Here is a 72,089-nt window from a genome sequence, read left to right on the forward strand (position 1 = left end):
GCATGACAATGAAAAATAGCCCCCGCTTGCTGCAAACAGAGAAAGCCTGCATGTAGCAACAAAAACCCAATGCAGCCAAAATAAATAAATAAATTAATTAATAATAAATTAAAAACTTTAAAAAATGCAATTTCTAGACTTAAAACATATAGCAAAGACCAAATTTAAAGGTGTGTGTTTTACATTAATTATGTGGTGACTTCTCACCTAAATATCTAGCACATCTCCTTTCTTGGACTCATAATTGCTGCGACAAGAGCTGCAAGGCTTTCTTTTCATTGTTTGCTCTTCCACACTTTTTTCCTTTTATTCTTCTTTCAAATCACTTAAAATCACTCAGTTTTCTTCAATCTTTAATCTACTTGGACAAATTCTAGTGACATTGGTCACTAGGTGTAGTTTTCATTACTCAGTCTAATATTTATAGAATTATAGAATAGCTAAAAATTAAGAGAATGTGCTAAGTCCTTTGGATGGTGTTTTATATGTATTTGCTTTGCCATCTTGGAGTTTGTAAAAGTTATATGACAAGTGTTCTTAGAGAAAAACAACTAGATAGTTCTTAGTTTTCTGTCTTCTTGTTTTCTCTGTGTCTGGAGGAAATTAATTTTGGATACTTTCTTTAAAGGTGTTAATTAATGTAGATGATAGAGGCAGTATGGGGTACAATCATTAAAAAAAATAAAAATATGTTCATAATGACAAGTATAGTTTATACAGTTTTCAAGAGAATTTTGTAGTTCATTAAGATGTCATATTTAATATTATATATTTATATTGTTTTATTTAATATGCTGATAACAGTAGCTTTATTTTAAAGCTAAGCTATGATCTGTAAAGTTACCTATTTGCATACTTATAATAGTTTACATTACAGTATTTTATATTGCATTATCTACATGACAATAATTTATACACCAAATACAACATATTGTTTATATTCATATGTATAAGATATATGTGAAGATACCTTAAACTGGATTAAAAAAACAAATATAATAAAAGGCAATATTTCATAAAATGATGGAATCATAATTTTGCTTTCTTTGTGACTTTTGGCCATAATTTAATTATGTCTTTTTTCTCTAAGTCTCTAATTATTGGAAAAGAAATATTAAAGGTTTCTAGTAATCATTGATGTTTATTTCTAAGGTTAAAATATTGCCTGTAACTATTTCTTACATATAAATATTTATTATTTCTGTTCATATCTTATCCTTTCTGAAAATTCTCTTTTATTTTGCCTTTTCCAGATTCAGGCTTGAAATTCAGATTAATAAAACTGTTTAGATGTTAGGATAAATAAAACTGTTAAGATTTTATGGCCACAGGTAAAGCAAAGATTTTCTTCTTCACCTTAAAAATATAATGGGGATAGTTTGGTTTGTTTGACACCCTTTAGATGTTACTTCTCATTTACTGTGAGAGCTTCTTTGTTTACGAAATCTAGGATATAAAATGAATATGCTAAAAGAGAAGTGAAGTCATTCTAGGTTAATTATGTATAATTAAAACATACTAATATGAGTATGTTTTAATGACTGCATACTTTTCAGGTTAAAAGAAGCATACTAAATTTTTATGCATGGACTGATATAATAACTGCCAGCAAATCCGTTTTTAAATAAACAAAATAATTGAGTAATACCCTTGTCAATCACTGACATCCACAATACACTTCACAGGATAAATTAAAGTCTTTGGAGATTTGCTAATGCCTTCATTGTCACTTTCCTCTCATATCACTATCCATCACTGTAACACCCTGAACCCACTGACTCCATTAGGGAAATATTCATGCCTAGTGTATACCTTATAAAAACTCCTTTGAATAACCCTGATTTAATGTTGTGTGTCAATGATTCATACCAAACAGGTATAAAGCTCACTACAGTATCGTAGACATAAATTCATCATTAAAGTACAAACATCTCTCAGAAGTTAAATCAACTCAAATGACTAAATTGCTCATCCTTATGCAAGCTTTCTCGCTAACAAAAGATAAAAACACAAATATTTATATAGATGGTAGGTATGCTTTTAGGGTGGGCTTCCACCATTTTGGATCATTTTAAATGTTTTGATGAAAGAGGCTTCCTAACCCCTATACGATCTCCCATGAAAATGTGACAAACCAATTAAAATGTGTTTTAGATGACTTGTTGCTACATAGGTAGCCATAATTAAAGTTGATTGTCAATCAAAACACCAGTTTAAAATCCCAGAATGTCCTAGCCGATGACCATTCCAAAAAACACTGTTAACCAAACCATTTGCCCTTAGGAATGGACTATAAATATGATCTGGTCTTTGTTAGCTTATTTTCAGGGTGGACTGAGGTTTTTCCTTAACCAGAGAGCTACTGTTTTACAATAGTTAAAAAAAAAAAAGCTTAATTTTGTTTCTCACCTAGGGAATGTCAACTTACCTTTCCAGTGTCAAGGATACAAATTTCACTGGGACTATCATTAAAGAACTTTGCATAGCTTTGCTTTTACTCAAAATATCCATTGTTCATGTCATACTCAATCTATAGGAGTAAGGATACCCAGAGAACTCCAAAATAAGGCAAGTGTGCTATTTAAGTGAGCTCTCTGGAGGAATCATAATCTACTCCCTCCTTATGTATGCTGTATGAGCTGAATCCAGTTGTGGAATAATGCAACTAAAAAAGAGTTCTGAATTCTGTTTCTGACCTGTTTTAATCATAAATGACCACAAGTCTGCTCTGGAGTCTCAAGCAAGTAGTTTATATCCAAGAGCCCGTGTTGCCTTAGACAATCACTTGGGCCTTGATTTTCCCTTGGCTAGTCAAGAGGAACTTGTACTATAGCAAACACTTCCTGTTGTACCTATAAACAAAACACTATGATCAGATAGAACAATAAATGAATAGTCTAATGAAAATGACCACTTTACTCCCTAGAACAGGCCTGGCTGTTCTTTGAGATATGCTTTCCTGGTCCGTGTTTGTTAATCTATGTCTCTGCTTTCAGGGTTTATTATTAGGACTCATAATTACTTTGCAGTTGGAAATTACTTGTATTGCAATTGGCCAATACATTCTGTCCAGAGACTTAAATGCTACTGTGTAGGCATTGTCACAGAACATGATTAAACAATACATCCTGCAGTCACAAACACATGAGGTACTTATTCTAGTCCAAATTCTCAACAGCACAATTCTGAAAATGTATAGAATTAGGCATTTTATTATGTATAGAATAAAATATGAGCCAACCCAGCCTTGGCCACCAGCAGCAGGCAGCTAGGCCATTACAAACAACACTCATAGAATATACTAAAAGATGAAACAAGGTCTTTCTGTAACCACTTTGTGACAATTTCTGAAATAAGACAGATATTTAGACACTAAAAATTCAAAAAAAGGTTATGCAGTCTTCATTTTCTGTTTCTTTTTAAACTGACAGCACTAGCCAAGCTTCCTCTTGTATTCTAGATAAAATCTAACAAGCTACCCAATAACCTAATTATCCCTGCTTCCTGTCAGGAGTATCTTTGGTTTCCTTAACCCTCACTTAGAATCATCCAGCTCAATCCCAATTCCTATAAAAAGCCCCTAGTAACTTCCCCTTACCAAGACAGCCCAGGTTCTCATATTCTTTTGCTACCAAAATCCATATAGGCCTAGCCGTGAATTTGGAAGTGTTCTTGATGATCTTTGACTGGTAAGTTCCAATATTTCTTAGGGCCTTTCAAGGAATTTTTAAGTTTTAGTTATGCTTTTATTTACTATTCAAAAGATTAGAAAACAAGTGGTATATCACGGAAGAGAAAAACCATTAAGTTTCATTGGGATAAATATGCACCTCAACAAACTACTTCAGCTGTCAATTGTCAAGTATCTCAAATATAATAATTTCTGATCATTTTTCCTCTCTGTCAAGATCTATAATGCCAGTAAATCTCCAAGTTTGTTTGCCTCTACTCTCCAATATCACCATCTGAAGAATCAGTGCAGTTTTTCACTGTTTACTCAGTTTTGTCAGAGTCCCCTGAGTCCATGAACAGGCAGGACACGTGAGTGAGTTAGATGTCATTTGACCTTCAGGGAGCACAGAAAATTATTCACAACAGAATAAAGTTCATATACTATGTTTGTTAAAAGGAAAAATATGTTCTTTTTAATTTTACTCAACACATGCGTCTTTTATATGAAGTTAGAAAAATTTATTTTTCAATATACCATATATATACATGGTACATATGTATGCATATTTTATATTTATATATATATATATTTCTTTTTTTTTTTTTTTTTTTGGCCACACCACGTGGCATTCGAGATCTTAGTTTCCTGACCAGGGATCAAACCCAAACCCATGCCCCGTGCAGTAGAAGCATGGAGTCTTAACCACTGGACCACCAGGGAAGTCCCTCCATATACCTTTTACTAAAGGTATATTGAAAAATTACTATGAGATTTGAATACATTTCATGAATATAAATTATATTGAGCAATAAAACTTTGGAATATGTTTCTCACAGTGTCATTTTTTCTAGGGATTACTTCCCTGTGTGGAATGCCTTGTGCTCCATCCTCCCTTCAAGCTGATGGCTAATTTGCTGCACTCTCGTTGGCTCATGTGTCATCTCCTCCAGAAAACTATCCTTAACCTGTTTAGACTGAATTAGTCAGCCCTTTTCTGTGATTCCATGATACTCTGTACAAATCTATCATCCCATATACTTAAATTACTTTTTCTGAGTATGTTTCTCTCATAGACCCTGGGTTTCTTGAGAGAACTCATATTCATTTTGAATCTACAATGATTGCACAATAATCTCCTGGTAAAAGTGTGAAAAATAAACCAGTAGTTATAAGCTCTTCCTATTTAAGAAGTAAAAACCTAGCAGAGACAACCAGGTGCTTCTTATTTAAAATACAACATTTTGAAAACCTAACAAATACTCCCATATTTGCTATTATGACTAAGTGTTCTCTGCAGTGTATAATGAAATGACTTTCTTTGTATTGAAAGAGATTCTATTGCACTATTGAAAAAATATCAGTTAGCTACTAATTAGCCTTGTTTTCTGCTTGTGGAGGGCTTGAGGTGAATGGCTGTGGAAGAGAATGGGAGCAATAATTAAGTAAACATTTAGACAATTCAAACCTTTTGCTCCTTGCAGATAAAAATGCAAATCAGGTTTGCAGTATAACCTCCATGCAGACAACCAGGGCAGATGCTAATGAATCTAACATGTTTGTCATGAGTAGTTTAGTTTTAAAACCATTGATTTCTTTACAAAGAGGAACAGTGAAACATAAAGTTGTTATGCTGCACCAAACCTGAAAAATTAAAGGCTGCTAATGGTCTTTAGTAATACATTGTGAGGATGATTCTGAAAAAGCTCAGCAGTTTTGATGAATCACTCTCATCTGGCAAGAGGTCTTGACTTATTTGACAGAAGGTGCCTTGCATAGATCAGCATAGAAAAGTGAGAGATAACAGCTATTGTGTTACATAATAGTGTAATAATGCAACATTTACAGGGTTTTAAGTGCAAGTGAGAAACAATAAAAGTGAAGAATTTCACAGTTAAGGAGGAAACTTACCCGTCTGCCCTTTAGCACAAAGTCACAACCCAGAATTAAGGGACCCGAGATTCAAGGCGAATGGTGTGGTTGCTTGCTTAAAGAAACAGTCTGCACCAATTATTCAAGTCTTACATTATTTCTTTTTTTTTTTTTTTTTAACACCAAGGGATATACAAATTTCCTTATAAGTCCAGCATAACCATTCTTAAACCTCATGATTTTATTTCCCTACTCAAAAAACTACATTGGCTACTAATTACCAATTTTATGAAATGTAAGTATTCTGGCAATGCTCTCTTGTATATCCAAATCAGGGATACTTCACTTCTCCAAATTTGTTTCCCTCTCCTCTCTAGTTATACACTCGACTGGAATTACTGTCTCCTTGGTTTGCAATAGTCCTTGAGTGCTTTTATTTGCATAAGCCAATTTCCTTCTGAAACTGAGCGGGACACTGTGGGGTTCCTGGACACAAATCCTTTCCGTGTCCCCTATTTCTTGATTGTAGGAAATAGGCTTCATTCAGCCTCCTTGACCTGCCCTGAGTTCCAAAGGGCAGATTCAAACAGTTGTTAATCAGGGAAGGGAGGGAACACAGAAACAAGGGAGGAGCAGTCAAGAAAAAATAGCTCAGCCTTGGGGCAGGGTCCTGGTTCCTCCTCAAGAAATATATGTGACAATATCTTTGAGCTCTTCTGAAGAACCAAGGCCCCCACCCAGGTGGAAGATGGCAACTTCAGGCTGAGCACAACATTACTGGAGCACTGCCCTGTTACCTCACCACCAACCAATCAGAAGGTCACACACCCTGCAGCCCTCCCCCCAGATTTTGCCTATAAAAACTTTTCCCTCAAAACCATCAGGGAGTTTGGGGTTTTTGAGCATGAGCCACCCGTTCTCTTTGCTTGGCCCTTTGATAAACTTTCTCTGCTCCAAACTTCAACGTTATAGTTTATTTGGTCTCACTGGACACAGCAACTTTGTTTGGTAACACTTCCTTGAAGTTCCCTCTCTCTTCCCTACATCTAACCCATAATAATTCATACCCATATTTTTAAAGTCCACCACAAGTCCCAACTTCTGTAAGAATAACACTTAATTTTTACTGAATGCTTATTATGTGTCAAAATGGGCTGAATGGTTTATGTGCAGTATCTTATTTATGTGCAGTATCTTATCTTCATCAAATCCTTGAGGAGGTCATAATAATTATACCTAATTTACAGATGAGGAAACTAAGATTGGAAGAGGTTATGTAATGTCTCCTAGGTCTGATGTCCAGCAAATAACAGGATTTGAACTTGGCTCTGATGGACTGACTATACAAGGATTCCTTTCTGTGTTCCTCATGAACTTATTATCATTAACTCAGAAATTTGCTATCAATTATCTTATTATTATTTTCACATGAATTAATTATGTACCTAAGTCTAGACTATAAGATAAAAAAAAAAACATAAGTTTTTTCTTTCTGAACTCCTAAAATAAAATGTTATGAATATTTTCCCAGAAAATATTCCCAGAATAAGTGTGAAAATGTTTACTAAGAAACTTATTACTCAGTACACAGTGATAGGTAGACACACAAAAATCTTATCAACCCTGATTTGAAAGGACATATATCACTCTGAAACATAACATATTTATTAAAAGGGAAAACTAATAATCAAGATAAAAATAACAATAATTTAAAAGATAAGGTGTAGCTATTTGATAGAAGTAGAGAAAATAGCACCAGGAAAGAGAGTTTTATTGAATGTCTCTGAGATTCCATGTTGAGGTGGGAACTGTGCAATCCCCCATGAACTTACAAATGATATGTCAGTAAGCCAGTGAGTAAAATGTAGAAAAACAAGGACTGTGAGAAATATGCATCAAGAGTTATTGTACACATAGAAGCAATGCATAGTTCTCATAGGAATGTCATCCTACACACTTGGATGCCTGAGCTGATCTGGGATGACTGAGTTAGCCAGGGAAATGAAGTGGAGAAAGACATTCCAGACAGAAGATAAAAAGAAATAAATGGGCACCGAGGTAGAGAGAATTCATTGCACATTAACAGAAATCCAAATGATTCAATGAAACTGTACTCAAAAGTGCAAAGGAGGCAGTGGCTAGTAATGAAGCCAAACAAGGTAAACACACACTGTGTCCCTGATTGTCTTTCTTGTCTCACTAAAAAGCTTTGAGTTTTTCCCGAGGACTTTGGCAACCCAATAGAACTTTTAACAAAGAGAGGTATGCACTTAAATTTCTCATTTATAAAATCACGGTGGTAGAAAAGCTGAAGGTGATTAGAGGGGTTAAACAGTGAATTCTGAGATATGTTGTTACAAATCAAGAATGAAATAACAGAGCATCAGGGAAGGATTTCAAAAGATACTCAGAAACCAGTAGCAATGGAACTAGGTGAAAGATTGGTTTGAAAGACTAAGAAAGAGGGAATTACAAAGAAAGAAATCCAGTATATAACTTAAAAAACTGGATAGTTGTGGAATGGACTGAAATGGCACAATAAACATACTGATAGCACACTGTGAAGATAAGATCAATTTGAATATTTATATTTGTAATGCCAAGAGGAGACTTTCAACTGACAGTCTTGACCTCACAGTGAGATTTCACATGAGATAAAGATACAAGGGAGTAGTCAGTATTTAGTACACCCAGGGTGTACATATATAGCACAGAAAAGGAAGCCAGTAGTTGATCCCCGAGGAAAGCAAACATTTAGAAGATAAGAAATAGAAGAGAAAGCAGAATAGAAAGTGGGCCAACTCATGGAAGAAGGATGAAGTAGAAACAGGGATGAGAAGTCTAGCAGTTAAATTTGGTTCTAGAAAACAGAACCACTCTATGTATTTCAAATGGGAGTATTTGAAACAGAGAATTGATTACAAGTGTATCATAAGAACTGAGAGAGCAAAATTCAAAAGCTGAGATTATTCTGAGATTAATAATTTCAGTAACACCTACTACCTCTAGGCTGAAAGAGCAAAAATATGTTGCCCTTATCACATAATTCCTCTGCCTCTGAAATTGTAAGAGATCCTGCAGCTGTCTTAGCTGCCTTAGAATATCCCTACTACACTCTCATAGCCTTCCAAAAATCCAGGGGCCCACATTATGTATTATGCTATCATAGTAGGGAAACGTAAAGGCACTCACTGATGTTGCTTCCACCAAAACCAGAGCCCTTGATAAAGCTTTGCTACCAAGACTGCTGCAGGACCCAAGAGCTCTGTGCTTCAAGGGTGACAGCTACCTTCTGCTTGTCAGTGCTGGAAACACATAGCCTGAGCAGGAATTGCACTTGGCCCTAATATTGTTGGAGGCACATCCAGAAGCCAAAGGACAGGGGCACATGAGTTCTTTTTTTCTCCCATTTCCCAAAGCCAGTGCCTTCCATTGGGAAAAACTATTGGAAAATTCATTTTCAGGCTTCCAAAAGAGCAGAGAAGCATGGAAGTAGCGTTGCAACAACAACAACAAAATGATGGGTATACAAAATTTCCAGAAGGATGGATGGCCAGTATAAGATCTATGGACTGAGGGATTCTGGTCGGGTTCCGAACCACCCACCAAAATGCTTTGCTAAAATGATGCAACAACTTATTCTCTTTCTAGAAGTTTATGAGGGTGTTTTTACCCATTTTCCAGTACTAGATACTATCAAATTTTTTATTTTTGTAAATTTGTTGATGAAAATAGACATCAAAACACTGTTTTCTATTTGCATTCCAATAGTTAGGAGGACGGTCCACTGGTTCTGGTTGTTTCTCCAAAAAGAGCTGAGCGCATTTTAGTGATAATTCAGCTACATGCTGTAGCTGTCCAGAAAGATACTTCTAGAAAAGCCATGACCTCATATCTCTGCTGATCTCACAAAACAAAAAGAATGGTATTGTGATCATGGCCATAATTCCATTTTCCAGCTAAGCTTTCTGCCACCTTATGTTTACTCTGAGTCCCTCAAGGCAGATCCTGATACAAGAATTTGATTACAAGTATTTTATTTAGTGAAGGAACCCAAGAAATATCAAAAGGATAGAAAGGAATATGTGTCAAACTTAGGGGATTTGCTAGAGTGCTTCATGATGCTTCCTTGCCCAACTGTAACATGGTGATGGTGTGACAAAGTGTGAAAAGGAAGGGAAGGAAGTCAATAAAGCATGTGTTAATAAATTGGTTATAGCTATAAGGTATAAGAACCTGGCACTAAATCCCACAGTGGTTCATTTCAGAGACTATAGAGAACACTCCTTAAAATTGTCGTCTCACAGCAAAGGAATCTGAGGTATTTTTCAACTCCTAGTTCTCATGACATTTTCCCTATGTGCATATCTATGTACAAATTTCCCCCTTTTTATAAGGGCAGCAGTCATATTGGATTAGGGGCCCATCCCACTCCAGTATGATTTCATCTTGACTAATAACATACACAACAAATCGATTTCCAAAAAGGTCACATTCTGAAGTACTAGGAGTTAAGACTTCAACATATGAATATTTACTGGACACAATTCAACCCATAACACCATCCATAGTTACTTGGAGTTCATCCTCCCTCATTGTAAATTGTAGACTGTGTGTGTATGTGTGTGTGTGTGTGTATGTGTGCTTTCCACACTTGACTGAGGCTGTTCCTAAATGTACACGATTGTAGTTGTGTTCACCCAAATCGATGCCCTGTTGGTCTGTCCAGCTTACGGTAGATGACTGCTGGTCACATAATTTCTTGATATAAACAAGATTAGGATCAGTAGCCTATCAGACATTCCTTTTTGTTTCTTTCTGCTTGTTTGTTTGGCCACTCCGCGTGCGCGGCTTGTGGGATCTTAGTTCCCTGACCAGGGATTGAAACCAGGCCCTCGGCAGAGAAAGCACCAAGTCCTAACCACTGGACTGCCAGGGAATTCCCTCAGACATTCCTTTTTGAATGGGCAAATGTTATATGCTGCAGATGATCTTGTTCCAGAACCCTAGGAATCTGTATAATGTCTCTCATATTGGAGCTTGCCAGAGACACCATATGCCATTCCTATCTACCACAGATAACACAGCACTATAGAGTCTGCGGGGTCAGACTGCTGAATGCAGTGCAGCTTGTACCAAAGCCTGAACCTGCTGAAGAGCTCTCCCTTTCTCTGGACCCCACTCAAATATGGCAGCCTTCTGAGTCACTCAGTTGGAGCAATATTTTCAATTGTACTACATGTTGTCTGCAAAATACAAAGTGATTGTCATCATGCACTGTGCCTCTCTCTTCATGGTAATAATTGCAACATTCAATAACTCATCCTATATCTTGGAGGTGATGTCTCCAAACCATTAGATATTAAAAATGTCCCTATAGTGCAAGTCCCTGGAATTGTGTAGGGTTTATTTCTCACCATTTCCCAAGGCTTGCAGAATACTTTCCAGTTTTGACTTTAAGGGTAACATTAATCTTTGCTATATAATCTGATGTGTTTTTTTAATTTCTCTAACTGACTTTCTTGACTAAAGGGGAAGAAGTTTCTAGGTCTTCAACTTGGCTTCTATAACCATAATCCCACTTACTAAGTCCTAGAACTACTGTGAGTATGTGATTATTCTGCCCAGTATATTTCTACATGATGTAGTGAAAGACCAGGGAAAAGACAACAGGAAGGGTCCATGGAATCACTGGACCTATTGTGAGATGAACTGAGTCCATAACATAGTGGACACTAGAGAATACACCCTCCTTGGTAACTGAACAGTTCTGTTAGCATGCTTTCTGTAGATAGAAAGTCAGGACCTAAAAGTATTTTTACTTTCAAACAGCCACCAGTCTCCTTTAATTCAAGCTGGTGGCACTTTTCCCACATGGATTTTGGTTACCACCAATGAGATGTTGAGTAATGTTGATGCTTCCTTTGTATTCTTTTTTTTATTTAATTTAATTAATTAATTTATTTATTTAGGGCTGTGTTGGATCTTCGTTTCTGTGCGAGGGCTTTCTCCAGTTGCGGCAAGCGGGGGGCCACTCTTCATCGTGGTGCGCGGGCCTCTCACTTTCGCAGCCTCTCCTGTTGCGGAGCACAGGCTTCAGACGCGCAGGCTCAGTAGTTGTGGCTCACGGGCCCATTTGCTCCGCGGCATGTGGGATCTTCCCAGACCAGAGCTCGAGCCCGTGTCCCCTGCACTGGCAGGTAGATTCTCAACCAGTGCGCCACCAGGGAAGCCCCCTTTGTATTCTTTTAATCACCTTAATGGAGGTAGTGTCCTCTGGCCCTTTCTGGGGAATATATTCATCTGATGCTTCTCTGTTTTTATGTAATAAATATATCCTTCAATGCATGCCTTTCTGAGTCTTTTCAATCCTGCCTCAAAACTCTACTGGTAGTTCCACATCTTTATCTCTTCTGGCTTGGGTGTCATTCTAGCAGCATAATAGGTCAGGTTCCTGAGTTATAGGACAACGATCTCATATCAGTAAATCTCCGTTATCCAGCCTCCCATGTCACCTAGTTCACTCTTAAGATCGACACCAACATATATTCTTCTGGTTCCTATTGGTAACTGGTAGCCTGATTCTGCTGCTTTTCGTTTCCTATAATTTATATTTTCTCCCTTCCTTCCTTCTTTCCTTCCTTCCTCCCTCCCTCCCTCCTTTCTTTCTTTCTTTCACTTTCTCTCTCCCCCACCCACCCTTTCTTATTTATTTATGTATTTATGTATTTATTTAGGTAAAAATCCATTTCCCGGTATTGCAGAGAATATTTCTTCATTGCTCAGGCTATGCTTACACCCACTTAATTTTTGGTCTGGAAGCAATATGGAGGTAAAGCTATGTTTTGAGGAGGATAAAATAATCTTTTGAGACCTTTTCATGGTTTATAGGCAGTGGGAGACTGCTTTGCTATAGCAAGGTGAAAAGGACCCCTTTTACCGGCCAATAGTCTAGGCTCTAACCTAGGGGAAACTGGAGGTTCAGATGTTCCTATCTCAGTTCTCAGGGTCCCATACCTTCCTTGTCAGAACTTTAACTCTACCAAAGTGTGAATTTAGTCAACTTTTAAAATGAGTCAATTCTCTCAAACCTTGGATTTTACCCGTTTATCTGTCGTCCTTAAAATATAACCTCACTTATCAGCATCAACTATTTTAGTTTGGGATCCTTCCAAAGAAGATCCTGAAACAACTGTACACATAGTTTATTTAGGAGGTAATCCCAGGACGAATAATGGGTGAGGCGAGAAGTGAGAAAGTTAAGAAAATTATGAAAAAGAGGTTAATGCTATGAGCAAGTAGGACTCAACTTCACTTTAAAATCTCTGAGAGACTGTATAAAATCTCAACTTAGAATTGTTCTGTAAAGTGACAAACGTTGTGTCCACAGGCATGCATCCCTCATTGGTTGATACATTAATACTTCTCACCTACCTTTTGTGTGGGCTGATGATACTCTTATAAATAGAGATACACTGCAGCCGAGCAATAGAGAAAGCCACTCCCATGTAAGGAAACTGTTTGAAGATGGCTTTCTAGGTAGGTGGAGGGCTTTGGGCTTGTTTATCCAACAGAGGCAACGTTGGCTTATACCAAGCCAAGATAGTAGAAATATAAATACAGATTGAAATATATTTGTTTATTTTACATTGTTGAGTTCATCTGTAACATTATGGAAGACAGGTCCAATAGTGTAATTTGTGTAAGGACAGATTACATTGCTTTAAAGAATGTGTTTAAGTTTTAGAAATAGAGCCTGAATTAGTTAGCTAACTCTAAATAATACTGCATAAAATCTATCCCAAAGTCAGTGTCTTGGAAAACAAATTATGCATTCTCATGAAGTTTGAGGTTGGCAGAGGGTCAGAGTGTATCTTTCAGGCTGGGACTTCTGGGAAGCTCTGCTTCATGTTATAGGTCTTCAGGGCTAGCCCTGCCTCACATGTCTGTCATCCTCCTGGGAGCAACAGACTGTCTAGGATATGCTCTTCTCATGGTAACAGCATAGGTACAAGAGGGCAAGCAGCACCATAAGAGATCTCTGAATGCCTAGGCCCACTGCCATATTAATCAACATTTGTAAGAGAGAATAAACCTGACTCCATATTGGATCTATTCCTTTAGCTCTAACCCTTGTGCTCTGTTGCTTGTGCTTAGTCAGGCTGGCTCTGCACCTTTGTAAAAGGATGTTGCTTATAGCCTGAAATATATATGATAGTCCATTCTCAAGACCCTGACCTTTAAAGGTATAACAATTTTTCATTCATATAGAGATAAAAAGTTGCAGAACACAGAATCACTCTTAGAACACTGTGACCAGACCTACATGGACAACTGCAAGAACAAAGGATTCCAGAACCAAGAAATGTGCAACAACCAGCCACACACCCTCTCCTTTTAGCATAAAAGAAGCCTCAATTCTAACTCTGGTAAGATTGTTCTTTGAGGCACCAGTCCACCATCTTCTTGGTCTACTGGCTTTCCAAATAAAATTGCTATTCCTTGCCCCAACACCTCGTCTCTCAATTTATTGGCTTGTCGGCAGTGAGCAGCACAAGCTTCGACTTGGTAACACATTCAGAAGACCAAAACTTGACTACCACTAAGGTGAGGTAACTGAGACTCTCATTTGGGGCACAAAAGTTGAGGGGCTGCCAAAAACCTTAATGGGCAAGATGAAAAATATTTTAATGCAATATTTTAAAAATGCAAAAAGTTCCACAAAGAATAAAATATCAAACAAACTATTTTATAGAGGTATGATTAACATACAAAAAGTTATACATACTTATGCATACAACATAATGAATTCAGAGATAAATATATATCTGTGAACTATCACCATAATCTATACCATAAACATATCCATCACCTACAAAAGTTTCCTCTCACCGTATTTTATTTATTTATTTATTTATCATAATTATTATTATTTTAATCTGGCCTTGAACGTGCATGGCCTTGCTTCACCTTCCTTACCTTAATCCCACCTGGCAAGTCACATAGCCAAGCTTAAGTTGACAGGGTGATAAATGTATTCTACCTATGGAGGTAGGATTTGAGGAATAGAGTATTTTGAACAATAATTTAAAAAATAAACAATATGTCTAAATGTTTCAATGAAGAACTTATGTCTGAGGGAAATAGGACTGATAGAGTGATAAATCTAGTAATGAGAAGATGCTGTAGGATGAAGGAAACATGCTTATACACATAATAACATGCATAAAAGCCCCATTATAAAAACTTTAATATGTATTATTAGACAAAGTGACTTAACTAGTTTGGTAGAAGAGACAACATAAAGTAGATAAAGAAATAAAGATTTTCTGGAATAATTTTTGTATAATAGCCAAAATCTGCAAAGATTGTTATTTAGGAATAGAGAAGATCCATTTGGTGAAGCTACACAATTCTTGTGTTGATGAACTGTCTAATGAAGAGATTTTTGTTAAATATACTCTTTTGGAAGCATATTTACATATATATTTTCATATATACATACATATATTATGTTTACTTATAAACATAATCTTTTTCATATATTCTCAGTGAATATTCTGAAGCATTTTTTCAACACTGATGAAATTGTGTCTTGTTACCAGCAATTTCTTGCTTCTGTACTATTTCTTGGAGATATTTTCCCTAATGTATTATATGAAGATAGTGAATTATATTGTACATAAATCCAAGCTTAGTATTTTTTTAAAACAAATTAAGACTTTTGAGCCCTTTGGAAAAGTTGGAAATACCAGGGATATGTAAAAAACAAAAACTGTAATTTTGATTTGCAAGTATTTATATAATGAAATAGATTTTTGCTTTAGTTTTCTTTTTTTTATTTTAAAGTCAGTACTTTCTTGTGGTTTTTAATATATTTTGTTTGCATCTTGCAAAATTGAGATGGAGATAATTACCTTAATAACATTTTAAGCAATATGTATTGAGCGATAGATAACATTTCTAAAATATATTAAAATTTTAAATTTTATAAAATATATAAAATTTTTTCAGCTGAAGTTTTAAGTGTCCGAAATTTTCATATAATTTGTTTTTGGAGGAAGAATTATGGAAATTTCATATAATTTTTCCATATAGCTCAATATTTATAGGTTCACTGTGGTCATCTACCTACTAAATTAGTAGATTGTTTTTGGGAAGAGGAATTAGTTAATTTGTATCTTTAATGACATTACAGATCTACAATTAAAAACACAACAACAAAAATATAAGGTATTTTAGTGAGAGAACTTATTGTCATTTAAAATACAAAAATTATATGTTCATCAGAATTTGTACCTATTCTATATTTTTTTACTTGATCTCAGTTGCTAACTTTGGTTATTACTTGGAATCCAAAAGTTGTATGTGAATTCTTATGTATATCCTATAATTTCCAATAGAGTAATAGTCTATACTTTCTAAACAAAATAATTGAAAAATACATATTATCTTACTTACTGCTTTTGCTTACAGCCATGTTCTGTATTATAACCCTTCTTCTGAACAACCTTAACAAACATAATTGCAATGCATTTACTTATAAAGCCTTCAGCTACCCTAAAGTAGAAAAGGGATACTTACAGCTGATACTCAGCAGAAGCTTTACCTAGTTTTCATTAAAATAGTTTAACTTTATTGGTCAGAGTTGTCATTTACATGCAATTGTGCTACATAAGATGACAACATTTATTATGTTGAAGAACAACTTTTAAATAGCTGACACAATTTTTTAGCGATAAATTACCAATAGAAAAATAGGTCTTCCATTTATAAACTTTAGAGAAGATATTTACAAAGCCCTAAAACTATTTTCACCCCATATATGTGTTACATTTGACAACACTAAAAAAATATATTCTACTTAGATGGATATGGTATAAAGTGTTATTGCAATTTGAAATTAAAAAGAATACAATACAATGTTGATGATATATTTTCCAAACTCATATCCTTCACCTTTAATATTTAACATTCTTGTTCTATAAACTAAAAATCATTATTTAAGGTAGTATATTGGGATTTCTTTATATGATAAAAATATGGATATCTTTATTTCTATCAAATGACCACCTTATTTACTATATTAAAAGAGTCATATAGTTAAGTTATAACCTCAAAATCCACAGTAACAGTGACAAGCATCTGATAAGGTAGAACAATATAAAAGTGGAAACTTTAAAGAGTTGAAGTCAACTCTAATAGATAGGAGCAAATAACCCTAAAAAACAATTCATTAAAATGAAACATAGATTGCTAGATTGTAAGCAAAGAGAAATACTGATATTTCTATTATTATATTTATTATGTATTTACATTTGTTATATATTTATTATTATATCACATTAACTAATAAAGGTGTCTATTTAGAGTAGATATACCCATTAGGTATGATTTAAATTTTCAGATTTTGGAATTTTTAATATTAATTAATCAAGGGGAAAATTACCTCAATTTACTTACCTTTTCTTACTCCCTTTGTTCCTTTTTCTTTTAATACTTAATAACCTCATTCTTTTCCCAATAAGAAAAATAATCAAATATTTGAAAAAAGTCAAATTTATGTTGATTGAGCCATAAAATCACAATTTTATAATTTTTAAAATTGTGACTTTATTATCCTTAAAATTGCATATTCTGAATATTATTGCAGAAGAAGTAGGTTAAGTTTATCATAATAGTGAGCATATCCTTGAGATATGCCTCTTGAGCAAAAAGCCTGGAATCATGAACATGGTATTAATAATATCAATTTAATGAAGTAATATTACATTTCATATGCTTATGCTGAGATGAATTCTGGAATGGTATCCTGAGGACATACAGATATAATGAGGAAACATTTTTTCAAGAAATATTAAATCTCAGTAAAAACAGTAGAAGTCTGTGGCATTTGAGCCATGGCCCACTCCCTTCCCACCCTGTCCCAGTTCAATCTGATTGAAGCCTTACTCCTGAAATATTCATGCAGGAATACAGGGCTTCCTCTGTCTTCAGCCCCCTGTCTAATGTCTAATGTCACTGTTTCTCCTCAGGAAGGGTAAGCTGGCAGTAATTCTCATCTTCCTAGCTCTGTGTTGCAGAGGTACTATTTCAGGCAACAGCAGCTGAGAGATCTGGATTTTCTACCTCCACCAAGGGCAAAGGGTCTACCCCAGATGGGGCAGACTTAGCATAATCATCCTCCTATCACTATTGCCCCAATCCTCTAGGAGAGCAAAATTCCTGTTCTGAAAGACGCAAGCTGAAGAGCTAAAGCTGAATTAGGAGATAAAACTACAAAGCAGTTATTATAAATATGTTCAAAGAACAAAAGAAAGCAACGTTTAAAGAAGTAAAGGGAAGTATGATGATAAAGTCTCATTAAATATAAAATAACAATAAAGAAATAAAAATAAATTGTAATTTTGCAGTTGAAAAGTACAATAACTGAAATACAAAATTCACTAGAGGGGCTCAATGGTAAACTTGAACTGACGAAAGAAAGAGTTAGCAAACTTGAAGATAGAACAAAAGAGATAATGCAATCTGAATAATAGAGAGAAAAAAGAGAAATGAGGGATACTCTTTAGTGCACCAATATGTACACAATAGCAATATCAGAAGATGAGGAATGAGAAGGGTAGAAAAGATATTCAAAGATAATGGCTAAAAATCTCATAATCTAGTTATCATCTAAAAATTTCATATCTATATATCTCATAATCTATTTCTATTGTCTTTTTTAATTGGTTATAGGTTACATTTATCTTTTCCTTCACAGGTTACAAAGTTTGATTATATACCGGAAAATATTGATATGTTGTAGATATTCTGGATTATTTTATTTTTCCCAGGAAAGTGTTCATTTTTTTTATATCAGATGGTTGACTTTTCTGGTCTATTTCCCTTGCAGATGGCAGTAGTTAAAATACTTACTCTGTTCTTTCTGCCTTCCACCCATTATCTTCCATCATTACTGTTATGAACTGAATGTGTCTTGCTCCAAATTTGGGTTGAAATCTTACCTTCCAATGTGATGGTGTTAGAAGGTGGGGCCTTTGGGAGATGATTAGGTTATGAGCATGGAGTCCTCATGAATGGCATTAATGCTTTTATAAAGCAGACCACAGAGATCTCTCACCACTTCCACCATGTGAGGATGGCTGTCTGCAAACCAGGAACTGGGCCTTCACCAAAAACCCAACCATGCTGGCACCATGAACTTTTAATTCCAGCCTCCAGAAATGTAAGAAATAAAATTCTGTTTTAAGCCATCCAATCCATGGTACTCTTATAGCAGCAAAAATTAAAACAATTATTCTTGATATTTACCACATCCATGGGAACTTGGGGGATAAGTCAGTGTTTTGAACAGAGTTTATACCAAGACTCTACTTTCCAGAATTTCCTCCCACTATTTAGGTGCCTCTGTAGTCTTAGAGTCTCTCTTTTGGCCTTTTAAAACAGTATCACCATTTCCTCTAATGGAGTTCCAGTATTCCTATATCATGAGGAGTGAAAATGCCCTCAGGTAATAAATTGCAGGCCAACATAATCACCAATGGCAGTTTTCTTTATTTTTTTTTTTTAATGTTCTACCCCATTCACTTTCCAGATTTCTCCTGAATTATGTCACTCTCTAGGATTTTAAGTATCTTTAAACTACATTTTAGTGTGTGTTCTGTGTGTGTGTGTGTGTGAGATCCCCAAGAATGTGTTTGATCAAACTACTCCACCATTATCAGAAGCAGAACTTGAATGCTCAAATGAAATTTCAGTGAAAAGCACTCATTTTTCCTCCAGCGTTTGTTCCTCAAGCATTACCATATATTAATAGTCTCACAGTACTGATTCAGACTCTGAAAATCAGTTTCAACTACCTGTAAATTAGAACACTGGTCACTATGTACATATAAAATAATTTGCCTTTGCATAGTTTATGTTATTAATATTATGGGGTGTCCAACACTGTCATTTGTAAAGTTAAATTTTGTCAAAAACTATTTATGATCACTTCTCTCTCTCTCTCGCTCTTTTGAACGTATTTGTCATTACCTTGACAAATGATTGTACAAGCTTGTGACATTAAAAAAATGCAGGTTTGAAAGATGCATTTAATTTTTTTAAACATCTTTATGGGAGTATGATTGCTTTACAATGTTGTGTTAGTTTCTGCTATATAACAAAGTGAATCAGCTATATGTATAAATATATCCGCATTCACTTCATCCCAGCTTACTCTTCCCCCTTCCCGTGTCCTCAAGTCCACTCTCTATGTCTGCATCTTTATTTCTGTCCTGCCCTGAGGTTCATCAGAACCTTTTTTTTTTTTTAGATTCCATATATACGTGTTAGCATATGGTATTTTTCTCTTTCTGAATTACTTCACTCTGTAGGACAGTCTCTAGGTACATCCACCTCATTACAAATAACACAATTTCATTTCTTTTTATGGCCGAGTAATATTCCATTGTATACATGTGCCACAGCTTCTTTATCCATTCATCTGTAAATGCACACCTAGGTTGCTTCCATGTCCTGGCTATTGTAAACAGTGCTGCAATGAATATTTTGGTACATGACTTTTTGAATTATGGTTTTTGCAGGGTATATGCCCAGTAGTGGGATTGCTGGGTCGTATGGTAGTTCTATTTTTAGTTTCTTAAAAAACCTCCATACTGTTCTCCATAGTGGCTGTATCAATTTACACTCCCACCAACAGTGAAAGAGGGTTCCCTTTTCTCCACATCCTCTCCAGCATTTATTGTTTGTAGATTTTTGATGATGGCCATTCTGACACGTGTGAAGTGATAACACACTGTGGTTTTGATTTGCATTTCTCTAATGATTAGAGTTGTTGAGCATCCTTTCATGTGTTTGTTGGCAACCTGTATATCTTCTTTGGAGAAATGTCTATTTAGGTCTTCTGCCCATTTTTGGATTGGGTTGTTTGTTTTTTTGATATTTAGTTGCATGGGCTGCTTGTATATTTTGGAGATTAATCCTTTATTAGTCGCTTCATTTGCAAATATTTTCTCCCATTCTGAGGGTTGTCTTTTCACCTTGTTTATGCTGTGCAAAAGCTTTTAAGTTTCATTAGGTCCCATTTGTTTATTTTTGTTTTTATTTCCATATCTCTAGGAGATGGGTCAAAAAGGATCTTGCTGTGATTTACATCATAGTGTTCTGCCTATGTTTTCCTCTAAGAGTTTTACAGTGTCTGGCCTCACATTTAGGTCTTTAATCCATTTTGAGTTTATTTTTGTGTATGGTGTTAGGAAGTGTTCTAATTTCATTCTTTTACATGTAGCTGTCCAGTTTTCCCAGCACCACTTACTGAAGAGGCTATCTTTTCTCCATTGTAAATTCTTCCCTCCTTTGTCAAAGATAAGGTGACCATATGTGCGTGGCTCTATCTCTGAGTTTCTATCCTGTTCCATTGATCTATATTTCTGTTTTTGTGTCAGTACCATACTGTCTTGATTACTGTAGCTTGGTAGTATAGTCTGAAGTCAGGGAGCCTGATTCCTCCAGCTCCGTTTTTCTTTCTCAAAATTGCTTTGGCTAGTCAGAGTCTTTTGTGTTTCCATACTAATTGTGAAATTTTTTGTTCGAGTTCTGTGAAAAATGCCATTGGTAGTTTGACAGAGATTGCATTGAATCTGTAGATTGTTTTGGGTAGTACAGTCATTTTCACAATGTTGATTCTTCCAGTCCAAGAACATGGTATATCTCTCCATCTGTTTGTATCATCTTTAATTTCTTTCATCAGTGTCTTATAGATTTCTGCATACAGGTCTTTTGTCTCCTTAGGAAAGTTTATTCCTAAGTATTTTATTCTTTTTGTTTCAATGGTAAATGGGATTGTTTCCTGAATTTCTTTTTCAGATTTTTCATCATTAGTGTATAGGAATGCAAGAGATTTCTGTGCATTAATTTTGTATCCTGCTACTTTACCAAATTCATTAAATAGTCCTAGTAGTTTTCTGGTAGCACCTTTAGGATTCTCTATGTATAATATCATGTCATCTGCAAACAGTGACAGCTTTACTTCTTCTTTTCTGATTTGGATTCCTTTTATTTCTATTTCTTCTCTGATTGCTGTGGCTAAAACTACCAAAACTATGTTGAATAATAGCGATGAGAGTGGGCAACCTTGTCTTGTTCCTGATCTTAGAGGAAATAGCTTCAGTTTTTCACCATTGAGAACAATGGTGGCTGTGGGTTTGTCATATATGGCCTTTATTGTGTTGAGATAGGTTCCCTCTATGCCCACTTTCTGGAGAGTTTGTATCATAAATGGGTGTTGAATTTTGTCAAAAGCTTTTTCTGTATCTATTGAGATTATAATATGATTTTTATCCTTCAGTTTGCTAATATGGTGTATCACATTGATTTGCATATACGGAAGAATCCTTGCATTCCTGGGATAAACCCCACTTGATCACTGTGTATGATGCTTTTAATGTGCTGTTGGATTCTGTTTGCTAGTATTTTGTTGAGGATTTTTGCATCTATGTTCATCAGTGATATTAGCCCGTAGTTTTCTTTTTTTGTGACATCTTTGTCTGGTTTTGGTATCAGGGTGATGGTGGCCTCGTAGAATGAGTTTGGGAGTGTTCCTCCCTCTGCTGTATTTTGGAGGACTTTGAGAAGGATAGGTGTTAGCTCTTCTCTAAATGTTTGATAGAATTAGCCTGTGAAGTCAGTTGGTCCTGGGCTTTTGTTTGTTGGAAGATTTATAATCAGAGTTTCCATTTCAGTGCTTGTGATTGGTCTGTTTATATTTTCTGTTTCTTCCTGTTTCAGTCTCAGAAGGTTGTGCTTTTCTCAGAATTTGTCCACTTCTTCCAGGTTGTCCATTTTATTGGCATATAGTTGCTTATAATAATCTCTAATGATCCTTTGTATTTCTGCAGTGTCAGTTGTTCTCCTTTTTCATTTCTAATTCTGTTGATTTGAGTCTTCCCCCTATTTTTTCTTGATGAATCTGGCTAATGGTTTATCAACTTTGTTTATCTTCTCAAAACCCAGATTTTAGTTTTATTGATCTTTGCTATTGTTTCCTTCATTTCTTTTTCATTTATTTCTGATATGATCTTTATGATTTCTTTCCTTCTGCTAACTCTGGGGGTTTTTTGTTGCTGTTCTTCTTCTTTCTCTAATTGCTTTAGGTGCAAGGTTAGGTTGTTTATTTGAGATATTTCTTGTTTCTTGAGGTAGGATTGTATTGCTATAAACTTCTCTCTTAGAACTGCTTTTGCTGCATCCCATAGGTTTTGGGCCATCATCTTTTCATTGTCATTTGTTTCTAGGTATTTTTTGATTTCTCCTTTGACTTTTTCAGTGATCTCTTGGTTATTTAGTAGTGTATTGTTTAGCATCATGTGTTTGTATTTTTTACAGTTCTTTTCCTGTACTTGATATCTAGTCTCATAGCATTGTTGTCGGAAAAGATACTTGATACAATTTCAATTTTCTTAAATTTCCCAAGGCTTGATTTGTGCCCCAAGATATGATCTATCTTGGAGAATGTTCCATGAGCACTTAAGAAGAAAGTGTATTCTGCTGTTTTTGGATGGAATGTCCTATAAATATCTATTAAGTCTATCTGGTCTAGCATGTCTTTCAAAGCTTGTGTTTCCTTAATTACTTTCATTTTAGATGATCTGTCCCTTGGTGAAAGTGGGGTGTTAAAGTCCCGGACTATTATTGTGTTACTGTCGATTTCCCCTCTTATGGCTGTTAGCATTTGCCTTGTGTATTGAGGTGCTCCTATGTTGGTTGCATAAATATTTGCAACTGTTATATCTTCTTCTTGGATTGATCCCATGATCATTTTGTAGTGTCCTTCTTTGTCTATTGTAATAGTCTTTATTTTAAAGTCTATTTTGTCTGATATAAGAATTGCTGCTCCAGCTCTCTTTTGATTTACATTTACATGGAATATCTTTTTCCATACCATCACTTTCAGTGTGTATGTGTTCCTAGGTGTGAAGTGGGTCTCTCGGAGACAGCATATATACGGGTCTTGATTTTGTATCCATTCAGCCAGTCTGTGTCTTTTGGTTGGCACATTTAATCCATTTACATTGAAGGTAATTATCGATATGTATGTTCCATTACCATCTTCTTAATTGTTTTGGGTTTGTTTTTGTAGGTCTTTTCCTTCTCTTGTGTTTCCTGTCTAGAGAAGTTCCTTTAGCATTTGTTGTAAAGCTGGTTTGGTGGTGCTGAATTCTCTTAACTTTTCCTTGTCTATAAAGGTTTTCATTTCTCCATCTAATCTGAATGAGATCCTTGCTGGGTAGAGTAATCTTGGTTGTAGGTTTTTCCCTTTCATCATTTTAAATATGCCCTGTCACTCCCTTCTGGCTTGCAGAGTTTCTGATGAAAGATCAGCTGTTAACCTCATGGTGTTTCCCTTGTATGTCATTTGTTGCTTTTCCCTTGCTGCTTTTACTATTTTTTCTTTGAATTTAATTTTTGATAGTTTGATTAATATGTGTCTTGGCATATTTCTCCTTGGATTTATCCTGAATGGGACTCTGTGCTTCCTGGACTTGATAGACTAGTTCCTTTCCCATGTTAGGGAAGTTTTCAACTATAATCTCTTCAAATAGTTTCTGAGACCCTTTCTTTTTTCTCCTTCTTCTGGGACCCCTATAATTCGAATGTTGATGCTGTTAATGTTGTCCCAGAGGTCTCTGAGACTGTCCTCAGTTCTTTTCATTCTTTTATCTTTATTGTGCTCTGAGGCAGTTATTTCCACTATTTTATCTTCCAGGTCACTTATCCGTTCTTCTGCTTTAGTTATTCTGCTATTGATTCCTTCCAGAGTATTTTTAATTTCATTTATGGTGTTGTTCATCATTGTTTCTTTGCTCTTTATTTCTTCTAGATCCTTGTTAAACATTTCTAATATATTCTCCATCATATTTCCTAGATTTTGGATCATCTTTACTATCATTACTCTGAATTCTTTTTCAGGTAGACTACCTATTTCCTCTTCATTTGTTTGGTCTCGTGGGTTTTTACCTTGCTCCTTCATCTGCTGAATATTTCTCTTTCTTCTCATTTTGTTTATCTTTCTGTGTTTGGATTCTCCTTTTGCAGGCTGCAGATTTGTAGTTCCAGTTATTTTTGGTGTCTCTCCCCAGTGGGTGAGGTTGGTTCAGTGGCTTGTGTAGGGTTCCTGGTGGAGGGGATGGTGCCTTTCTTCTGGTCGGTGGGAGTGTATCTTGTCCTTTTGGTGGGCAGGGCCACATCCGGTGGTGTGTTTGGAGGGTCTGTGAACTCAGTATGACTTTAGGCAGCCTCTCTGCTAATGGGTGGGGTTGTGTTCCTGGCTTGTTAGTTGTTTGGCATGGGGCATCCAGTACTGGAGTTTGCTGGTCATTGGGTGGAGCTGGATCTTAGGTTTGAGATGAAGATCTCTGGGAGAGCTCTCACTGATTGATATTACATGGGGCCAGGAGATTTCTGGTGGTCCAGTGTCCTGGACTCAGCCCTCCCACCTTGAAGTCTCAGGCCCAACACATGGCTGCAGCACAAAGACCCTGCCAGCCACACGGCTCAGAAGAAAAGGAAGAGAGAAAAACAAAAACAAAAACAAAAACAAACAATAAAATGAACAGAGAGATCCCTAGGACAAATGTTAAAAGCAAACCTATACAGACAAAATCTCACAAAGAAGCATACAGATACACACTCCAAAAATAGAAAAGGGGGAAAATATATATATATATATATATATATATAAAAGGAAGCAAGCAACAAAACCAATAAACAAATACATCAATGATAATAAGCACTAAATACTAAACTAAGATAAACATAAAACCAGAATCAGATTAGACACAGAAAGCAAACCCCAAGTCTTCAGTTGCTCCCAAAGTCCACCACCTCAATTTTGGGAACATTCATTGTCTGTTCAGATATTCTTCAGATGCAGGGTTTAACAAGTTGATTATAGGGATTTAATCTGCTGCTCCTGAGGCTGCACGGAGAAATTTTCCTTTCTCTTCTTTTTTCACACAGCTCCTGGGGTTCAGCTTTGGTTTTGGCCCTGCTTCTGTGTGTAGGTCACCTTCAGGAGTCTGTTCCCCACCCTGACAGGAGGGGGTTAAAACAGCAGCTGATTAGGGCTCTCTTGCTCTCAGGCCAGGGGGAGGGAGGGGTATGGTTGTCGTAATTGGAATTCGAGGTGAGCCTGCAGGGGCAGAGGCTGGCGTGACATTGCAACAGCCTGAAGCATGCCGTGTGTTCTCCTGGGGAACTTGTCCCTGGATCACGGGACCCTGGCAGTGGTGGGCTGCACAGGTTCCCGGGGTGGGTGTGGATAGTGACCTGTGCTTGCACACAGGATTCTTGGTGGCAGTGGCAGCAATGGTAGTGGTTCATGTCCGTCTGTGGGGTCTGAGCTGATAGCCGCGGCTCACGCCCATCTCTGGAACTCACTTAGGTGGTGCTCTGCCTGCTGTGGGCACACTGGGAAGGAATCCCCTCTCCTTGAGCACCCCGAAACAAAGGTCTCTTGCCTCTCTGGCAGGTCCAGACTTTTTCCCAGACTTTATCCCGGCTAGCTATGGCACATTAGCCCCCTTCAGGCTGTGTTCACGCAGCCAACCCCAGTCCTCTCCCTGGGGTCTGACCTCCGAAGCCTGAGCCTCACCTCCCAGCCCTCACCCACCCCGGCGGGTGAGTAGACAAGCCTCTCAGGCTGGTGAGTGCTGGTCAGCATCCATCCTCTGTGAGGGAATCTTTCCGCTTTGTCCTCTGCACCCCTGTTGCTGTGCTTTCTTTTGTGGCTCCGAAGCTTCACCCCCTCCCACACCCCGTCCCCGTCAGTAAAGGAACTCCTTAGGGTGTGGAAACTTTTCCTCTTCACAGCTTCGTCCCAGAGGTGCAGGCCCACTCCCTATTCTTTTATCTCTGTTTTTCCTTTTTTCTTTTTCCCTACCCAGGTATGTGGGGATTTTCTTACATTTTGGGAAGTCTGAGGTCTTCTGCCAGCGTTCAGCAGGTGTTCTGTAGGAGTTGTTCCACATGTAGATGTATTTTTTTTTTTTTTTAATGCTATTCTTGTCTGCTTACATTCTTTTTATTTATGTATGTATGTATGGCTGTGTTGGGTCTTCGTTTCTGTGCGAGGGCTTTCTCTAGTTGTGGCAAGCGGGGGCCACTCTTCATCGTGGTGCGCGGGCCTCTCACTATCGCGGCCTCTCTTGTTGCGGAGCACAGGTTCCAGACGCGCAGGCTCAGTAATTGTGGCTCACGGGTCCAGTTGCTCCGCGGCATGTGGGATCTTCCCAGACCAGGGCTCGAACCCGCGTCCCCTGCATTGGCAGGCAGATTCTCAACCACTGCGCCACCAGGGAAGCCCCCTAGATGTATTTTTGATGTATTTATGGGGAGGAAGGTGATCTCCATGTCTTAATCCTCTGCCTTCTTGAAGGTCCGATCTCATTTAATTTTTTATTCTTATTAAAAAGAAAGTTTGTTTCTTACTGTCAAAAAAGTTTTTTTTATATTTCAAAAAAGAAGTCACTGTACTTTGAAAATTACTTTGGAACTTTGATGGATTCCTGATGATTTTGATGATGTTTGACAATATTTTACAACATATAGGGTCATGGTGACTAGAATAAATACATCAGAGGAAAAATAAATTGTAATTTTGAGGTGATCATTTTCTGCTTTTGCTTGTTTTACAAAGAAGTTGCACTTACACAATTATTTGTAAATATTCACATTATCCATTCCCAACTTAAGATCTATTCATAATTTATATTTATGGCATTCTGAGGGCAATATTAATATTACCATTTTAATCAAAATATTAAATTTAAATGAATATTTATTAATAACTTATCTAGTTTCTATGAATAGAAGACAAACCATGAGGCAGTAATAGCACTGAAAAAACTAAAGATTTAATATATAAAAAACAACACATACCATAATAGAGCATATTGTAATAAAAATTAAAAATTAAAGATAATGGAGAGGGCTTCCCTGGTGGCGCAGTGGTTGAGAATCTGCCTGCCAATGCAGGGGACATGGGTTTGAGCCCTGGTCTGGGAAGATCCCACATGCCGCGGAGCAACTGGGCCCGTGAGCCACAATTACTGAGCCTGCGCGTCTGGAGCCTGTGCTCCGCAACAAGAGAGGCCGCGATAGTGAGAGGCCTGCGCACCGCGATGAAGAGTGGCCCCCGCGTGCCACAACTAGAGAAAGCCCTAGCACAGAAAGTAAGACCCAACATAGCCATAAATAAATAAATAAATAAATTTAAAGATAATGGAGAAATGACGTGACAGTTTACACTTTGTTTATTCAAGGTTGACTGAGATCAATTGGCCAATGTTGTTCCTTTAGGAAATGCACATACTTTCAAGGTGTATTTTGAAGAACGTTATAAAATGTCCAAGAGAATCAATAAAATTTTATTCCAATTATGTGAGATATACATGTGCAAAGTTAAATTATCACCTTTTCCTCTGACATCACCAAGGAGCCACTTGTAGATCATTGTCCTGTGGTCTGAGCAGCACTCACAGATAAAAACCATTAGAGATAAGCAGCAGAAAAATCTAGTCTGAGAAAATATTGTTCCATAAATATTATCCATCAGTCTATAACCTTTGTCTATGTCACAGAGCTTTCAGAACTGGCTAATGTGGTACAAGTGTGACGTTGATGTTCCAGTAACAACACTTCCTGGTCTCTTTTTTTTCTTTAGATGCTTTGATGTTGATTTGAAATAAAAGTTAATCATTAGTATTGTTCTGTAATGCACATAGACAGAAGTGGATATCACTGAGCTATTATTAAAATATTATGTTATGAATCAGCCAAACTTTACAATTACAGAATTTTTATTTTATCTTATATAATTTATGATAAGCACAGCAGATATCTAAGAAGCACTATAACCATTAAATAATGAGGGGTAAAAGATAGCTCTTTATTGGAGTAAAATATTCAGAAAAATACATGAGATGACATCCGTAGAAAACCATCATTGACTTAGTACTTAAAATTGTCATAAGTTTACAGTAGAAAGCATTCTTTTGAGTACTTAAATAACCGCAGAATGGAAGACATTCCTGTCATTCATGGAAGAGCATTTAAATTCAAAATGAATTTGATAGTTTCCTGACATACTCAGCATTTATTAAATTAAAATTAACAGAAAAAGATGCAATGAAGAAGAAAAACAAGCAAAAATCTGGCAAATAGTGTCTAGAAGCAAGGTACTTAATATGAGTTATCAACATTAACTATGTTGTTAACTTTAATACAAAAATTATGGACGATATATACTAATAATGTAGAAACAATTTGTATAGGCAAGATTAGGGTATCAGAATTTTAGTCAGTAATTTTTGTTGTTATACTAAATATCTCTACTTGGTTATAGTTCCTGCAACTTGGGATAAATCAGGATCATTTGGGAAAGTACAAAGGAGAATAAATAAAAGGTTTAAATGATTAAAGTGCAAAATATGTATTTAGGATTAAGAGATTTCAGTATTCAACCAGAAGATGAACAGTCTCTTGATAATGAGGGAATGACTTATATCCTTTACAGAGAGAGAACTGAACCTCTATGCAAACTTGAGCTTCCATGTCTATTTATAACTAGTTTTGATTTTAGGACAGATTTCACTCTAACTGAAGAATGGCAACAGCAGCAGCAGCTGCAACAACAACAAACAGAGAGAAACAACAATAATGAAATTTTGTTGCTCAAAACCCACACTATCTCCTGGTTGAGGTGTCCATGCCACCTACATCTGCACACTGACGTATGTCCTCATTGAATCTGCTGGTACGCTGGCTTGTCCCACAAAGTCACCAGGGAAACGCTGTCAAGTTCTGTCATATTCTGTCACTGAACACCTGTCCTGCACTGCCATCAGTCTTTAAGTGCTCTAAGTTTTGCAGGCTCCTCTTTCACACCTTAGGCATTTAATGTCCAGAGCTTGTAACAACCACCCTATGTCTCTTTATCACAGCCTTGGAACTCTGGTCACCCAGAGTGGACTCTGAGACAAAAACAGCATTTTATCATCCAAATAAGCATATTCCTTCTCTGACACAAGGCTCTCAGTCTGATGGCAAGCCTTGTGACACTAACCTCCCCCATCTGAACCACAGAACAGTGGACATTGTTTGAGTGACTGTCCCTCAGGTGTCCCATGGATGGTACTAGTACCATATACTAGATGCATAGGATGTTTTCATTATACATAATGAACACCTTAAGACATTAAGGCTTAATTCTCTTTAGGTCCCTGGTGGGGAAATTCTAAGTTTCTAGGTCATGCTTGTACAACTTCTTTCAGGTAATTCTCCATAATCATCTGGATATTGACTCTGAGAGTTGAAGGTGGTAGTGGAGGTGATGACTCTGAAATTAACTCTTCACCCTCCTTATTCTTTGCTTTCCATTCTAAATAAGTGAGAGGAGTCAAACTTATTTTTCTTTGTTCTCTCTCTATCTCTTTTTTCCTAGAGATTTTTCTATCATGTTCCCTTTTCTCTGCCCGAAGGGTTTCGTTTGGGATGGACACCAAGCTCTGTTATCCTTCTAACTAGTGAAAATGGTTGTCTGCATGTTTTTTAAAAAATTCTATGGCTCTGAGTCAATCACACATGAATTCTGATAAAAGAGTTTTAGGATGATTAGGAATTACTGAAAATAAGAATATACTGGTTTAATACTGACTTGATATTTTAAAAACATTAACCCTGTAAAGCAACAATCTAAATATAATTCTGAAGCATTCTGTAGCTTATCTAAATTTGTGAAACTATGTATAAGAATTTACATGAATGTGTTGATGAGACCCCAAGAAAATTCCATGCTGATTTTAAAACAGATCATGTTTTGAAAATATTTCCAAGAAACAGAGGACAAGTTTTCATGTATTATGTCACTTACAACCTGTGTGACCTTGACAAGTTGCCAATTCTCTTTGAGTTTTGTTTTTCTCTTCAGTCAAATAGGAATAATGACCTATTTGTCTCACAGTATATTAGAATCATAAGGCATGATTATTAAAAAAGAGATATTACAAACTATAAATTACTTCTTAAAAAAATAACATCATTTTCTTTAAAACTCCAGCTAAGGTAGAAAGTCTCCCCTTAAGCATGCTTGAACATTCAGTATCATTTTATTTGGAGAAACCACCAGTAATTAGTTAAGATTTGGAATTCATTGTCACAGCTTGTACTTTCTAAGTTCTCACGCATATGAACTGCACTCATTTCCTTTGCACAGCTTGACCTTTTCTAAAATGCAGAGGATTGCCTAACTGCAACTTGCATTGATGTGCTGTGCCTATCGGTAATTGAAAAAGTTCCAGCTCTGTAAATTTCCAAACACTTGCATTGAAAAAAATATATCTTTAAAATTTTAGTTTATTGGATAGTACCCAAATTATTCTTAGTTCATTATTTCCTACATTTGAGAAGTGACTATTATGTAGTGTATTTCTTAATATTGCCAAGTCCATATTACATAAATAACTTTATTCTTTAAAATTATTTTTTAAAAAATTGTGGTTGCATTTATTGTTTGCTAACAAATGAGAGTGAGTCATTTAAAATAACAAGCTGACATAAATAAAAATTGGGGGGATGATCTACTAAAAAGGGAATATCTAAAAAAAAATTTAAGTAATATATCTTAGGCATTTTCTTTCTTAATTTCTCTTATTAATACATCCTAAGTGTAGAACTCATCTTTTCTCTTATTACTCCACAGACCAGTAAAGGATAAGATTTAATTTTTAAAGAAAATTGATTGAAGGCTCAAAAGAAGATAAAACAGACCATAAACCACAATTACTATACAAGTTCAAGGAACTTTAGGGTCACTTATTGAACTACTTCTCTGGCTAGCTCCTAGCCTCATCCATCCTCCCACCCCCCAATATGATGTGAGTCAGCCTGTGTGTTTCCACCACAGCCTTTCTGGCATCCCCTCCTAGAATTCAGATAAAAAATATTCAAGAACACCAAGTGAGCAAAAAACATAGACACAGCTCAGAAAATTTGTAAATACCTGTTTCTTTTCTCTACCTTCTTATTACCAACCAAAATTACAATGGATGACTCAAGGAAACACACTAACTTTAAGCTATGACTTCTACTATTCCCTGGAACATCCATGTATGCAATTACATTTTAAGAAACAATTCAATAAATTAATCTCTTTTAAGTGGAAAAAAAATTACCAGGTTGTAATATTAAGTTGCTATGAGCTGACACTTATCTTGCCCTTTCCACGGATAGGAGAGACATGCCCTGAGAAGAGGCAGGGAGGTAATTGCCTGCTATTTTAGATAAGATCAGTGAATTTCAAAATATACATGTTAGTACCGTACATCTTATAAGAAGGGGAAACTGAAATTTCCATCCAACGTCCTTTTGAAATGGAAGAAAATGGTAATGGAACTTTAGATGGAGGGAGAAGGGAAGAATCAACTTATTTTTTGCATTTTAATTTTCAAAGTGTTAATGTTTGGGGAAAATGTTCACATTATACTTCTAAGGAAAAAAGAAGCAGGTAATGAAACAGTATACTACAGAAAAATGTGATTTTTAAAAAAAATGTTACACAGTCACACACACATATACACACAATGCACACACCCTGGCATCACAGGTCTACGGCTACAAAATGAGTCACACTTAATGTTCAAATAAAAGGACTTGTATCCCCAAGGGTGTGCTTTCTGGTGCCTGAATCTCCACCCTTGAGGAGCCTTCCTCCCTGTTTTGGCTGCCCATTTGAGAAGGCCCACATGAGCTTGCCATACAGCTTGTCCACTGCAGTAACTCCGTGGTTTCTGCCACAATAATTTTCTCCAACTCCTTCCATAGCTGATGACTACGCCTCAGAGACTGCCAGAAGGACCCTCTGAGAAGCCAGTGCTGATGGTGTCCCTTGTGAAATCCCAGTTCTATGACAAGGATGCTGCATCCGAACTCTCCAAGGTGAGAAAATGGTGCTGGATTGCATGTAGAGCTGGTAAACTGGATCTTTCCACAGCTTCCTGCCACAAATTGTCACTTAGGTTTCTAAGCAACATTGTTCATTTTCATTGCTTACCAAATTCATAAAAAACTTTTCTGCTTTTCCTTTTCAATCTTTTCCTGTAGTGTCAACCAACCAACAAAAATACTAAAAAAAAAAAAAAAAAAAAACCAAACAAACAAAAAAACTAAAAAAAAACCAAACCCTTAAAAAAAAAGAAAAGAAAAACTTCATTTTCTAGTAAACAAGAAAAAGTATTTAGCACAAAGCTGTAGAGATTTATATTCTATCTAAACATTTGTCTGCTTTTTTTTGGTCTCCTAACACCCACCCAACAAAACAGAATTTTTGAAATAAAAATAAAATGTCATTCTCAGTTTTAGAATAGAATCTGACAAATATTAATACTACCAAACCATAATACTAATAGCTATATTCAGGTTAAACATGACTTCTATTCCTACTCTGAAACAATGAATATATATTGGCTTTGAATTTATATAACAAAAGGGCCACTTCTGATCATTATTTTTCTGAAGTAATAAAATGATTTTTCTAACTCACAGAGAAGAAGGAATAGTGAGAGAAAAGTCTGAAAAAAAAATAACAGATTGGAAATTAATGCATTTACCCCTGAATTATGGAAATAAGTACAATTTACATTTATTTGTAAATGTTTTACAAACACACATTAAAATGCTAAAATAATGCTATTAAAATGTGATTGCATATTTACATTCTCAAGAATCATGAAAATGTGTACGGGAGAGGGATGCTTGCAACTATTTTCTACTTATCCTGTCTTATATTGCCATTCAGCGTTCAAGGCAATGGCACTGTGTCATGGTGAAGGGTATACACTCTGAAACTTGAGTTTGAATTTCACCTCTAATTCTTACCGTGCAACCACTGGTGTTGCATTCTTTGGGCTTCTGTTATCTCATCTCAAAATAGTTATAGTAAAAGTAAAAGGTCTTTTGTATGATTAGCTGATTTAATGTATGTAAAATTTTAATTAGTGTTGGAGTTTACAAAGATTATGGAGTTTACTGGCTGTGTGCTCAGGCCAGTGTATAAACTTCTGGTGAACGTGGTCCTCTGTTGACTGACTTTGAAGATGATCTCTGCGCATTCAATTCTCTTTCATAATTCTGAACATAACCTGGAATATCTGAATTGAGTTGTGGTATTTTTGCTCTCTTAGAGAAAAGTAAAATTAAATGTATAATGTGTTCAGACAATTTTAAGTGCCTATAGCATTACATTTTCTTATTTATGCACTCCTTTCCAATGCAGTTGTTACAGGGGATGCCATTTCTGATACTTTAAGTTGCAACCCGGCACTCATTCTGCCCTGTTTCACACAAACACTTGTTTATCTAATAACCTGTACAGACCATTGCAGCCATGCCACTGTATCCTTTAGAGACACATGCTTCCTTCTTTCTTCAGCAATTGGTACAGAATTCTCTGTATTGACTTTCAAATCAACTTTTTTTTTTTTTTTTTGCTTTCCCTGTGCATTTTTTCTTTTCATTAGGCTGCGTTACCTGATAGTCTTCAAATCCTTGAACTGATCAGGCAATGGTCTCTCATGGGTTTCCTCCCTACAGTGATCTGCAGGCAGCTGAGTTCTGCATGGGAAACTGAAAACCTCAGGGAGCCTCTGCTTGTCCAGTAGAGCAGCTAGAGCTTTTCCTGGCATTTCTTCCTTTGGATTCTCTCTTAAATTCATTCAGTGAGGCTGGTGACACACACTGGGCCCTCAGTACTCAGGCATTCATTTGGGAAACTACCTTGCAATCAAGAATCAAGACAGGTGAAATAAGAGTGAGCTCTTGTGTTTGTTTAATAGTTTCTTGGGAGACATGATTAAGAAAAGCTGTGATGATGTTTAATAGTAAGAGAATTGGTAAGAAAGTAGGCAGAAAAAAAATACTACCTTTTTCTAGTTATCTTCAGCTGTATCTGTGGTAGTCAAATACTCTATGTAGTCTCTACTTTAGGATAGATTCACTGTAGCATATATGAATCTTTGCAAAAAAGTAGAAATTTCTTTAGGAGAATTAAAATTAAAAGTTTATTCCTAGGAACTTAGAAGTATAGCTTTTATTAAAATTCCATACTTTCTTTCCTCATCTTGGTTGCTTCTGAGATATGTGCAAAGTATCTGAGGAGAAGTAGTAGTGAGAACTGAACAGGTAATGTTGCTATAACAGCTATAAACAGTAAAGGAGCTAATATTTTCATTAGTGCTTTTGTTTCCAATCATATCAAAAGATTTATGCCCTTTAAGCTTTGAAGGTAAGCTAAGCTTTTCATCTGAGAGTAAAAAGAATAAAATGTTTTTTATTCTATAATTTTACATCAATCAAGCCATGACAAACATCATTCCTCTGGTGACTTGCATATTCATATAATGTCATGTAATTGCTTCTTTTTTTTTCAGTACCAGTAAGTCTTTATTCATTGTTTTTTACCAAGGAAAAGAAGGAGAAGGGAAAAGCGTCAGCGTGTGTGTTATAAAATGATAGTAAATGGGAAAGGAAGTACCTGGCACAGCAAAATTAACCGTCAAATAAACACTGCCTAGATGGGGTCGCCAAAGCCCAAAGAGGCTCATTCACCTGCAGTTAAGGAATGAAGGGAAGCGATGAGGGAAAGAGCAGACAGGTACATGTTTTTCTACTCTCCCTTCCTCCGCGTAAATTCAAGATTTCACAGAAAGCTTTGGTTTCTAGCAGTAAACATGGAGTTACATTCATCCGTCTCCTATTAAACAATCTCATGGCCACTTTGACGTTTCTTGCACCTTCATAAAAGTTCCTGAGTGACTTGGATATACATTCATCTTTCCTTCTGTGGTCTCTCAACCCCACTTTCTACATGGAAGGCCCCCTCATTGCTTCTTTCCAACCTAGGATTAGAGATTAAACTAGGTTTTAATTCATCCAAAGTCAGCAGTCTGTTTGGCATGAATCACATCAAGGAATGGTCATGACTCAGGAGACTGGGAACAAGGGATGGAGAGTTCTTAGCTTCTTCAGGATTTTTGCACAAATCATTTAATCACAGACACCCCACAAATTAAATACAGGTGTATGGACTATTTTGGGGGAGCATGAAGGGGGAAAGACAAAGGGGTAGGAATCTAGTTTTTAGGACATAAGATCTTGTTTGAAATAGGAAATCGGGGAAGGGAAACACAAAAGTGTGGTTTAAGACCCCTCACTTCAAGGTGAGGGGCCCCCAAGCTTATGTTTCAGATCTTTCTGCCTGGTACAGAACCTTTAGTCAAAGATACTTTGGTTATTTTTCTCAATATAAAAAGAAGTTTGTAAACAATAAAACCCCAAAAGAACATGGAGAAGACCAACACATTATATTTACACAAACTAAGCCACCTAGCAATCACCAAATCAGCTACTTGTGAAGTCCTACAAAGCCCAGACAAATACAATAACTAGAGGGGGGGCAGCAATTGGGGGAGACAAGAACCCAGGATCAGACACACATCACCCAATGTGTTCTATTGCATTTGCCCCGTTACAACACATTGAGGTAGGTTTGCAGTGAGCTCACAGCATGTAGACGAAACCCCCTTTTCTCCTTTAGCTAATCCGTGACACTAATCACTGCTGCAGCAGGGCAGGACACTGGCTCTGGGAACCACAAAGAAGCCATGGCTGATGGTCTCTCTGCAAGCCAAGGAGGAAAAGCCCAGAATTGTTAAAAGTTAAGGATCTTGTCCTTGCTTCATATATCCATCCCTGGGCAGCTCAAGATGGGTACAGAGGCATCGTTCTTAAAACCTATCCTTACCAACTCACATTTTTTACAAAAACACACACATACACCCTGTTGTGCCTGGTAGGCCTAGCCCAATCCAGTGAAGGATGCATCTGGTATGTAAAGCAAGTCCTGTGCCCTGGGACTAGAGGTCTGGAAAAGGAATCCTTTATCACATGTACAGATGACCTTTGCCTAATCTAGGCTGCCCCTCTCTGCACCTTTTACCTGGCCCAGCCTCTCCTAACCTCTCTGCACCACCTTTTCCTGATTAGACCAATTTCCAATCTTTCAGTAGAAGGAGACCAAGTCATGGGGCAACCCAGTTAGAATCTAGTCTCCCATGAAACATTGAAGATGGTGGGGTTTCAAGAGAACACTGTGGCAGAAAAGCCAGCTCTAACTGGCAAAAATGAGGTCGTTCAATAGGCTATATGCTCCAAATAGTTGTTCTCTCTGGTGATAGAGCAACAAAAAGTATTCCCGCTGTGCAGACCCGGAGCTGCTGCCGACTTATCCCTGAGATTGCTCACGGACCTGAGAACACAGTGCAGGAATGAGGGCCTTAGATTAAAATACACAAAAATACAAAGCCAGAACACTTATATTACAGAAAAAAAGTTAAAGTGCACAAGATATGTCATTCGCACACAGCTAGTGCAGTTGGCAACCTGGAGAAAGTGGGACCCAAGGTACAGTCATCCAAGGGAGCAAATAAATAAAATTGTATTGGCCCAGAATGGGGTGGGAATGAGCTTAGACGCAGCAGGTCTACAGTTGTTCCCATAACCACCCCTTTTGCCTGTCATTACAACCCACTGCTTGGGACAGTTCTCAGCACTTTATCCCAAGAGGGGGTTATGAGGAGACAAGATGTGGAAAACCCTGCCTTACGCCTGAGATATTCCCTCCCACAGAATGTAATGGCTTGTGAGTTGGGCCCATCAATCTGGTCTCATGCTTAATCTTTTCACTCTGGCTGGGAAATATTCTTCCAAATCCTTCTTTAAGAGTAAAACAACTTCTCTATCCAGGCCACTTTCAAAAGCTGAAGATTCTGCGGGTGGAGACTCAGATAAAGCATGTAGGTAGGGTTACCCCCCCCAGAGCCCTCATGTGCATTTGGATAGAGCATGACTGGAGTTCCTTTGCCTCACCCCTCTCCCCACCAGGAGGGAAGTGGGGGATGTTGTGGACCCCGGCCTGAGATATATGACAGTGCCAGCTGTCCCCTACCCACGCTGTCCCCATGTCTCTACTCTGCCGATTGATGCCTGCTCCTCAAAACTTCCTGATCACAAAAGGATAGCCCCCATCCACTGTGGCTCAACTCTGTGCCTCTGGGAGCATGGCAGGGCTATGGATCTCTTCTTCCTCCTCCTGAAAGTAGGCTGGCTTTCCCTGTGAGCTGGGAGCCTGCTGGACCTTCAGTGGCCACGAGGCCACCAAATGGTGGATGCTCTAGCAGAAGTGGCACTTTCTGGGATGGGGTGGCTGTCTGCATCCCTTGGCATGATGGTTAGACCTCCACAGTTGTAGCACCTGTCTCCCTTTGATCTGCTTTTCTGTATGCTCTTCCCTTTGGGCCGCCTCTCGCTCCCAATACGGAACACCCCACCAGGGCCGGTGATTCGGAGAGATTCCAGGCCCTTGCCAGACCTCTTAAAGGTGAACTCCACGGCCTCACCCTCCTTTAGGCTCCGGAAGCCCTCCGTGTGCAGCTTACTCTGGTGCACAAACACATCCACGGGCCGGGGGGCGGGGTGTTGAGCGCGACCCCAGCACGGGAGGTCATGGACGGGAAGCCGAACCCCATGCGCACAGTGAGCCACTTAGAGGCGCGGGCACCGTGCGGCAGCTGCGGCTCCTCCGGCGCCGCCTCGGGTGCGGCGCAAACTGCGCAAACCCGCAAACTGCTGGTTTGACACAGAGCCCGTGGTCTTCGGCTGAGCCCGCGGCCCTGGGGCCCCTGGTCGGGCGGCCGAGGGCCCCAGAGAAGTTGGGAGGCAAAGGGGTGGCTCGGAGAAGAGGCTGCTACATCTTCCCCAGCACAACAGACGTGGGAGGGCCCACCCATGTAATTACTTCCGATATCGACAATTGATTCATTTTTCCAGTCTTTCAAATCTGTGAATAAAGTATCTTTGGAGAACGTTGCTGCTTGCTAATTACTTTGTACTATATATTCTGAGTTACTACAGTGTACTTCTGCATATATACCTTTATTATAGGTTTCCTATCCTCCCTCTGCCCCATTCCTACTAGATCATTTCTCCTTAGCTTGTTACAGATATTCTGTGCATGTAGGTCTTGTGTGTGTGCATCGCATAACTCTGTCTTTTTATGTATACAGCAGGAGGGGTTGGTGATGGTAGTAGACAGTTTCATGATGGAAAAAATAATCCTGCAGTCTTTGGGTTCAGTCCTTACTGCAGTTTATTTTACTGGTAATGAGGGATCAGAATTTCAAAGAGTCAGGGAAAGTAGAGCACGTTAATGGTCAGCACAATACACGTATTCTACAATACAAAGAACATAGCAAAAGTCGCAGAAGTTGTGTAGCACAAAAACAAGAAATGAATTAGGGAATGATGGGCTGAAGTTGAGGAAGATAACTCTGCTTCGGGAGGCAGAGCTGTCGCATGGTCTGGGGATCTGAGGCAGAGATGTGGCAGAAGCAGGACAAAGCCAATCACAGAACCCCGGGCCAAAGCTTCAGTATGCAAACGAGCCACAGACCCTTTACAAAAGGAGCTCTCCTTTCAGGAAACCGGATGATTCTAGGATGGGCCTCACAGAGCTCAGAAGTCATAAAATTACATTCAACCTAGAAAAAATGTGGATGTCCATCAACAGGGCAAAATTTGACTAAATTACAGTGAACAGATGACTATACAGCCATACATAATAATTTGTTCCACATATGTTAGGATATATGGAGAATTATGCAGCCATAAATAGCAGTTTTTATCCATATCTGTGGACACAAATAAATGTCTAAGATATTTTTTCCCAGTGGCACAAAGAAACAAGTTGGAAGGGTAATACTTTATACATATAATTATATATTTGTGAAAAAAATATATATATATGTCTGTGAAGAGTGAAGGAGAGAGAAAAAGAGAGAGAAGGAGGCAGAAAAATAAATCTCAGGCCCTGAAAGTGGATTTTCTTGGTGGGAAAGTAAGAGGAAGCTGGCAAATTATCATATTTGAAGTGTATGGAGACTGTTATTCAATTCCAAATTCATATTTACTTTTTTATAATTTAATAAAGATTATGCAGAAATATAAACAATCAAGTATCTTCCTGATTTTATTATTTGCTTTTAGCTTTATTCATGGTCTTTGTGACACAGAATCTTTCAATTTCTCTGCAGTAAATCTGTCAAGCTTCATTCTTTCCTTGGATTGTATGTTTTAATATGTCTTCAAATTATTTCAATATTAGTGTTTTAAAACTGAATTTGTTTTGGCATAAATTGAGGGACATGCCTCAATGTTTGATGCCTTAATATTTGACTCTAAACAATTGTATCAAATCTGTATACTCTGCATTCAAGTGGCATTATAACAAATATCTTTTCATAATAATCAAACTCATTCAAACTTAAACCATACATTTCTCACTGATCATATTTTTCAAATATATGCTATTTTAGTCCATTCAGGTTTCTATAATAAACTGCCATAGACTGTGTGACTTAAAGAACATTTATTTCATATAGTTCTGGAGGTTGAGAAGGGCAAGAATAAGGCACCTGCTGACTTGATGTCTGGTGAGGGCCCCCTTCCTGGTTCGTAGACAACTGTTTTCTTGCTGTGTCCTCATAGGGCAGAAAGGACATAAAGTCATTAATCCCATTCATGAGGATTCTACCCTCAAGACAATCATTTCCCAAAGGCTCCACCTCCTAACATCATCACATTAGAGATTAGAATTTCAACAGAAAATTTTTGAGGAGATACAACATTCAGTCCATAACACATGTCATAGATTTAAAAGTTCTAAAAATTATTTAAATAACCATTGAATTAAAAAAATGCATACTGATTCTAGAGTATCAGAAATAATTTTATATTTAATTTATATATTCTTTTAAAATATTATTTATGTTAAGTAAATTATATGGGGTGTTTGTGTGTGTATGGTGTGTATGTGCATAGGATGTGTACGTGTGTGTGTTTGTATGTACTTATATTAAAGAAAGTTAAGAACTAAGGTAGAAAATTTAACTGATTTTTCTGGCTAAGGGTACATTCCCAGTGCTGATGATTTCTCACTTGGAGGATTATTAATGAATCTGAAAGAGTTACCAAATTGAATCTATAATGATCTTTTATAATCTTCAGTTTTAATTCTCTTCATGGAGTTGTAATTTATATTTTATTATGCATTAAAATTAATAATAGTACATTTTAGACATTTGTTACACTTGGGTTAATATAATTATGTACTCCCTCTAACAAATGCTACCCACCACATTTCTTCAACTACCATCACCCTATGAAAAATTAACTGGTATTTTGAAAAAATAAATATGTATCTTTTTACATAGACTAAAGTTTAATTTTAAGTTACAAAACCATGCATAGTGTTCTTTCCTTGTGTTGAAAATATAATCCATATTGTTAGTTCCTATTCAGATGAATTAGTTCTTCATAAGCTTTGATGGGTATATCACTTAGTAGATTAATGTAACTTCAGCCCATTACACATAATGGTGGTCAAATTAATTCACTAAAACTCTGACCACATTCTTCATAGTAAACCAAGGAAAGATTAATCAGCTTAGTACTGTGCATCACATTACACTTAGAAGTGAATCATATGAGTGTAAATTATGCAAATTATTCCTATGTCTTTTCAAAATAGTAGCGAGTATATTGTGCAGTTTAACCATTGTAAATTCTATAATTATTAAAGTGTTTCATTACTCACCAATTCTGTTATAAAAATATCAAATGGTTATAGTAAATTGTGAAATCATGTACTTTATAACTAAAGAAAGTATATTTTGATGCATTCATAAATGAAAGCAGTTTAATTGCAACTGTAATAAATAAAGGTATTGCAAATCTGTTTAGTCACATAATCCAGTAAAATAGGTTAGGAATATAATTATTTTGATAAATTTTAGTCTGTTCAAAATATCATTAGGGAAGATATTATGAAATGAATCAAAAAATAAAACCATAAAACATTTTAAATTGTGTCAGACCATATCTCTATTTATGCCTTTGATTCAAAACCAAAGTATTGACAGTTTCCACTATTTCTGATTACTTAATTTTACTTCAGAAATATATAAATGTGACAGCCTGGAACAAAGGAAAGAAAAGAACAACAGAGTCAAGGCCCTGTGCTCCCAGACCAAATTTGTCTCTTATTTTTTGTAAAACATTGAGCAAGTTATTTAATCAAGTGAAATATCTTTCTTGGAGTGTAAACAGAAATAGATGGATAAACTTCAAAATCTGAATAAATTGCAGAACAGTAGGGAAATGGATGAAAAACATGATTTCCCCAAAACTCTCAACAAATATCCATCAGAGAGTCAAAATGTTTTAATACTATTAACATAAGAAAAACAAACTTTGATTTCCACATTGCCTATTGATTATTCAGTATCAAATTGTATTTTGAACATATGCTGTGTTTGTGTGACACTTGTGTTTCATTATGATCTTCTCAGTCATCCACCCACCCATCCAATCATGTATTCATTCATCCATTTGTAACAGGACTGTATCCTGAAATGTTCATGTTTATGTTACTCTTTTTGAACATTCACATAAATGCCGTTCTACCCACGTTACCTCTAGGTGTATTATGGTTGACTTACTGAGAACGCAGAAGTGAAAGCTTTAAATACGAATAACTTGAGTATCGAAAAATAGACTCTTGAAAATCAAAAATAAAATGTCATGTGATTAAAAAAATGACACATATTCTTTCTGAAAGAAAATAATGTCATCAGCTAATCCTTCAGCCCCATTGGAGATAAGATGATGAATTTGTGGACTGCGAGTTGTGAAGAGAAAGACATGAATCATGACATTAGTTTGGGCCAAGGAGCTGCAAGCAATAGGGTTTCACATGGTGATAAGGAATGACCATTAGAGACAAAGGTAGGATGCTGACCAAGATCCAACCAGCCTCAGAGAGCCCAATGGAGTTGCAGTCACATATGCATACCACTAACTAACATTGGGTAAACACCTCCTGTTTCCCTTGCTGATATTTTTGAGCTATTCTTCTCTTTGGTGTGGGGAAGACCTTCTCCCAAGAGCTGGTGTCATGTTAATTAGGGATCATGCAAACAAACTACACCTACTGCTGAGACTTGGCTAAGGCAAGCAAAACAAAACCACTTTTTTTTTTTTTTAAATACATTTGCCCTTTCTTACTTCTTTTCAATCACCCAGGAAATGTAACATTTCAGTACAGCAGTGTTTTTAATCAAGGAAGATTCTACTGAAGGGGAAAGGAAAAATCACAACATTTCTCTATCAATGAAACACATTCTTGTTGCTCTTTCAGTAAAAATATTTTCATCAACCTAATGTCCAAACCCTACAGGAACAGGGCACACAGTCACAAAAAAAAGAATCTTTAGCTCATGGATATTATTGCCTGGTTAGTGGAGTCAAATACTAAACTTTAAAAATATGCAATTACTCACAATTACAAATTCTGGGAAATGTTATGAAGGATGCGTATAGGGTGATATCAAATAAATAGGGGGTAGATCAAAAGAAACTGGCTTGGGGGCTGTACTAGAATATTCTGATTTGAGGAATGATCAGAGAGTTGGGAAGTTTTGACTTTAGGATTCTCCCATGGATTCTAGCCCAAAGGTGGGGCTATGAAATCTAGGTTTCCTAAAAAGCACCAAATTACAGTGGGGTGGCAATCCATATGAGCAAAGTGAAAATAAATAATTATAAAGTTGGAGTGGAACCTCAAACAAGAAGTAGTAATAAAAAATAAAAGTCAGTGGAGATAAAAAAGGTTTGGAGTTTATTTGGAAAAAATGAGTAGTTGGTTTAGAATTGATGCCAGTATTAAGCAGGGTGCTCCAGAGAACCAATATGATATATCTATATATGTATCTATATCTATATCTATATCTATATCTGTCGATCTATGTCTAGATCTATGCACACATATATACACATATATGTATTTATATGTGTATGTATTAAGAGTTTTTTTTCTGTTTTAAGGATTGGCTCATGTGATTGTTAGGGCTGGTAAGTACAAAATTCATAAATCAGGCCAGCAATCTCAAAACTCAGGCAGGGATTGATGTTGGAGTCCTGAGTCTAAAATTAGGTAGCTTGGCAGGCTGGAAACTTGGCAGGGGCTGACATTATAGTCATGAGTAAGAATTTCTTCTGGAAAACTCAGTTTTTGCTCTTAAGGCTTTCATATGGTTGGGTGAGGCTCACTCACATTATCAAAGGTAATCTACTTTGCTTAAAGTCACTTGTAGAGGTAGATGTTAATCCCATTGCAAAATGCCTTCACAGCAACACTTAGTGTTTAATTAAATCACTGGGTGCTATAGCTTAGTCAAGCTGGCACATAAAATTAACCATCATATAGCATAAACGGTAAGAAGAGGAAGGTGTGGTAAGTGGTGCTTATCAAATTCAAAACAAATAGATTTTTTATTTTTCACATTTCTCCATCTCAAGTATCTAGTTCTAGTTCTGTAATTTATGTTTATATTCCCTTCAGTTATTTCCTGAAAATGCCTTTACTCCAGTCATAATGTTTTATTTTCTTTAGTCTTAGAAAACTTTCTAATTTTGTCTTATTATTTCTTAATATCTGACTGACTTTATTTCTCCTTTTCACCATAAAATTATCAAACTTTTCACAATACTTAGAAATTCTATGTACTGTATTTTTCAATATTATAGTTAAATGTTTCAGTCATCTAATTTGAATCACTCTAAATATTGATTTAATATATTAGAGGCACATTTTCCAGTACATTATTAGTTATATAAAGTAGTGTAAAAATAAAACATATGGTTCTATTTTATTCAAATTAAAAGTCATAAGAAAGCATAAACACATTAAATAAACTTAGAAACAGCTTGTATCAAGAGTAATAAATAAAAACTGGATCTTTAATACACACAAATTATATAATATTAATTACAGGGCTTCAGACCAGATATTTTTATTTACCAAATGAGTTTAGGTTAAAGGTATTTTCTTCAAAGGAACAAGAAAAAAGCCTAATTAGTTATTTCACTTAGAACTAGTACAAATGTAAAAATTTGGATTTCCTAAATATCATTTTATTGTATTATCTATTAATAACTTTGTATACTGTATTATAAAGCTTACTTATTCAGTATCACATTAACATTGGTTATTGATATATATATATATAAAAAACAAAGCACAGGCCGTGATCTTATCTGCATGCTTCTAGGTATGTTTCCAGTGTCACTATTCCTAACAATTGCTGCCCCCAAATTCACTTTCATATATGACTTCATAATATGAAGGCCAAAACAAAGTTAAATGCCAAAAGAGTAATGTAAAAATAGTAATAAACATTTTTTGCAAATTTGCTTTGTTTTGAAAATAAAGCTAAGATAGCTTCATGGTATGCTATGAAGCAGGCATCATTGTTAGCACTATTTTTCAGCCAAAGAAACAGACATTTAGAATTAGTAAATAATTTTTTATGGTTAAAAGAGGTCATGTTTCAAAGCTGAAACTGAAACCAGGTAAGCATTAACCAAAACTTTAACTGTAATCGAAGTTTCCATGGTACTATAATCAAACAAACAAACAAAAAATAAAATAAATAATTCTAGCCATTACATAATTTGAAAAAACTATTATCTAATCAAGTTTCAATAATTCCCTTTGTGCTAGAAATAATATATTAGCTTAAGTGAACAAATGGATTTGCAGAAAATTTGTCCTTTTGCAACCAGACTCTCAGGATGACCCTCATGATCTCTATTTTCTGATATTCATGCCTTTATGTGATCTCTTTCGAATGTCTGTAGAACATGTGACTTGCTTCTAATCAACAGAAAATGAGAATCATGTCAGGATATATATGATTATGTTTTTGCTACTAAATGATTGCATTTCATAAAATTGGAGAACCCATCTTGATGGAGTTTCTCTCTCTCTTCCTTGCTGAGTTTGAACAAGCAAGCAGCCATTTTTGGAAACCCTCTTGGCAAGTAACTGTGAGACGCCTCTAGTCACTGAGGGAAGTCATTGCCTGACAGACAGAAAGATGATTGAGTCCTCAATTCTAAAGATGCAAAGAACTGAATTCTGCTAAAAATTTGAGTGAGTTTGAAAGTGGATCCATCCCTAGTCAAAATTCAAATGAGACTTCAGCCCTATCCTACATGTTTATTGAAGTCTTGTGAGGTCCTAAGCAAAAGACCCAGATAAACCAATGCCTGACTTCTGATCCATAGAAAACTGTGAAGTAATAAATAACTATTGTAACAAGAGATAAATAATAGAGCTCCTTAGTTTTTCATTTTAGATTTCTCACTAAAAGTGACATTGGGTTGATGGCCATTCATGAAGTGTCCCTCATTGTTATTTTAAAATGCTTATAAGACACTCTTAAAGATAATCCATGCTCATGTACAGAAATATACCACAACTCTGAAAATAAAAACAAAAATATCCTATATGCTTCTAAATATAATCTTTCTTAAATATAAATCATAATGATACCTGTAAACTTCAATGGCTTAAAACAATACTAATTATATGACTCGTAAGTCTATGGCTGTTTTAGGCATTCTTCAGAAACAGGATATGCCAACTCTTCCCACCCCCAAATGTCAAGACAGATGATCGCACACACAGAAAAAGAGGACATACAAAAGTTTATTACTTATATAATGAGATATTTTATATAATGAGATATTTTAGGCCAGGTTTCCAAGCTGGCCTAAAAATGCCTGGAGAGTGCATGGAAAGGAGACTGGCTTGGGTTTTCATAGTGGTTAGGGAGTGGCACCAGGGTGTGGCTCTTGTGTGCAGCAAAGGGCTTATATGGTTTTAAATTCTGTGAGCACCACAAGAGGGAGTACACAGATATTCTTATCAGCTTTCTGAGATTTGAGACAGAAGGGAAAGAGGAAGAGGTAAGGCCCAAAAGTTGTCAGCAGCCAAATATCAAACAGGGTCAGACTCATTATTACAATGATAGATTGAGTAGGTTTTTCTGGTTTCAGCTCTGATCCCTCATGTGTCTGTGGCTACCTGTAGGCAGCTCTGTTGACTGCTGATCTAGAATGGATGTCTGGAAAACTGAGCTCTCCTCCAGCATTTGTTCCATAGTAGTGGAAGAGACCCAAAAGGGAGGCTTGAAGCACTCAGATATTGAAGGCTACGGCTTAGAACTAGAAACCTGAAACTTTGTAATATACTAACTAAAGTAAATCATAAGGTCAACTTAGATTCAAAGAGTGGAGGAGACTCCTTTTCTCGATGAAAAGCATTGCAAAATCAATTTGCGAGGACATGATTACAGAGAGCAGGATAATTAAAGTCATTTTTGTAAACAGTCTACTATAGAGATGACTAGAGGAAAACATTAAACTATCCATATTTTATTTCATGGCACGTAATTTTGAACACATTGAATTTAACTGAAACAAGGGAAAGAGTCATGATTTACACCTCACCATTCAGTCTTCTAACCAAAAAGAATAAAATTATACTAACCAAAAATTTAAGTGGCCATCTTTTTGCAACGTAAGTTGATTTTCAGTCACTCAGATGCTATTTCTTCCCTGAAAGTTATTGAATAATAGTAAACAATGAATAGTGACTGAAATCATTTTAAATTAACCTATTCAGAAATGGAAATTTCCAAGGAAAAGAATGCAAAGCAGAGGTAGGGGATGGTGAGATTTATAGAAATATTAATTAAATTAAGAGGTAGCAGCACAAAGAGGAAGATTCCTAGGAGCAGGGTATCAAAGGATTACATTTTCTCATGTATTTTATCAACTCTGAGAATTAGAAAATGAAGCAGTAGTATAGTGATTTTAGTAGTATCTTAATAGTGCATGTCTGGACAATGCTAAAAGGTACAAACTTAATTGGCTGCATCTAAACCTGCCCAACAATTATAGTTTAATAAAGGATCCCACTGTAATACTAGAAGTTAAATCTAAGTCAAGTTCAGGCTTCACATGCTGTCCTTTGGGAAATACAACACTATGGCTAATCTCACTTTATCTGAAAATTAATTGTATGATACATATCACCAGGGAACTTCTGAAAAGATATTCAAACATAAAGGAATGGGTTATTTTAGAAAAGAAAATACCATAATTTGAGATAAAAGAGAATCTTGAACATGATGATTAAATCAACCTATTAAGCAGTAACATACTTAATGGTAAATCACTAGCAGCAGTTTACTGAAAAATTGAAAATAAGAAGGGAATGCCCACCACAGTTATTTAATGATGTCCTGCAAGAAGAGGAAGAACAATGGAAAAGACTGATAGATTTTGGCTAGTTGCTCTAATTAACAGAGGATATGACTTTCTACTTGGAAAGATTACAGGAAGCTAACGTATCATTAGAACATATACAATAAGAGTTGGACACACTACTCTGCTACAACATAAAATGATAGAAGTCAGTAACTCTCATATATATCAATGATAATAGGATAGAACTTATATGTGTTTAGAACAAGATAGAAACTAAAATAGAATGAATATTCCATTTCACCAAATAACCCAAATGACACGTTATTTCCTAAAAGTTTCCTAGAAGTTAATTCTATTATAAATATTCAATACTGATCAAAATATAATACACAATATGATTGAATATTTGTCTAAATCAATACTATAAATGATTCTGAATAAGATTTCTATTTAAATATACTCTATCACCATAAGCCTGTTTTTCAATTACATAAAGTTACTCCAAAATTTCAATACAAACACAAAAGAAATAGTAGATGTCAAACATATTTGAAAAAAGGCAGGCTAGTTTTACTATCTTATGTTTAAATACATTATTTCTTTATAAAAGGTAAAGCAATGGTGTACTAGAACAAAAAATAAACCTATTAGATCAATGAAAATCATAGAAAACCTAGTTGTAGAGCATTTTGTTGAATACAAATGTAAGAGAATATCCACATACTCAGACATTCATACACACACAAACCTACACACACACACCCCTAGAATATAACAGTACTTTAAAATGGAGGTTATTCTTGTATGTTCTATAAATAATATAATATTATTATAATGGTAAGGGTATTCATAAAACAGTGTGAGTCTTTGAGTATACCAAGTCTTCAGATAATTTTAATATTCTTTACACTCTTTTTCAATTTTTCTACAATGAATGGAACACACAATTTACACTCTAATTTCAGAAAAGAAACAATAAATACTTAAAGTAATTTGAAAAGTGAATTGAAAACTTAGAAGAAAATAATCATACTTGAAATATTCAAAGTGTAATTTTATTATCAGTAAAAATATAAAACCAAAGTCTCGGTGATTTTGTACCTGAGTTAGAAAATATGTTATGCTTGCAGACTTCCTTGGTATGAAAGAGTTCAACATGTTTATCTTTTTCTTTACTTATATTCACTTCACACATATACATATCATAGAAGGGAAAAGGAAGCTGGCAAAGTGAACCATTTCCTAGAAATTAAAATAAATATAAATGTTCTGGGAATGGAAACCTTTCCATAAATTAGTGGTTCACAATTCTGATGCAGAATTCTTTCAGAGACACCTGAGGTCAAATGTATTTCTAAAATAACACTAAAACATTATTTTTTGTTTTCACCAATATTCTCTCATAATTGTAGAGTGGAGCTATATAAATGCTACATGACTTTGATGGGGTAATTGCTCTCATGACTAATGGATGTGAATGGAATTGTATACAGTATATTCTTATGTTTCCTAGAATATTCTGAAATAGACAATGCATAGATAGATGATATGTAGGTAGAAATATATATATATATATTTTTTCAGAGTTCATACCATACTCTTACTAGCTATGTGCAATTATAACTAGCATGATCTCTGTAATATTATTTTCCAATAATTCATCATTATTTGGAAACCCCCAATTTTTCTGCATTTATGCAGAAACACAAACAATACATAGTTTTCTTGCTTTGCAATATTTTTTAAAAATTGAGGGAACTTTTAGGTATCTGAAGCTTATTTTTTAGAATTTTAGTTAGAATATATTTTCTTGCAGTTAAGAATAGATGTTTGGCTTAGAAAGGGAGATTAGACGACTTGGTTTCTCAACTCACATTTGTAGCATCTATGTATAAAGTTGCTGAAGAAAGATAAAATCAGAGTCCTCGCTATTAAACATAGACATGATTTGTGCTTTAAAAGTCAAATATTATTATACCTTTACAAAAGATACATGAAAATGTCCCTGAAGCATCTTACAATTTTTAACTTATATCTTGACCCTGAGTACACATCTTTCCAAATTGCTTTCTAATATAGCTATATTGAGGTATAAATGATGTACAAAAAACAGCACAAATTTAATGTCTACAATTTGATCAATTTGATTACATTCATACACCGTGTATGTGTGTATCACAAAGATTAAGGAAATAAACATGCACATCACCTCCAAAAGTTTCCTCATGTTCTGTGTGTATGTTAAGAATACTTAATATGAAATCTACCCTCTTAACAAATTTTTAAGTGTTTGATCAAACTACTCCACCATTTGTTAATTGCAGGCACTATGCTATACCCCAGATGTCTAGAACTTATCCATCTTGTATAACTGTAACTTTATACCCCCTGGACAATAATTCTTATTTTCCCTTCCCCATGCCTTGGCAACCATCATTTATTTTCTGCTCCTACAAGTTTGACTATTTTAGATAACTCATGTAAGTGAAATAATGCAGTATTTGTCCTTCTCTGACTGACTTAATTCATTTAGCATAATGCTTTACAGGTAGAGCCAGGATTTTTTTTTTTCGTTTTTAAGGCAGAATGATATTCTATTGTATGTGCATACCACATTTTCTTTATCCATTTGTCTGTTGATGAACATTTGGCTTGTTTTCATATCTTGTCTATCATGAATAATGCTACAATGAATGAAAGTCCTCTTTTTTGTTTAACGTCTTTATTGGAGTATAATTGCTTTACAATGGTGTGTTAATTTCTGCTGTATAACAAAGTGCGTCAGCTATATGTATACATATATCCCCATATCTCCTCCATCTTGCGTCTCCCTCCCACAATCCTACCCCACCCCTGTAGGTGGACAAAAAGCACGGAGCTGATCTCCCTGTGCTATGCAGCTGCTTCCCAGTAGCTATCTATTTTACATTTGGTAGTGTATATATGTCCATGTCACTCTCTCAGTTCGTCCCAGCTTACACTCCCCCACCCCCGCGTCCTCAAGTCCATTCTCTACGTCTGCGTCTTTATTCCTATCCTGCTCCTAGGTTCTTCAGAACCTTTTTTTTTTTTTTTTGAGATTCCATATATACATGTTAGCATACAGTGTTTGTTTTTCTCTTTCTGACTTACTTCACTCTACATGACAGTCTCTAGGTCCATCCACATCACTACAAATAACTCAATTTCATTTCCTTTTATGGCTAAGTAATATTCCATTGTGTATATGTGTCACATCTTCTTTATCCATTCATCTGTCGATGGACACTTAGGTTGATTCCACGCCCTGGCTATCGTAAATAGAGCTGCAATGAACAATGTGGTACATGACTGTTTTCGAATTATGGTTTTCTCAGGGTATATGCCCAGTAGTGGGATTACTGGGTCATATGGTAGTTCTATTTTTAGTTTTTTAAGGAAAGTCCATACTGTTCGCCATAGTGGCTGTATCAATTTACATTCCCACGAACAGTGCAAGAGGGTTCCCTTTTCTCCACACCCTCTCCAGCATTTAATGTTTGTAGATTTTTTGATGATGGCCATCCTGACTGGTGTGTGGTGATACCTCATTGTAGTTTTGATTTACATTTCTCTAATGATTAGTGATGTTGAACATCCTTTCATGTGTTTGTTGGCAATCTGCAAAACTTCTTTGGAGAAATGTCTATTTAGGCCTTCTGTCCATTTTTGGATTGGGTTGTTTGTTTTTTTGATATAGAGCTGCATGAGCTGCTTGTATATTTTGGAGATTAATCCTTTGTCAGTTGCTTCATTTGTAAATATTTTCTCCCATTCTGAGGGTTGTCTTTTTGTCTTGTTTATGGTTCCCTTTGCTGTGCAAAAGCTTTTGAGTTTCATTAGGTCCCATTTGTTTATTTTTATTTCCATTTCTCTAGGAGGTGGGTCAAAAAGGATCTTGCTGTGATTTATGTCATAGAGTGTTCTGCCTATGTTTTCCTCTAAGAGTTTGATAGTGTCCGGCCTTACATATGGGTCTTTAATCCTTTTTGATTTCATTTTTGTGTATGGTGCTAGGGAGTGTTCTAATTTCATTCTTTTACATGTAGCTGTCCAGTTTTCCAAGCACCACTTATTGAAGAGGCTGTCTTTTTTCCATTGTATGTTCTTGCCTCCTTTATCAAAGATAACTGATCATATGTGTGTGGGTTTATCTTTGGGCTTTCTAACCTGTTCCATTGATCTATATTTCAGTTTTTGTGTCAGTACCATGCTGTCTTGATTACTGTAGCTTTGTAGTATAGTCTAAAGTCAGGGAGCCTGATTCCTCCAGCTCTGTTTTTCTTTCTTAAGATTGCTTTGGCTAGTCAGGGTCTTTTGTGTTTCCATACAAATTGTGAAATTTTTTGTTCGAGTTCTGTGAAAAATGCCATTGGTAGTTTGATAGAGATTGCATTGAATCTGTAGATTGCTTTGGGTAGTATAGTCATTTTCACAATATTGATTCTTCCAATCCAAGAATGTGGTATATCTCTCCATCTGTTTGTATCATCTTTAATTTCTTTCATCAGTGTCTTATAGTTTTCTGCATACAGGTCTTTTGTCTCCTTAGGTAGGTTTATTCCTAGGTATTTTATTCTTTTTGTTGCAGTGGTAAATGGGAGTGTTTCCTTAATTTCTCCTTCAGATTTTTCATCATTAGTGTATAGGAATGCAAGAGATTTCTGTGCATTAATTTTGTATCCTGCTACTTTACCAAATTCATTGATTAGTCCTAGTAGTTTTCTGGTAGCATCTTTAGGATTCTCTATGTATAGTACCAAGTCATCTGCAAACAGTGACAGTTTTACTTCTTTTTCTGATTTGGATTCCTTTTATTTCTTTTTCCTCTCTGATTGCTGTGGCTAAAACTTCCAAAACTATTTTGAATAATAGTGGTGGGAGTGGGCAAGCTTGTCTTGTTCCGGATCTTAGTGGAAATTGTTTCACCTCTTCACCATTGAGAACAATGCTGGCTGTGGATTTGTCATATATGGCCTTTATTATGTTGAGGTAAGTTCCCTGCATGCTTACTTTCTGGACGGTTTTTATCATAAGTGGGTGTTGAATTTTGTCAAAAGCTTTTTCTGCATCTATTGAGATGATCATATGGTTTTTATCCTTCGGTATGTTAATATGGTGTATCACATTGAGTGATTTGCATATATTGAAAAATCCTTGCATTCCTGGGATAAAGCCCACTTGATCATGGTATATGATCCCTTTAAAGTGCTGTTGGATTCTGTTTGCTAGTATTTTGTTGAGGATTTTTGCATCTATGTTCATTAGTGATATTGGCCTGTAGTTTTCTTGTTTTTTGACGTCTTTGTCTGGTTTTGGTATCAGAGTGATGTTGGCCTTGTAGAATGAGTTTGGAAGTGTTCCTCCCTCTGCCATATTTTGGAAGAGTTTGAGAAGGATAGGTGTTAGCTCTTCTCTAAATATTTAATAGTATTCGCCTCTGAAGCCTTCCGGTCCTGGGATTTTGTAACAAACAACAAGGAAGATTTTTAATCACAGTTTCCGTTTCAGTGCTTGTAATTGGTCTCTTTTTAGTTTCTATTTCTTCCTGGTTCAGTCTTGGAAGGTTGTGCTTTTCTAAGAATTTGTCCATTTCTTCCAGGTTGTCCATTTTATTGGCATATAGTTGCTTGTAGTAATCTCTCATGATCCTTTGTATTTCTGCAGTGTCACTCTTTACTTCTCCTTTTTCATTTTAAATTCCATTTATTTGAGTCTTCTCCCTTTTTTTCTTGATGAATCTGGCTAATGGTTTATCCATTTTGTTTATCTTCTCAAAAACCAGCTTTTAGTTTTATTGATCTTTGCTATCGTTTCCTTCATTTCTTTTTCATTTATTTCTGATCTGATCTTTATGATTTATTTCCTTCTGCTAACTTTGGGGTTTTTTTGTTCTTCTTTCTCTAATTGCTTTAGGTTTAAGGTTAGGTTGTTTATTTGAGATTTTTCTTGTTTCTTGAGGTAGCATTGTATTGCTATAAACTTCCCTCTTAGAACTGATTTTGCTGCATCCTACAGGTTTTGGGCCATTGTGTTTTCATTGTCATTTGTTTCTAGGTATTTTTTTATTTCCTCTTTGATTTCTTCAGTGATCTCTTGGTTATTTAGTAGCATATTGTTTAGCCCCCATGTGTTTGTATTTTTTACAGATATTTTCCTGTACTTGATACCTAGTCTCATAGCGTTGTAGTTGTAAAAGATACATGATATGATTTCAATTTTCTTAAATTTCCCAAGGCTTGATTTGTGACCCAAGATATGATCTATCCTGGAGAATGTTCCATGAGCACTTGAGAAGAAAGTGCATTCTGTTGTTTTTGGATGGAATGTCCTATAAATATCAATTAAGTCCACCATGTTTAATGTGTCATTTAAAGCTTGTGTTTCCTTAATTATTTTCATTTTGGATGTTCTGTTCATTGGTGAAAGTGGGGTGTTAAAGTCCCCTACTATGATTGTGTTACTGTCGATTTCCCATTTTATGGCTGTTAGCATTTGCCTTATGTATTGAGGTGCTCCTATGTTGGGTGCATAAATATTTACAATTGATATATCTTCTTCTTGGATTGATCCCTTGATCATTATCTAGTGTCCTTCTTTGTCTCTTATAATAGTCTTTATTTTAAAGTCTATTTTGTGTGACATGAGAATTGCTACTCCAGCTTTCTTTGATTTCTATTTCCATGGAATATCCTTTTCTATCAGTCTGTATGTGTCCCTAGGTCTGAGGTGGGTCTCTTGTAGACAGCACATATACAGGTCTTGTTTTTGTATCCATTCAGCCAGTCTATGTCTTTTGGTTGGAGCATTTAATCCATTTACATTTAAGGTAATTATAGATATGTATATTCTTATTACCATTTTCTTAATTGTTTTTGGCTTGTTTTTGTAGGTCTTTTCCTTCTTTTGTGCTTCTTGCCTAGAGAAGTTCCTTTAGCATTTGTTGTAAAGCTGGTTTTGTGGTACTGAATTCTCTTAACTTTTGCTTGTTTGTTAAGGTTTTTATTTCTTTGTTGAATCTGAATGAGATCCTTGCTAGGTAGAGTAATCTTTGTTGTAGTTTTATCCCTTTCATCACTTTAAATATGTCCTGCCACACCCTTCTGGTTTGCAGAATCTCTGCTGAAAGATCAGCTCTTAACCTTATGGGGATTCCCTTGTAGGTTATTTGCTGCTTTTCCCTTGCTGCTTTTAATATTTTTTCTTTCTATTTAATTTTTGATAGTTTGATTAATATGTGTCTTGGCGTGTTTCTCCTCGGATTTATCCTGTATGGGACTCTTTGCCCTTCCTGGACTTGATTGACTATTTCCTTTCCCATATTAGGGAAGTTTTCAACTATAATCTCTTCAAATATTTTCTCAGACCCTTTCTTTTTCTCTTCTTTTTCTGGACCCCTATAATTCGAATGTTGGTGCGTTTAATGTCCCAGAGGACTCTGAGAGTGTCCTCAATTCTTTTCATTCTTTTTTCTTTATTCTGCTCTGGGGTAGTTATTTCCACTATTTTATCTTCCAGGTCACTTATTTGTTCTTCTGCCTCAGTTATTCTGCTATTGATTCCTTCTAGCGAATTTTTAATTTCACTTATTGTGTTGTTCATCATGGTTTGTTTGCTCTTTAGTTCTTCTAGGTCCTTGTTAAACGTTTCTTGTATTTTCTCCATTCTATTTCCAAGATTTTGGATCATCTTTACTATCATTACTGTGAATTCTTTTTTAGGTAGACTGCCTAGTTCCTCTTCATTTGTTTGGTCTGGTGGATTTTCACTTGCTCCTTCATCTGCTGTGTATTTCTTTGTCTTCTAATTTTGCTTAACTTACTGCATTTTGTGTCTCCTTTTCTCAGGCTGCAGGTTCGTATTTCCTGTTGTTTTTGGTGTCTGCCCCCAGTGGGTAAGGTTGGTTCAGTGGCTTGTGTAGGCTTCCTGTTGGAGGGGACTGGTGTCTGTGTTCTTGTGGATGAGGCTGGATCTTGTCTTTCTGGTGGGCAGGACTGTGTCTGGTGGTGTGTTTTGTAGTGTCTGTGAACTTATTATGCTTCTAGGCAGCCTCTCTGCTAATGTGTGGGGTTGTGTTCCTCTCTTGCTAGTTGTAGCTTGCTAGTCTTTGAGTGGAGCTGGATCCTAGCAGTGAGATGGAGATATCTAGGAGAGCTTTCACCATTTGATGTTACATGGGGCCGGGAGGTCTCTGGTGGGCCAATGTCCTGAATTCAGCTCTCCCATCTAAGAGGCTGAGGCTTGACCCCCGGGTGGAGCACCAAGACCCTGTCAACCACATGGGTGCTAGTGTCAGAGGGTCTCCTGCAGAGGGAAGGAGTGGCTGTGGCTCACTGCAGGCACAAGGACACTGGCAGCAGAAGTCTGGGAAGTAATCCTTGGTGTGATCTCTCCTGGAGTCCGCCATTATCCCCACCAAAGAAACTCTGAAAGTCCTCTTTAAGGGCATCTGCTTCTTGTCTCCAGCAAAAACTACATGTGTGATTATTTGAGTTGTGAGGTAAACTAAATACTTTTTTCCCCCAAGGGAAACCATTTTTACTGAAAAAAAATCTTGTAAAGAAATCATGGTAATTCAGACCTGGGTGTTTTGCAAACACTTTACAGAGAAGGCAAAGTGAGCCACTCACTTGAAGGAAAACAACTTTTTCTGATCATTGCTATTAGCAAAATGAATGCTCTGGGGCAAAAATTAGAATTTTAGAAATTGTCAACTAATGGCTCCTCAACACTGAAAGAATTTTCCATGAAATAAATGGTAATATTAATAAATGTGATATCAACTTTCAGAAGATCTGTATAACTATTGAAGCAATATTTTCCAAAGTAACAAAGGACAAAATTATACTTGTGTAATAGGTCCATTTACAGTGCAACATAGACATTGATTTCAGTAGAGTATGACAAGTTCATTGGTATGGTTTCATATTTCACTTATACAGTTTTAGCTTGGATCAGGATGAATATCCACAATGATCTCAGAAGCTAATTAATTGCTAATCCTTTCTTGGATTTCATCCTTTTTTGGATTTCCTTTATATCCTTTGACAAAAACATTTTGTAACAAATTGAATGCAGAAACAGATATAGGAGTCAAGTTATCTTCTATTAAAGTAGACTTTAAAGATAGGTGCAAAAACATAAAACAATATCATTTCTCTGAGTAATTTATTGTTGTTTTAGAGAACATCATTTTTTTAATGTGTTGGTTGTGTTAGTGATAGGGATAGAGTAGGATAAATTAAATAGTCAGTTTAGAAATCCCACTAGGGGATTAAGGACAGAAGGGAATTTTAAGGGAGTTTGGGAGACTGTTGTAAGCTAATGACCACTCGAGAAAAGAATCTAGTAATGTAACAACAATCTACACTACCTTGAAGAAGACCAGGTGCATCCAAGCTCCATATACACTCAAGTCACAAGTCCTGATAATTAAAACACAAGACAATACATATGGGGTCTGAATCTTGTTACATGAATTCAAAGAGTTATTAGTCCTGGAAAAGTAGCATTTCTGATGTAGACAAGATAAAAATACAGGTGAAAGGGGAAAGAAACTAGGTGAAAGGGGACATTATACCAAAATCTGAGATAAATTACAATATTTTGGTATACATTACCACCCTTTTGCTAATATACGTATGATTTAAATAGCACCATGACAGTCCCCATTAAACCATATAGGGCCAAAGGAGAGACTAATGATGTAAGCCTTGACGTCTGCCCAAGAATGAGGAAGAAGGTGGTCTTCTCCCCTCCCCGCTTTTTCTTTGATTATAAAAATGTAGCCCTCTTTGTTCTCCAGGCTGCTGCGCTCCCTTGCCAGCCCGCTTGTATCTCTCACAAGCATCCTATGCTAATAAACTCACCCTTTGCCTGCTGCTTTCCCTCTCACTGAGTTCTTTCGGTAACCAGACAAAAGAACCCGAGCTTCAGTAAATCCTGACATGAGGTGAGCGGTTTTAATCAAAAGACAGTGGGTTCAAGTCCCCTTCTAGTCAGGGATCATGGGTTCAAGTCCCAATCTGAGGTGCGGGTGGGTTAAGTTCCAGCCTGTGGGTCCGAGTCACAATCTGAGTTTTGGCTGGGTTTGAGTCCCACACGAGAAGGAGTGCAGTTTCATTAGTATGTAATGGGTTTATTTTTGGTATTCTAAAACTGATTCGTAGATCAGCTTTTAAATCATAAATTTAAAAAGTTTCTCACGTTTATTTATTAATACAATACAAATCATATATATATATATCTCACATTAAAAATCACATCTTTGGGATCATTTTTTTCTCTTTAAGAATATAAAAAGGTTCTGAGATGAAAAAACTTTCAAAACTCTAATTTAAAGGAATATTAACTGAGAGAATTTTATACATAAAAGATTAAAACAACAATAAAAATGACATAATCCAAGTATGCAGAGACATTTTTTCATATCTCTATTAATTATATATATAACGTCTTGGTCAAAAAGCTGTTATATCATTACTAAATGATTCATAATGAATATAGAATAATTATAAAATGAAGCTATAAGAGTAAACACATACATACCTGAAATGCTCTTGAAAATGATATAATTTGTGAAAGTACTATTCAGTTATACCTCACATACATATTTACTCTAAAATTCATAAACTACAAAATTACTTTAAGATCACTTTTATTTGACATTTGACTGGCATAGCCTGTTTTTTTTAAAAAAAGCATAAAGGTAAAAATGTAAAGTCAAAAGTAATTTTCTTGTAGTTTCCATTATATATGGCTAAAATATACCTATAGTATAATAATATGTATATAAAAATATTATGCATTTAGATTATTTTGAATGTAGAAATAGTTAGCTTTTACCAAACACTGAGTAGCTATTAGAGCCACAAACAAGGTATCAAGTTTGAAGAAAGATCAATCACCATTTGGGTATGGTTTGACCTTCAATATATTGCTCCTTTTCAGACTCATCACACTACCCATTGCTGCTCTCAGTGCAATAGTGTGTGTAAGTCATGTTTGCTATAGAATGGCACCATTCCTCTATATTCCCTCCAAAATTCCAGCTCATTGTAGAGGATCCAGTTTTCAGACACTGCTGCAGCTTCGGCTGATAATACAGATATTTTTTTATCTTTGATAGCACTGCCCCCAAAATATTTTATTCAAAAAGCTAAATTTACCTTTTGTTCACTTTTTATCGTAGATCTTTCTACCAGCAAGAGACACAGGCATAGGTCTGATAATGACTGTGTACTAAGGGAAAAGACAATCTGAATACTAGGTACTGAGCATCTTAGAATCATTCATTTGACACCTGCCCCTTTGACACCCTTCCTTGAACCAAGCTTGTGCTTTGTTTGGGCTTTTTTCATATAATGAGTCATTGCTGGGTGGGTCTTTCAGTTATTCATGTCTAAACAGTGACCCTAGTGAACTAGTGGATATTAAAGTTCTCCAAAATTCTTGTATATACCTAAATTCTTGGTAAGCACTGTTTACACTTAATATTTAAAAGAAATAGAATCCAATTACCTCCAGCCACTAGGAATAAGTGATTTTGGAACTTGAGTTTTAATGAATACATAAGTGTATTAGGTATTTGTTTTATTAATTTTTTGTGCGTGAAAAATAGCTCTCTAAAGCAGGTATGATTGCCCTTGATAAAACATATTTGCTGTATTTTCTTCACTTTGTTGTTGTTGTTTATGGCTGTTATTTGAATTTTTTTTTATGTTTTGATTTGATGATATCATATAAGATTTTTAGATTGTCTAATAGTTTAGAAGACACACTGATCTCTTGGATCATCTTTTTGAACGTTATTTTACTAAAAAATGGGTACATATCAAGCACTATAAATGACAGCTACTCATAGCAGGATGTTCAAATCTTTTCTCTATTAACTTTTCAAATATAAATTTGAAACATAAAATAATGTATGTATCATTAATATAGGTTATGAAGGAAATAATACAATAACTTCTCTGAGTTCACCATGAGAATTAGGAAATCACTAGTACCGTGGAGGTTATTACTTAATAAATTATATTAATGCTAGATTTGCTTTGCCAATATTCTGGTTAATGCTTTTGAATTCATCTTCATCAGTTAGATGGTTCTATATAATTTCTTTTCATTGTACTATTCTTTTCAGGTAACAATAACGTCTTTTAAAAGGATGATTTATGTGAAAGATAAGATGATATAAAATGGGCATCATTTTTCCTTAAGAGTTTGATGAAATCTGGGAAGATATTCATCTTGTCCTGGTTTTTTTCTTTGTGGAAATCTTCCTAAGTAGTTCTTCAGTTTTTTTATAATTGTTCTGTAGCACTTTACTTATTCCTAAATTAGTTTTATTAAGTTCTTTGGGTACTGTTAATCTCTCTACTATGCAAGAGATGGAAGAAAGGCCCATAAGTGATAAACAGAATAAATACAATTTTTTTAACCACTTTATTGAGATATGATTAATTATGAAAAGTTGTACATTTTTAATGTTTACACAGCTTGATGAGTTTGGAGATAAGTATATATCCATAAAACCATTACCACAATCTATACCGTAAACGTATCTATCACCTCTAAAAGTTTCTTCCTGCCCTCTTGATTTATTATTATTTCTTTTTTAAAAAAATCAATGCCCACCAGAGTCTTTGAAAGAATAGTTCTCAATTCTAACTTTCTATCAACACATTATTTTATCAGTATTATAACCTGTAGTTTTGGTGAAATAAAACATATACCTATGAGAGAATAGTTACAGTGAAAAGCAACATATGATTACAGTTTCCTATAAGCGTGATAATAATACTGTAGGCATTTGAAAAAGGGTTATATTACAGAGACAATAAGGTATTTCCATATTTACGTTGTGGGCATTTAGAAATGTGCTGATATGATAGTGATGTTTCCTCAATCTTCATTAAAGACATAGTGTTTCTGAAATGGAACATAAGTATCCTGCTGGTTATGATGGGAAAAAAATCTGTGTTCCACTTCTGGGTACATGCTATTTTTGTGAAGCTGGTCAAGATGTTATCTCACTCTGTAAAATCAGCAAATAAATACTGTAATAATTACTATGTATCTCACTGTTGTATCACAATATCTGACAAATGTGGCATTGATTATGTATCTATTGTATGAATGAATAACTGAATCTCAGGACAACTAATGATACATTTCACTAAAACATATGGTATACTTATTGATTATATGAAATGTGTTCATGTTTTTCAAGTTCAGGGGTTGGTCATTATGTCCACCATTTTAATAAAAGAATGTTGAGTCAATGGCTGTTTTCCACTTAAATTATCTGAATTTCAAATCGAGTTATTTAAAATCATCAATAAAGAATGTATGCCCATATGTTTGTACATGTTGCCTGGATAAATTACAACGATTATGAAGCAAGTTCTCTAGATTTTAACTAATATTAAAAAAAAAAAACTTTTCAAACGCAGGTATTTATATTTAGTATTTAATCAATTCTAACGCTATCTAAATACAGAAATATTACTTACAAATTCTCACACATATGGCCAACATACTAGCATGGTTTTGATTTTGTTATTTTCAAATTTATACTATAATTGAATGTAAATGAATATTAATTCACTATACGTCTAGCTTCTTAAATTTTCCTAAATGTATCTTAACCATGTTAGAAACTAAAGTTAAAAATAATTAATTTTTTTTTCCATGCAAACTGGAACTATGTAAAATAGTTTATCATTTTAAACTGCTTGTTTCCAGTTTGTTCTTCTTGAGTACTAGTTTTTTGTTTTTTGGGTTTTTTTGGTATATATATATATAGCAAATTTCAGATAATATTAGTTAAGCTTAAAATAAATTTTGAATTCATTTTTCATATTCTGTAAAAGGCTTTATAAAATTATTAGGTACTACTGAAAATAGACTGAAATATCAAGGTACCGATGAATATAAATCACACTGATTTCAGTTTTAAAATAACATATTTTGAATTAAATTTTTATTTTTATTTGTATATATATAAACCTCTGTACAAGAAACACACACATATTCAGTCTCACATGCTCTCACGTACAATACATATATATGTACACCTAGATGATCTAACAAAGATATGCTTTACTATTGTTATTCTTCAGCTAAATGAATGAAATTTAGATTTGTTAAACAACATCAACAACAAAATTTTTTTTTAGCAGAACAAGCAGTACATTCAAACTAAGTTCTGCCTGCTAAGAACTGAGTCTTTTACTGCCTCTTCTTAAAATCACAACTGTGTTAAATCTGAGGTAATATTTGATTTTGTTTCTGATTGATTCAAACACTATAGGATCTTATTTTAATCTCAGAGACTCCATTGTATTAGAATTTATTGCTCACATAAAAAAGTACAGGAAATTACTTGAATAAAGATGAGGAATGTAGTATTATAATAATGAATATTATGTGTTTCTAATCCAAAAATTGACAGCTCCTTTTAAATACATTTTGGGGCTCTGTAATTAGCTTAATTCACAAGAAAAGTGGCATATTTGATTTTTTTCTAAGTAAAGCAGTTAATTTAAGTGCATTGAACTTTTAAAAATAGATTAAAATACTTCTTATTCACTTTTCTTAAGACACTTCTTGATTTTTTTTCTTCTCCTGCCCTCCCTTTCCCTTTCCTCCCCTAACTTCTCTTCCCTTCCTGTCTTCTCCTTTCCTCTTCTCTCTTACTTCTCCCTAGTTAGATATCAGCAGGAGACTTTTTATGTGTTTCTATAGTTAAAATGTTTGCGAGCAATTCTAAGCTGTTACTGAGTGTTAATTTATACGATTGAATAGCTTCCAAATAGCCCAGCAGACATGACTGAATTTATTTCAGTGTTGGGAGAAACTACATTTTTTTTGTCCTAAGACTACAAATAGGAATATAATGGCGAATAATTAAGTGCAGAACATGGTCTATAGTTAGTAAATCAATTTATGGACTGCTTCTTGATCCCTAAATTGAATATGCCACGTAAATATAAAATGTTTCTCTTAAAGGCTTAAAATCAAAGGTTAAAAAAGATAGTCATAATTTAAAGTAAAAAGTAGGAGGCATGTCAGCACTGCTCAAATCACTCAAATATATTTTAGTACTGTTTTTTTCAAATTCATGACAGACAGAATATTATTAAAAATATCTTCAAATCCTGCCCTACTTTCTGGGACCAACTAGCTTTTAAAAATCAATGCTAGGCTATCTTTTCTGGAGAAAATACATGTAATCTCCTTATTCTGAATAATTCTCTCTCTCTTCCTTCCCTTGGGTTTGCAGGAGGGGTCAAATCAGTTTATTGATTCACAAAGTTTCTTCTAATAAACCAACTGTTCCCAATATCGTTGGTGTGAAAAATACATTTCGTTATCGCTTAGTACTTGTTTCCTTTCTTCTATGGAGGCCCCCTCCCTTTGTCCACACCCTTTCCCCCCATCCTCCCCAAGGGTAGTGATTAATTTTCATTAGGTAAAAATAATCATGGTCATTCCTTTCTGGGTGCTAGTAGTTCATTTAAGAGTGGACATATAATAATGCCATTCTGGCCAAAGGACACAAGGTGGAATCTGCAGGGGGATCTCTGGGGAAAATTTCTACCTTCACACAAAAGTCAAAATGCTGAGGAAGGCAGAGTAGAGGATGAAAAAATCCTGTGTAGTGGATGGATGTCTTTTTTTATGTCTCTGAATTAACCTACCTTTAAATAGTCATACCTTCAGATTTTGAAGTAGACTAATGAATGTCTTACTGTTCAAACCATTTGGAGTTGGGATATTAATACGAACATCCATCAATATCCTAAATTGATAGCATTAATCAGGAATTGTTGTGTACATTTGGGTCCAAGTAAGATCATGTTGCTAAAATGTAATAATTATAAACTAGTCCATCCTCTTTTAAAATTATATTAAATTTTATGTTAAATTAAGTTGAAACATAATGTAATGTTATTTTTACATTTTTAAACTGTGTTTACTCCAAAAGCAAATGTATTCTAATAAAAGTAATTACTCTGGGAATTTTTCTTATATAAAGCTTATGTGTTTTCTGTGATAACCCTTGATTATGAAGTGCATTTCAGTCTTCAAGTTTGCTTTGTTTTGTCATTAATTTGATTAAAATAATAAAGTAAAAAAAAAAGATTATCCAATAATTAAAACGAACCAAACGAATTACAAAACATTTTTATGAGATCAAAATTATCTAAAACATCAATGGTTCCATGAGGATTGCAAATAATGTAAAATATAATTTCTGGAAGCATCAGAAATAAAATCCAAACATGTCAGGCAAGATTTCTACACACCCAGTGCCTGTACAACTTACTATCTGACACTGATGGTTTATAACACGGATTACCTGCAGGAAACCTGCCATATCATTTGGGAGTAAAGTGTAGCTTAGTAACCTTTTTTATTGTTCAGTTGTTTCAGTTGTACTTCTCTGATTAGGGACCATCAAATTGCTCCTAGGTTTTAGATCAAAAAAACTCTTTGGGTGGCTATCCCAAAGGTAAAGAGGTAAAAGAATATTTCTTCTCTAAATATTTTGTAGAAATATTTCTACATTCCACTTGACTTCAGATGAAAGAAAAACTGTCCTATAAAAATTGCTTTTTAATATTACAGAATGAAATGCCACTTAAAAGGCTACATTTCCAAAGACAGCCTCTGAAAATGACCCCTATGTCTTGTGTGCTAAAAGAAATCACCCTCTTTTCTGCAATGAAGAATTTTATTAATTCCCAAAGTTTTATGATCTTTATTTTCATCATATTCTCCACTGTATTCGTGGCTTTATTCTTAAAAATAAGGACAGTGCTCTGAAACTGATAGCTGACATTTACTTGAATGAAAAGATGCATCATTTAGTGTGAACTTTCATTTTGATCTTTCCATACCCTGATTCCCTTCCAAACATTTTTTTTTCCTTTTTCATAGACTTGAAACCAGTATTTCCTGAACAAGCTCATTTCTTAAGTGACTCATCTAAGAAATAAAATTTATTTATGCCCTAGGTGTCCAGAATATAAACATTGTAATATTAACTTTTTTTTTCTAACAGCAGAGTGATTATAAGTAAAGATCTAGAGCATACACTTAGACTCTGTGACATTCTGCACTTATGAGATATAGTTTAATGTGGATGAAATTTGCAAAGCCTGAAGGTTAAATTGACATTTAGATGCCAGATACAGTCTATGGGTGCTATATTCACACAATAAAAAGATGAACTAAATACTGGTTTTAAAAGAGAATGGTCAAGTTCTATAGTTTCTTCCACTCTACTTTAATATGTATAATAGCCTTCAGTTTTTCCATTTAGACATAAAGTCAATGAATATATGACTACAACTAATATAATAATTTTCCACAGCACAAATCTATAATTCAACAACTGGCTCATCTATTTGGAAGAATAACTGGCAAACTCTGAAGCCCTGGACAGAATGTCTGTGACTTTAATTAGGCACCTGATTTAAGGAATTTAATGGGGTTGACAATATATTTTGGACCCAATAAGTTTGAAATGTAGATACGTACCTTTTTTTAAGGCTCCACTTTTGATATACAAAATTGCAAATCATTATTACATAATTTCTTATTTTTGTGACGAAACATAGATACATCAAAAACAAAGAGAGGATGTTGCGGAATACTTTTATACTATATCTTATATTGTTATTGCATTTCTGCTTGTTTTTACTATGACAACTATTTTCAATTTATTTATTTTCACACATATTTTTATATATACTATTCACTGAATGAAGACATTCAATAGAGTTAAGATGAAATTGAAAAAGTTATTTATGTTTATAATAGTTAAACACAGAGAAGGAAATGTTATAAATATGTATACAATATTACCTTGCATATAATGATAGACACAGAGAAGATAGTATCTTAACCTATACTTCAACGTAGACTTAATTATCATCATAGTCATTATCATACTACATACTTTTCATTGTGTAAAATAAGCTTTCACAACTTAAATTACTAAAATAACTCAAATTAGTTCTGTTCTCTGACAAGTGCTGAAATATTTCAGCATAAATCACCGTAGAGTTCTGGAGGCTCTTCCTCTGTTCTGGGGGCCCAACTTGAAGTTCCTCATAAGCTAGTGGATTCATTCATTGTAAGATATACACATACAGCTCATTAAATTCTAGAAGTTTGGTGAAAATCATGATGAAGTATCTGTTTTCCTAATCCTCTTAAATAAACAAACTCCCTCAGTCCCTCAATCACACCCTCTCCAATTATACTGCTTATATTTCCAATACTCTCACTCTCAGGAATTCTCATAATATTCATTAGTTTGTAAACTTTTGCCCATTTTGGCCTATGAGGGCAGGAACATTGTCCTGTATTATTCATTATTGTGTCCATTATTCACTTTTAAAAGCTTCACGTATCATAGGTTTAAATGGGGAATGGTAATGGCGTTCCATAATACTAGGCATAAGCTTTTGAAAAGATGTGTATTCATAATCTTCAATTATTCATAATCTCCAATAATCTCCAAAATACGTGTTCTATGTTTTATAATTATTCAAATTTTATAGGTTTTATGGTTTACTTAAAACTTGCTTTAATTGCATTAATTTAAATCACATGATTATACTTTGCAAATGTTTAATTAAATAATTTTAAGTAAATGTTTCAAGATGTTGATTATTATGGGGTGCCTTTTAACATTTTTATTCTCATCCCTGTCCCTTTAAATGTATTTCGTACATGTTAGGATGTTTAACTGATATATTTTAGGGATATTAAAGTAGTAATATACACTGGAATGTGTAAAAAAAATGGCTGTTAGGTACCCTATGACCCCAAATTATATTTAAAGAAAAACTAACAACCAGAAAGTGTGGCATCCCTAACCACTCCTCTTGTGGTGTTAGAAAAACAGAATACTTAGTTGAGATATTTTTTAAATAAGGAGGACAATATGCCTTCAACGTACGTTTTGCTCAGTGGAGTGAGTGGTTCAAGTAAATTCTTATATGAACACATGAAACAATTCAAAATTTTCCACTGTTTTGAAATGATGGTTTCCACATTACATTGAATGAGTGTCAGAATCTTCTAAGTTTCTTCTGAGTTAGTGAGTGAGTTTTATTCAGCCATTTTTTAAAATGTTAAGTAAGTCTCTGGTTGTTAAGTAAAAACCTCTGTGCCCTAATACAGTGAGCTTAGAAGGAAAGAACGAACATTATAGACATGTATTGAACAAATTCCTACAAGGTATTCATATTTTCCTACAACAATCCCATTTTTTAAATATACTAAACCAAAAGTCTATGTTTTCTACATTAATTATGGCTCATGATAGTGTTTTGAAAAACAAAACACTTCTTAAATTGAATCCTGATTAAGACAAGTATTCATCATACAACATTTATTTAATGATTTTTATAAAATGGAAGAAGTCTATTTCTTACAGGTTATAATGATGACCTTGAGATCCATAAGTAAAGTTTTAAAGCAAAACTGTATTTTAAGAAAATATTAAATTGATTTCACAGTCACAGAAAACTATCTGAAGTAATATATCAAGAAACATGATAAATAGCAATATTACATTGAGGAAGTTGTCTTATGGTCTGTCACAGAGGTCATTCTTTGCCTCCATCTGATTTAATATACTGTTTAGCATTTTAATTAAGAATTTTAGAAGAGCAAGTAAATGGAATATTAATAAGGTTCTCATATGATACAAAATAGAGAGGTGTTACAAACTACGTCAAAAACAGAGAAATAATACAAATAGACATAATGAGGTTAGTAGTGGGGATAGTATTGAATAAAATGAAATGTATTTGTAAAAAAGATGAGTTAATGTGCATTTCACAATTCAGGCATGTAAGTATAAAAAATGTGTAGATGAAGAAGATGAACAAAGGGAAAAAGTTGTGCATGTGGAATGCTTGAATATATTGTAATGTTCATTATACAAATATGTTACCTGGGTTCAAATATAGAAATTATGGTCTAAACTAATGATTGCAACACTAAGTCCAACCTAACATTTGCAAGAGTATAAGATCCATATATATATATGCATTTGATTAAATAATTAAAATATCTAAACAAGCTAAAGCCATTAATAAATAATGTTCAATTCTTCTACCTTGAAAACATATCTTTACAGTCACTGAAAGGTCAGGTGTGAGTTTCCAATCCTCACTTTTAAGAATTCTGTCCTGGAACATGATGATATGAGGAGAGCCAGCACCCTGAGCCTCAGTGCCTCTGGGTCTGTACCATATATGACAAGGGGCTTTGCACTTGCCTTTGTGGACATCCACACCTCACGTTTTAGCACTTTCCGAAGGAGCAGCTGCATAACTTTCTCTCAGGCCTAGGGATTAACTCACCAGTACCATGGTCTGCCCTCAGGGCAACACATTTTGGGACAAAGCCAATGCCAGGCCTAGACATCAGCTCAGTTTTGTGGTAAGAAGTCCAAAGTCCTGGGAGCCTGGACTGTAGTCTACAGAAGTGACATGAGATCAGGTGTACAAGAACCCTATTCTATAAACGCCTGAACCAGTGGTACAAGATACAGTTAGAAAAAGGCCAGAATATATATTCCATATCAGAGCCAAGCAAATCATCTCTCTTCTCAGCATTTGAAAATTGTACTGTGTGATACAATAACATATAGAAGACACCATTATTGCAACATTCAACTACTCAGCTGACCGAAGGCAGGGTATTAGGAATTATAGAGTGGCTGATTTTGTAGAAACCTCTACCTACAGAGCAATGGCAGGAACATATACAGTTGACCCTTGAACAGCACAGGTTTGAGCTGCATGGAGTCACTTATATGTGGATTTTTTTCAATATATATGTACTACAGTACTACATGACCCAGGGCTGGTTGAACCTGCAGATGCCAAACCACAGATACAGAGGGCCTACTGTAAAGTTATACCCAGATTTTCAACTTCGCCAGAGTTAGGACCCTTAACCCCCACATTGTTCAAGGGTCAACTGTACCTTTAATAGATTACAACTGAGAAAGCTGAAAATTCGTACTTTTAATTTAAAATCTCATGGTCACAAAGTGTCTTAATTTGGCTTTCCTGGAAACAGAGGCTGATACAGGGTTTTAGTTGCACATGGTTTTTTGAAGGAATTCTCTCTTCATTTCAGGAGAAAGTGAGTGAAATAAGCAGAATAGGGTAAAAGTTGGATGAGATCATAGCAGGGGAGTAGCTTCAGTCTGATTTCATGAGATGTCCCAGAGCATGAAGAGTCCAACAAATAGGCCTCAGTTTGAGGAAAGAGGAAGGCGTTAAGCATCCTTGTCAGCCAATCATTGACTGTAGGTTGCCCCCTGCAGCGAGCATAACCTATTTTATTTGGACAACAGTAAACCTTTGAAAGTGAGGAAGCTATGAACCAGTAAGAGACAACCCTTAAGGTAGCTAGGATACACTGTCCTAATAAAAGGGATCTAAATGCGACATCATTAGTCTCCACCATGGTCAAGGCATTGTACTGCTCAAATCTGCTTCCTTCTCACGTTTAGTTCGTTTCATCCAGGCCAAAGGTTGGCCACAACTTAAGAAAAGTTTTACAGTAGAAAAGTTATTGCAATGAACTGCAGCACATGCTGCTGCAGTTGGTCTAAGGCTGTAATTGATACGTATCATCTAGTTTTTCTGCTACCCAATCAAGACCCCTCTTACATTTAACTAGTACTTCTACTGGTCTTTGTGGTTGCATGGTGGAAATTCTGATCCCTAAGGATTCTGAGCCTTGGTTACTGTGTATTTATCAGGTGTGTCTATTTACTGACCCATTTACAATTAAAGTTAAGCACAGAAGTACCAAGAAATACCCACAGGATCTCCTGACTGCCGTGTACCTTTTGCCCTGCCCTTGTTATGGAACAGCAACCCTCATGATGGTCGCAGTTAATTACCTTTGGTAGTATAGTAGCTTCCTTCTGAACCAGTTGATCAACTGCTGTAAAGAGCCCAAAGACACCAGGCAGCAGTTATAGCTTTAAGTCTAGTGAAAATCTTAGTGTATTTCCTTGTGGAAGTGACCTACTCTACACTCAAAGGGTCTAGAGGAGACAGGAAGCACAAATTAGTCACTGGAATGCTGGCGAGTGGAACCACTGCTACTTCCATTCTTTCATTTCCAGACCCATGTACTCCATCTATTGGAAACAATGCACTGTATCACAGCCATCGCTTTAATGATTATTCCACACTCTGAATGACAGCATCGCATCCTTTCAGAGACTCATCTTCAAGTTGGCATTTCACCTGTTTCTTCAAGAGGCTGTGAACCTGCTTAATCAGACAAACAGCTTCAGGACAGTGAAATTTGTGGCTGATGCATGGTCATGTACACGCTGCTGCAGTACTTTTGCTGTTAAGAATCCTTAGTTTGAGGATATGTTATAGGAGAACCCACATTAGTATGTATTTAAGTAGTGGAGCTGGCTGAGCCACAGCACAAATGGAAAGCAAAACTATTTCTAGAATGAGTGACAATTCAGCATAAGTCATTGCCCTTTCCAGATTCTAAGGAGTTCATTGTAACCAAATTGCCACCAAATTACTGGTCCTCCTACTTGAGGGATTGTGCTGTACTGTGGACTCAGCATTGTTCTCTGGCACTGACAGGTCAGATACTCAGCACCAGCAAGAACGACATCACACTGGTTTAAGATCACGAGCTGCTGGACCTCCATCTATACTACCATGGCTGTTCCATTCATAATCTATGGCACAAGCACTGGGATGCCCAGTGATGAAGACTGGCTGACATTTAATGACACTTAATTTAATAAGGTGTCTTGTGCACTTGGTGGTTTAATGCCTCTTCTGCAGGTGATGCTCTCTGAAGGGCATTGACTCTTGATGCAAATATTCACACAGTATATTTTGTGTCTTATAGGTCCATCCACATGCCTCTTGTATATACTTTCCTCAGGACAATTCTCTTTCTATACAAAGCGGATGATCAGTAACACTGCCCAAACTCTGCCTACTGAGAATACACCCTTCACCACTGTCTTTCAGGGCCAAGCTTGCTTAGGACTATAGAACATAAGCAGACCATGACATGCACACCCATACTAAGCTAATTTATCCTTGCATTAACCTTGGGTTTTTCCGTTCTCCATCAGCTAGGTATAGGAAATCCCAATAAGGTCATAGATGTCATTTGACAAAAAATTATCAGTACAATAGTGGAAAATAACATGGGAGTTTGATCATCTTTTGTGCAGTTTACATGTGCCCTCTGGACCCCTTGAACCCAGTTCTAGATTGACCACTTCTAGTCTATAGCCTTCTGGGATCACCTGAACTTAAACTTAGTGGTCAATCCTGACTGCTTGGTATATTGATGTAAAGTTTCTTGCAAGGAGATACTTTTCAAATGGTGCATAATTATCTTCTGGAGACAGCAGGTCCTTGTGCCAGGACTCTAAGGATCAGTGTGTGAATCTCTTATTAGGCCTTGTCATTGGTTTCACCAGCCTCACTTCTTACCACATATACCTCTCATACCTTGGGATCAGTTTATTCACATGGCCTGAGCGGCAAGGCTGCTTGTACTGTAGTGTCGACTTGCAGCAGAGACCTTTCATGCTCAGAACCATATTCAAAATAAGCAACCCTTCATGTAACCTGATAAAGAGATCTTAGTTTCAGAGTTTTCTTCCAAGCATTAAATATACTGCCTGCAAACCTCAAGGAAGTCTACCATGTGTTGTGTTTCTTTTAAAGTGGTAGGAAGTACTGATTGTCCTATCTTGTCTTTAACTTTACAAGGGATATCCCAGCATGTCACAAAAATACTAAAACTCCCAGAATATCACATCTGTGGTAGGCCCCTTAGTATATTTATGGTTTATCTTACACCATACTTACAACACTTAGATATTCTGCAGAACACTACATTGATCCTCTATATTTATGATATAATATTAATTAAACCTGATCAGAGGAAGTGGCAAGTACTCTGGATGCCTTGGTAAGACGCACACACACACACACACATCAGCATAATCTTTTGGACAAAACAGCGCCCCTTTATGTAGTTGCAAATTAGTAAGAGTTAGTACATTTTCTAGAGAAAGGTGCAGCTGTGAGATTTCATCAGATATCACTGAATCACTCACTCCACTGAACAAATCACTGACATGCTTGTCTATGTAGAAAAATCTGAGAAAATAGACAAAAACTTTTCC

At 35.7% G+C, this 72,089-nt stretch overlaps 1 pseudogene across 1 annotated transcript; it reads right to left on the bottom strand.

Moving 5' to 3' along the window:
- Positions 1-26,140: 26,140 nt before the first annotated feature.
- Positions 26,141-46,279, bottom strand: LOC309624638 (protein lin-28 homolog A pseudogene; annotated as a pseudogene). Its single transcript has one exon. The product of its transcript is annotated as a protein lin-28 homolog A pseudogene (transcript).
- Between the last annotated feature and the right edge of the window lie 25,810 nt (positions 46,280-72,089).

This window comes from Balaenoptera borealis (assembly GCF_965194805.1).
Source record: "Balaenoptera borealis genome assembly, chromosome: 2".
NCBI lineage: Eukaryota > Metazoa > Chordata > Mammalia > Artiodactyla > Balaenopteridae > Balaenoptera > Balaenoptera borealis.